Source organism: Tursiops truncatus, chromosome X, assembly GCF_011762595.2.
Source record: "Tursiops truncatus isolate mTurTru1 chromosome X, mTurTru1.mat.Y, whole genome shotgun sequence".
NCBI classification, from domain to species: Eukaryota; Metazoa; Chordata; class Mammalia; order Artiodactyla; family Delphinidae; genus Tursiops; species Tursiops truncatus.
Window position 1 is genome coordinate 41,357,468 of NC_047055.1, and position 60,948 is coordinate 41,418,415.

The 60,948-nt window shown below is 45.4% G+C and overlaps 1 protein-coding gene across 1 annotated transcript; it reads left to right on the forward strand.

The window, feature by feature from the left end:
- The first annotated feature begins 28,486 nt into the window (after nucleotides 1-28,486).
- Nucleotides 28,487-60,157, forward strand: GLRA4 (glycine receptor alpha 4). Its single transcript, XM_019949428.3, has 9 exons — nucleotides 28,487-28,871; nucleotides 32,474-32,604; nucleotides 32,890-32,957; nucleotides 33,589-33,812; nucleotides 33,940-34,022; nucleotides 35,748-35,888; nucleotides 38,792-39,006; nucleotides 51,648-51,797; nucleotides 57,211-60,157. Exons 1-9 carry the CDS (start codon nucleotides 28,801-28,803, stop codon nucleotides 57,499-57,501), a joined length of 1,374 nt encoding a protein of 457 aa, XP_019804987.1. The 5' UTR covers nucleotides 28,487-28,800; the 3' UTR covers nucleotides 57,502-60,157.
- The last annotated feature ends 791 nt before the right edge of the window (nucleotides 60,158-60,948 follow it).

The window sequence follows — 60,948 nt, forward strand, 5'->3', positions numbered from 1 at the left end:
CAATCTTCCAAGACTGAACAAGGAAGAAATAGAAAATATAAACAGACCAAACATAGGCACTGAAATTGAAATTATGAGTAAAAATCTTCCAACAAACAAAAGCCCAAGACCAGATGGCTTCACAGGCAAATTCTATCAAACATTTAGGGAAGAGCTAACACCTATGCTTCTCAAAGTCTTCCAAAATATAGCAGAGGGAGACACACCCAAACTCACTCTACGAGGCCACCATCACCCTGATACCAAAACCAGACAAAGATGTCACAACAAAAGAAAACTACAGGTCAATATCACTGATGAACATACATGCAAAAATCCTCAACAAAATACTAACAAACCAAATCTAACAGCACATTAAAAGGATCATACACCATAATCAATTGGGGTTTATGCCAGGAATGCAAGGATTCTTCAATATACGCAAATCAATCAATGTGATAAACCATATTAATGAATTGAAGGAGAAAAACCATATGATCATCTCAATAGATTCAGAAAAAACTTTAGACAAAATTCAACACCCATTTATGATAAAAAACCTCCAGAAAGTAGGCATAGAGGGAACTTACCTCAAAATAATAAAGGCCATATATGACAAACCCACAGCCAACATCGTTCTCAATGGTGAAAAAACTGAAACCATTTCCACCAAGATCAGGAATAAGACAAGGCTGTCCACTCTCACCACTATTATTCAACATAGATTTGGAAGTTATAGCCACAGCAATCAGAGAAGAAAAAGAAATAAATGGAATCCTAATCGGAAAAGAAGAAGTAAAGCTGTCACTGTTTGCAGATGACATGATACTATACATAGAGAAGCCTAAAGATGCTACCAGAAAACTACTAGAGCTAATCAATGAATTTGGTAAAGTAGCAGCATACAAAATTAATGCACAGAAATCTCTGGCATTCCTATACACTAATGATGAAAAATCTGAAAGAGAAATTAAGGAAACACTCCCATTTACCATTGCAACAAAAAGAATAAAATACCTAGGAACACTCCTACCAAAGGAGACAAAAGACCTGTATGCAGAAAACTATAAGAGACTGATGAAGGAAATTAAAGATGATACAAACAGGTGGAGAGATATACCATGTTCTTGGATTGGAAGAATCAAATTTGTGAAAATGACTATACTATCCAAAGCAATCTACAGATTCAATGCAATCCCTATCAAACTACCCATGGCATTTTTCACAGAACTAGAACAAATAATTTCACAATTTGTATGGAAACACAAAAAAACCCCAAGTAGCCAAAGCAATCTTGAGAACGAAAAACGGAGCTGGAGGAATCAGGCTCCCAGACTTCAGACTACACTACAAAGCTACAGTAATCAAGACAGTATGTCACTGGCACAAAAACAGGAATATAGATCAATGGAGCAGGATAGCAAGCCCAGAGGTAAACCCATGCACATATGGTCACCTTATGTTTGATGAAGGAGGCAAGAATATACATTGGAGAAAAGGCAGCCTCTTCAGTAAGTGGTGCTGGGAAAACTGGAGACCTACATGGAAAATTATGAAATTTGAACACTTCCTAACACCATACATAAAAATAAACTCAAAATGGATTAAAGACCTAAATGTAAGGCCAGACACTCTAAAACTCTTAGAGGAAAACATAGGCAGAATACTCTGTGACATAAATCACAGCAAGATCCTTTTTGACCTACCTCCTAGAGAAATGGGAATAAAAATAAACAAATGGGACCTAACGAAACTTAAAAGCTTTTGCACAGCAAATGAAAATATAAACAAGACGAAAAGACAACCCTCAGGATGGGAGAAAATATTTTCAAATGAAGCAACTGACAAAGGATTAATCTCCAAAATTTACAAGCAGCTCATGCAGCTCATTATCAAAAAAAAAACAACCCAATCCAAAAATGGGCAGAAGACCTAAATCGACATTTCTCCAAAGAAGATATAGATTGCCTACAAGCACAGGAAAGGATGCTCAACCTCACTAATCATTAGAGAAATGCAAATCAAAACTACAATGAGGTATCACCTCACACCGGTCAGCATGGCCATCATCAAAACATCTACAAACAGTAAACACTGGAGAGGGTGTGGAGAAAAGGGAACCCTCTTGCACTGTTGGTGGGAATGTAAATTGATACACCCACTATGGAGAACAGTATGGAGGTTCCTTAAGAAAGTAAAAATAGAAGTACCATATGACCCAGCAATCCCACTACTGGGCATATACCCTGAGAAAACCATAATTCAAAAAGAGTCATGTACGACAATGTTCATTGCAGCTCTATTTACAATAGCCAGGGCATGGAAGCAACCTAAGTGTCCATTGACAGATGAATGGATAAAGAAGATGTGGCATGTGTATACAGTGGGATATTACTCAGCCATGAAAAGAAACGAAATTGAGTTATTTGTAGTGAGGTGGATGGACCTAGAGGGTGTCATACAGAGTGAAGTAAGTCAAAAAGAGGAAGACAAATACCGTATGCTAGCACATATATATGGAATCTAAAAAAAAATAAATAATGGTCCTGAAGAACCTAGGGGCAGCACAGGAATAAAGACGCAGACGTAGAGAATGGACTTGAGGACACGGGGAGGGGGAAGGGTAAGCTGGGATGAAGAAAGAGAGTAGCATTGACATATATACACTACCAAATGTAAAATAGATAGCTAGTGGGAAGCAGCTGCATAGCACAGGGAGATCAGCTCGGTGCTTTGTGCCCACCTAGAGGGGTGGGATAGAGAGGGAGGGAGACGCAAGAAGGAGGCAATATGGGGATATATGTATATGTATAGCTGATTCACTTTGTTATAAAGCAGAAACTAACACACCATTGTAAAGCAATTATACTCCAATAAAGATGTTAAAGAAAAAAAGAAATACTCTATAATAAATATTCAGTTACTAAGAGAAAAAAATAATAATAAGGACCTAATAAAGAGTAGCTCCCTTCTCTTTAATTACTTCCCACATCCCCATAGCCTAAGGGCTGGCTTGACTTGGCAAACACCTTGTTGGGATTTCTACCCTCCCAGTTCCCTCCTAACCCTTGTCTTCTTGGCAGCTCCTCCCTTTACCACACCTTCCGGAGCTGGTCCATGCCCTATTCTCATCCTATCCCGGACAACCCACCAAACGCCAAGCGAAATGACTCTCTACTGAAGACCTGCGTCTTTAAAAGGTTTTGTGGAGTGAATAGTGTCCCTCTTCCCAAATCAAGCCCTCAGCTCCAAGCTCCTCTAGCATCCTCTGAGCTGACTCTGATGGCTGGGATGTGCCAGGGCTATGCTGCCACCCTCCACTTCCAATGTCCAATCTAATGCTACCTTCAGTGTACTGGGACCAAACGTGAATTCTTCAAGTGTCTTGCAAATGGGCAAGCCCAGGGAAGACCTGAATTTGCAACAGCTGCAGAGAGAAGGCTAGGGGCAGTGAGGAGGGAGTGCCCACTTCACAGAGAATTCTGGCAGTGAGGGGATCCTTGACTTGTGGTGATATGCGACCACTCCAGGCAGTGATCCAGAAAATTGAATTCACATCTGCTCACCTCTTTCTGGAGCAGACAGAACAAATGGTTCTTGCTTCCTGTCCATATCCAGCACCCTCCTAATTCCCCCCAAAAAAGAGGAAAAAAATCCAGCTATTTTTAATTCTCTGCTTCTTCAAAGTTGGCCCAGATCTCTCAACTGTTTTTCCTCTTCCCTCTGTGCTGGCCTTTTCTTTGATTTGAGACTCTCTTATTCCGTTAGACTGATCAACCTCCTGAGATAACGTCTTTGGAGGGTTGCGTTAGTGGGTGTCCGTGGGGACCGTGCTCTTGCTGGGGACATGGAGAGCCTTCCCTCAGCCCCTGCAAGCCATGACCTCCTCCTGGGCTCCCTCTAGTGTTTCTTGTTGTTCTTGACTACGAGCCTCACGGGCACCTATGCCTCCCCTCAATCTAGACCATCTGTCCCCTGTGTGAAGTAGACCAGTGGGCCTTAAGTCCGCAAAGAATGACAGTGTTGGAACTAACAAAGGCAGCACTTGCAGAAGTCTTCAAGGCTTCAAGCTGATTACACTGGGCTGAGGCTGAGCCAGGGATCCCTGGAGAGAAACCTTTAGAAGATTCCATGGCACCTCATCAGGGGAGGCATCTAATAGGAATCCCTGACAGCTCGGGAGTTGGGACCAAATCCTCCTGCTTATTGCCTAGACTAAAACAACAACAATAGCAATTGGATGGGGGTGGGGGGAACAACACATTCCCAAAGGGCAGACATGCTCCAGCCTTAGGAGGGCACGGCTGGCTGAGGGATGGTCCGTGATTCACCTCATCCTGCCTTGACTGCAGGTGGAGAATAGGAAAGGGAAAATAATAATTACAACTAATAGAGTGAGTGAAGCCAGTTCTAAAATACCCCATTTGTATGATTCCATTTATATGATATGTCTAGAATAAGCAAATCTACAGAGACAAAAGGTAGATTAGTGGATGCTGGGAGCTGGAGGGAAAGGAAATGGGGAGTTACTGCCAGTGGGTACAGGATTTCTTTTGGGGATGATGAAAATGTTCTGGAGTTAGTGGTGATGATTTCACAACTTGGTGAATATACTAAAAACCACTGAACTGTATATTTTAAAAGAGTAAATGTTATGATATGTGAATTATATCTCAATAAAACCGTTAAATTTTAAAAACTAATTACAGCTAATAGTTACTGAGTGCTTTAGTGTATATCCAGCCCTGTTCTAACTGCTTTATAGACAATAACGTGTTGAATCTGTAAAGAAAAAGACCCTATAAGGAAGATCTTATTATTGTCCTCATTTTAGGCGGAAGGCAACTGAGGCATAGAGAAGTTACACAGCGGGTAGGATAAGAACCGAGGTTTGAACCTAGACAATCTGCCTTCCAATCCCATGCTCCTAACCAGTATGCATACTGCCTGGCTAGTGTGCTGCTGTGTGGATTAGCCCTCTCCCCTGCCTTTAGCCTCCTAAGTTACTCCCTCTCCTCTCAGACCGATTGCCTATGCTTGGGGCTTCATCTACTCCAGAGAAAATCCTAATGATTTTCCCTAGTAAGGCCCTGGGCCAGTATGACCTTAGGGCACAGAGCAGGGAGCCCCTTGCAGTAATCTGAGAAGGGCCAGGAAAGGAAAGGAGGGAGAATAGCTAAATTCCATGTCTGGAGAAGGAGGCAGCTAGTGAAGTAACTGGAAAGCTGGAAAGCCAGAGAGCATCCCCTCCCCTCCTCCTGTCCCCAAGCAATACAACTGCTCCCCCAGCCTCTCTCTCACACACACACACACACACACACACACACACACACACACACACACTCACATGCACAGACATCTGTGCTCAATTATTCCAGCAGAAGGGCAGAGCAGGGCTGCCAGAGAAGAGATTGCTTGTTAGTGAGGGAGCTTGGCAAACGTGCCCTCCAGCTTTGTTTTTGAAAGCAGCCTGAGTGTTGGGGGCTGGGTGACCTGCAGAACTCCTGAGGCTCAGAGAGCACCCCTAGTGAGGGCAGATGCTGAGGAGACACTCAGCTGTTGTGCAGGATTGGTTTATTCAAGACTCTGTGGCTAGCCTCCTGGACTCCAAATCAAGTCCTAAGGCTCTATTCTGGAACCTTCCTAAGGCAGACTCAATAGGGTTATGCAGAGGAAGCCTCGTTCCCTGTTGACTCTGCTTATCCTGCAGGACCCCCTCCGTCTTCTCAACCAGTGGGCTATGAGGACACGCTCAGGCCCCGTCAGCTCCCGAGACTTCGAGTCCTCTGTGTAAAAGTACAGTCCTGGTGCCTGGTCCTTCAGTTCCCTGACAATAAGCCTGAAGACATATAGCAAAGCTTCCCACGATGCTTCTCTCCCAACAGCAAACCACCCTGTGTCGTTAGAAGCCGTCCACTTCACATCATCACACATCTCTGGAGTTGCCACCTACTCTTCTTACTTTACTACCTTCACAGGCACATGGTCTCACATGTACTTACACGACTCAGTTTACTCATCTGTCAAATGAAGGCGATACTGCCCAGCAATCTCCTAGAAGTTTTGAGAATCTGATGAGATACAGTTCCAAATGATCTCATAAAGTACAAAAAGGCTGCACGTGCTAGGAGACAACATTCGTCTCACCCACCAGCCTGTGAGCGTCTCATCTACCTGATTGTTCCTTTCCTAGTGCCCAGCAGAGTATTCTGCACATAGTAAATTACCCAATAAAATGGTGCTTCACGAATTCAAGCTATGCCTAGGAGTGTAGCATTTTAGGGCTGCAAATGACAAACCTCTGTTCCATGAGCTGTTTCCCAGACTAAGCCTGGGACCAAGACTTTCCCATATCCCCAACAGCAGCAATAGGTGACACCAGGTGAAGCCAATGTCACTCATTTTTCTTCAGAGGGGTCCAGTGGGAGTAGGGTTGTGCTGGGCTGTAAGGAGATTGGAGCAAGGCACAATCTTTCTGCCATTTCATGGCAAGGAGCAGGGGGAAGGCAATACCTGGGACCAGTGCTGTGGTGATAGACGGTGAAAAGGGGACAGCAGCAGACATGGAGACTGGACTCTGGCTCTGTGTTCGTTTCAAACCATTTCAGACCCAGTCAATGTGAACACAGTGAAGGAAGAAGACTGCATGGGACCATTTCACGCTAGCAGCAGGCAGATGGCCTAAGACTTGAGAGAGTAGAAATAATCACAGACCCACAGACCTGGAGGGGTGGGACCTTTGAAGCCACCTCCTTCATTTTACACTTGAAGCCCAGAAACCTGAAGTCATTCATCCAAGGTCACAGAACCAGAGAAGTTCACAGCCATGACTGCAAACAGGCAGCTCGACTCACAGACCAGTGTTTGTTCTAATCCCCATCTTCCTACAAAGGGGAATAGTTCTTTATCCTTTCATATCCCTCAACCCATTTGATCTTCATGGCAATCCAAGGAGTCAGGAAGGACAAGGGCTGTCATTCCCATTTGGTACCAGAGGAAACTGAGGCCCAGAGAGGTTTTTGCATTAATAGCCACAAATATTGGTGACACGGCCTAGTACTCCTGACAAAGGCAGCTGAGTGATTAAGGGCACTGCAGCTAGAGTCAGACAAACCTGGCTTTGAGTCTTAGCTCCACATATTACTGTCCCTGAAACTTTGGGGTAGTTATCTATCCTTTTGGGGCTTCAGTTTTCTCAACTATAAACTGGGGAATGTTAATAGTACTAACCTCAGAGGCACAGGTAATTAATGCTCTATAACTCTTAATAATTCTTCTTTTCTCTCTGTGCCATGCCCCCAGCCTCAGTGCCTCTCTCTTCAGGAGGAGTCCAGTGGGAAGAAGAGGAGGGGCAGTTTATAACAAAAGCCGAGAAAGTGAGCTTTGGAACACATGACGACAGTGCTTCCCTATCACCTGGCCCCAGCCCCTCCTTCCTCCCTCCTCCCACCAAGGACACTAGATAAAAGAATACTCTTTTATGAATGGATAAAGAAGATGTGGTACATATAAAAAATGGAATATTACTCAGCCATAAAAAGAAATGAAATTGAGTTATTTGTAGTGAGGTGGATGGGCCTAGAGTCTGTCATACAGAGTGAAGTAAGTCAGAAAGAGAAAGACAAATACCATATGCTAACACATATATATGGAATCTAAGAAAAAAAATGTCATGAAGAACCTAGGGGTAAGACGGGAATAAAGACACAGACTTACTAGAGAATGGACTTGAGGATATGGGGAGGGGGAAGGGTAAGCTGTGACAAAGTGAGAGAGTGGCATGGACATATATACACTACCAAACGTAAAATAGATAGCTAGTGGGAAGCAGCCGCATAACCCAGGGACATCAGCTCGGTGCTTTGTGACAGCCTGGAGGGGTGGGATAGGGAGGGTGGGAGGGAGGGAGACGCAAGAGGGAAGAGATATGGAAACATATGTATATGTATAACTGATTCACTTTGTTATAAAGCAGAAACTAACACACCATTGTAAAGCAATTATACTCCAATAAAGATGTTAAAAAAATACTCTGAGTGGACTGGCACTCCCCATGCCATTTGTGTTCCTGGGCAGGCAGCCTGCAAAATCTTTAAATGCAAATTAAAAAAAATAAATCAGCAAATCCCAATTGCCTGACCTTGGAAGTAAAGAGACAGACAGGTAAACAACAGATGTAGAGGAATGAGCCAGGAGGACTGTGGGTCCCACAGCTTGGGGGTGGGGGAGGAGGTGAAGGTGAAGATAAAATGAAGGCAAGGAGATAAGTGGGCATAAATACAGATGCTCACCACATGTCTGAGCCTCTTTTCTCCCAGACAGACAGCCAAGCAGCTTTGTGGCCTGGTAGGACCAGGCCTCCATCTCCCTTAGCACCACCAAAACCAAGGTCATTGCCAAGTCCTGACACTGGCCCAGTGAGAATCCCAGGAAGCAGGATCTTGGTTCAGAAGAGAAGAATGGTAAACAATTGCTCTTTCAAGAAGCCCTTCCCCTTTATGCCCTCATGTATACTTGTGTGTTCCTTTCCCATCTATACCATTCGCCAGGTTCTTAGAACACTGGCCTGGTTCTGTCCTGGGCCCTCTACCAAGGAAAGTCATCCCTCAGCTACAAAATAGGTCAGAGCCAGACTGGAGACTTCAGGCTTTCCTGTCTGGTTGCTTCCACTGTCACGACTCGAGTCTCACAGGTTGCTCTTCCTAAACCATACCCTTGGGAACGAGGGTTTTCCCATTCCTTCTCTTACTTCTCTTCTTTGGCAGCAGGTCCCTGAAGGTTACTATAGTCAGAACTGGCCCTGTTCAGGCTGAGCCAGGCTGGGCTAAACTGATAGGCCTCCAGCAGAAATTTAGCGTGAGGCAAGTGAAAAGCAGGTTTTCCAAGTACCTCTCTGCTAGGGACCCTTCAGCTCAGCATGTGGGCTAAGTCTCTTCAACAGTATCACTGCCTTTGGTTTTGTTTCCTGTGTCCCTATACAGGGAATGCAGTATCCTCAAACCACCTGTCAGGTTGTCTCAGCCCTCAGGTTCCTGAGCTATGGAGCCCATTTCTCAGAGCAGCCAGGGGGTCTCTGGACAGGTGTAGTGTTGGATCAGTCAGCAGAAGAGCTAAAGCTTCTCCCCACCCTTGAGCAAACAGGGAGGCTAGTCTCAGTGGATCCAAGACTGCCAAGCTGGCAATGCAGTTGATTGGGCTCCTTGGGTCAAGTTCTCAATACAAAGATGGTGAGATTGTGGACATGAAGAGAAAAGGGAGCTCACATCCCAATGAATAACATTCAGGATGTGGAGGCCTCTTGCTGGTTTCTAACCACGTGTCCTCATTTCACTTTTGCTGCCCTCCAGCAGGGGCACCTCCTCCAGGTGGACCAGCTGGCATCCATGGACAGATCCAAATGCCCGGGTGTTTGGCTTCTGGGTTCTTAGTACTCCCTACTCACAGCCACTTCTCTCTCAAAGAAGAAAAAAGAATCAGGAGAAATGAAACTCACATTTACTGAGCAAGTATTGGTTGCCAGACACTGTCTTGGGTACTTTCCTATACCTTATCCAATTTCTTTCTTTCTATTTTCTATTTTTTTTTTGGTGGGGAGGGGGAGTTGTACGTCAGATGCAAAGAATGGCATTGCTTGGAATTTTGTTAGAGTCACACTATCAGTTCATGCATGGCCCACTTTGTTTTATATTATTTCTACTTTTTATTAACCTTACTTTTTATTGAAGTATAGTTGACTTACAATGTTGTGTTAGTTTCAGATGTACAGCAAAGTGATTCAGTATATACATATATATATCAGTATATATGTATATATACGTATTCTTTTTCAGATTCTTTTCCATTATAGGTTATTACAAGATATTGAATATAGTTCCCTGTGCTACACCATATATTGGTCCTTGTTTATTTATTGATCTTACTTTATTTCTTTCCCTCTTTATCGTCTTTCCCAGTGCCATTTCTTTTCCTGATGGACACCCACTCTTTTTTTTCTTATGTGTTTGATTTACATAAGTAATATTATCTCTACATCTTTTTTCTGCTTCTTTATTTCACACAGTATCACAATTATAGAGAAATAATTATGTTGATATCTATGGATCTAGTGTGATCATTTTGATTACTGAATAATATTCCAAGATTTGCACATTTGTTCCCCTGTTGATGAACATTTAGGTTGTTTCTAATTCTGCAATATTGCAATGGACATTTTCATACAAGCCACTTTGTGTACCTGTGAGAGAAGTTCTTGTGGGATATACATCCAGAAGTAGAATTGCTCTGTCATAGGGTATGTACAAATTTTCTAAATATTTGCAAATTCCTCTACAAAATAGCTGTATCCATTTACATAATTCCCTGTTTCCCTACATTGTTATTAACACTTGTTATTAGCTTACTCTTTTTAAATGTTTTGCACTCTGATGGATATAAAAGAATATCTTGTTGCTGTTTTAATTTGCCTTTTCCTAATGATAATGAGGTTGAACATTTCTTCAAATGATTACGATCCACTTATTGGAGCTTCCCCTTCTGTAAATCGCCTATTTGTACATTTGCTGTTTTCTCTATCAAATTTCCTATCTCTTTCTTGCCCTACATATTCTGGATGTTAATCTGTTTTGCTCATATATATTACAAATATTTTCTCCAAATCTGTTACCTGTCTGTTCAATTTGCTCATTGTGTCCTCTGTAGAAAAGAAATCTTTATTCTTAATGGACTTTAATCAAATCCATCCACTTTTGCCTTTATGGTTTGTGCTCTCTACCCCTTAGGAAAACATTCCCACCCCCACGCTGCAAAGATATTCTCCTACATTTTCTACCAAGAGTTGTATAGTTGCTTTTTATGTTTAAATCTTCAATATCTTTAAGAGTTTATTTTGTATATGACATGAGAAAAGCATTTAATCTTATTTTTCTTTATAATAAGCCAATTTTCCCACTATTGCTACATTATGTCAGTTCTACATAGAATAGACTCTTCCTGTGGTCTTCAGTTTTGATCAGTAAGTCAAGATCCATTATCAAGCTCCTATTGTGTTCCAAAGCCCTGAAGAGGAAGTCTAGTGGAGCTTATGACACAGAACTTGCCTTTAGGAAACGTGCTATCTAGCTAGAAGAATAAAACATGGACACAGGGACCTGAGAATATGCACAAAGCAACACCTAGGTAAGGGTAAGTAAAGACCTTGGAAGCTGAGAATACAAGTTTAGAGGGTTAAAAAGGGAGCAGGTTCCCTATTCCCAGGCTAGGATGGATAAAAGTTTTGGACTAGTGGTACAGGGACAGCATTTGATGTCATCACTCTGAGATACTCATCCAATCAGGCTAGCTTTATGCAGTTGCCACAGGATGAAAGAGATAGGAACCACTAAGACTTCACCATTTGCCATGATCTGGACTTGCTGGTACACTCGGGGTTTCTTTCCCATGACCTTTTCCCTTTGTATAGCTCCCAAGCCCCAGGGTACCAATTAAGAAGGAAGCAAAGTCATTTTTGACTAGAGTCCAAGCGCCCAGTCCACAAAATCCCCCTGAATCAACTTTTCAGAGAAATGGACTGAATTGAAGGGAAACTATTTATAAAATAATAATAGTAATAATACCCTCACAACCCTTCTGGAGCCCACATATTTTCCACAAATATGTTCTACCTTGGTCACCACTGGGAAAGGAGGCAGCCGACAGAGGGAGATTTTTGTGGACTGAATGCCTGGACTCTTGTCAAAGGACTTTGGGGTCAGGGAGACACCAGACAGGAGTTCCCAGACTGACAGGACTGAGCTGCCTCCATTTTTCCAGAGGCCTCCCTCTTTCCAGAGGCCTCCCTCCACCCAAACTCCTGGCATCTAAATAGTCTGTCTATGCGTTTCTTATTCTGTGGCCAGAAAACTATGGAGGCTTCAGAGAGAGTCAGCGAACCCTCCTCCCCCAGCAGTCCCCCTCTGCCTCAGGATGCCACATCATGCCACAAAGGTGTAACCTCTTGCCTTCCAAACGTGGCCCTCCCAGGAGTCTGCACTGCAAAGCACACGCCAATTATGCTCAGCAGGGCAGCCTGTATTTAGTGTGGCCCGCATCAGGAGCTGATTTTGCTTCTAGTAATCTCCTTCTGCTTTAGTGCTTTGAGACTTTGGTGGGGTGGGTGGGAGGGGAATGGAGGGAAAGAGGGGTAGGGGAAGAAAAGCCAACAGAACTCATCAAAAGCAACAAACAATAAAGTGCAAGCTCCTAACTCCTTAATCCCCTCAGGGACCAGTCCTCACCATAGCAACCAGTAAGTCTCCAGGCCTCCTCAGTCTCCAGTCCAGTTGTTAGTGAAGAGTGGAGGCTGGCTGCTTCGGCTGGGATGATTGCAATACTAGGCAAATTAAACTGGTCCTGAGGAGATGTGGAAGTTGAAGGAGGGGGCGGCGGCAGAGAGAGGAGAAGGAACACTGAGGTGAGGAATGGCAGGTTTCCATCAGGCAGCATCTCTCAGGAACTCTCTCGGGAAGGTGGAGAGGACCTCCAGTGCCAACTTGGATTAACCCTCAGAGGTCCTGGGTGAAGGCTGGCTCACCCCACTCTCTTCCCCCTTCCTCTCAGGCAAGTCTCTGCAGTCTGAGGGATACTTCAGGGTGGGTGGATACCAGTCAGCTCTTTGTAGCCCAAAGTGATACACTCCTTCTTTGGCCAAAAGCAGAAAGAGGAGCTAGGAAGTAAAAGTCGGCAGGGTTCCCACTTTTACCTTGCCCAGGAGGTAGCTGGTCATTTGTGAGAGTCTCTCTCCCGAGAGGAACAGGAGGCATGCTCCTCAGGAAAGATTCCTGGCAATTCAGCTCCTCTGACCAATAACTCTGCCACCCCAGGCCTCCCAAAGGCACCATTGCTATAGCCTTCTTTTGGTTCACTCTGTCCACTAAAGGGCACTGACCCCCATGGATAGACAGCCATCTGCCAAGAAAGGAGTCTTCAAGTCTTATCAGAGTCTCTATGCCTCCCGCTGGCAACTGCCTTGGCAACTACTTTCCTAAGAAACTGAGGCTGGAGCTGGGTATGGGGCTGGAATAGAGTCACTGACACACATAATGAGCTGGGCCTGGACTAGGAAATCAGACCCAAGGCTAATCCCCAGGCAGCTCACACTGGCCCTACCCCACAGCAATATGGATGAATTCTTAGTTCTTTTCCTAAATGCATGCTTTGACAAGGAAAGGGGAGGCAGTAAGTTGGGGAGGAAAGACTCAGGGAAGGCCCTTAGGTGTTTTGCTCAAGTCCACCACTAGTGAAGGGTTGCTTCCTCAATTTGTTCCTAGTGGGTTTGATTTCCCCTATTGCAAATGGAACTGAATACTCTTTCCTCTTTAAAAACACTACCTTGGGGCTTCCCTGGTAGCACAGTGGTTAAGAATCCACCTGCCAATGCAGGGGACATGGGTTCGAGCCCTGGTCCGGGAAGATCCCACATGCCACGGAGCAACTAAGCCCGCGTGCCACAACTACTGAGCCTGCGTGCCACAACTACTGAAGTCCACGTGCCTAGAGCCTGTGCTCTGCAATGAGAAGCCATCGCAGTGAGAAGCCCGCGCACCACAACGAAGAGTAGCCCCCACTCGCTGCAACTAGAGGAAAAAAAAAAGCCCACGCACAGAAACGAAGACCCAACGCAGCCAAAAAATTAATTAATTTTTTTAAAAAAACCACTACCTTCCTTCCTCTCTATGTGCCCCTGTGCCTGATACCATCTGCACACTCTTTCCATTCCCTTAGTGAGGGGCAGAGTCCCAGAGTGTGAAAATATAATCATCTTCCCTTTAGCCTCAACCTCCAAGACCTTAACACCTTAGACTTACTAATTTCTGAGTCAGGATGGAGTCTTGATTCCACTCACACGCTCACTCAGCATTTATTGAAAGTCACTAGACTAATGTCCATAAGGGCAGAGGTCATGTCTGATTTTGCTCATCAGTGTGTCTCCAGTGGCTGCTTGGCATGCAGTAGGTATTCACTGAAGATTTTTTTGAATGAAACCTACTATGTGTATAATCTCAGAGTCTCTTGATCACTTAAGACAACAGCAGCATCTAAAGCTTCCCTTTATTGAACAACTACTATGAGCCAGATCCTGTGTTAAGTACTTCAGACGCACACTCTAATTTAAACCTTGTGACAACACTGAGGGGTAGAAACTATTATTTAATTCCATTCCATGTATGAGAATAATGAGGCTCAAGGACATTAATTAATTTTTTCCAACTCACATGGTTAGTAAGTGGCAGAGCCTGGTACCAAACACAGGCCCCTTGGACTCCAAAGCCTGCCTCCCTATGCTGGGGTTAGGGAAGTGCCGCTGAGATTAAAGTTACTATTTGGCTCCCCAAAATGCCAGTTAACTTTTCATAGAGACAGTTACTCGGCCACATACTTTATTCCCAACACTGGCAAATCAGTTTGTCTGAAGGGCCCCAGGTGAGACAGTGCGGGTTGCTAAGTGTGCCTTTCTACTTGTCAATACCCCTTACCCAAGTACAAAGTTTTATAGTTTACAAACTTATCCCTCTTATAGTCCTCACAGCAATCAGAAAAGTGAGTTCAGTTACTGTTCCTCACTTTACAAGTAAGGAACCTGAGGCTCAAAGGAGGTGATACAAATTGCCTAAGATCACAGAGCCAAGAAGTAGTCTAGCTGGGGCTAAAATCCACTGTTTTCTGACTCTAAAATCTCTGAGCATAAGCCACTGGGTCTCCTTGGCACGCAAAGCATTGGAAATCTTGCTTTCTGTCATGTGCCAATTCCCACTAAAAGACTGCTGCCTTCTCTTCAGACAAAGATGATCTAGGGCACCAGTGCTGCGTCCCAAATTGCCAGCTGGGAAGAAGCTTGGCATCTCTCACACACCTTCAGAAGTAGAAATGCATCACCTGGCAGGAAAACCTTTTGATGCCTTCTCCTCAAAGGTGCTGTCTAAGAATTAGCCTCCCCCCACCCCACTACCCAACAAACTAGGCAGGGATATGTGCTCAGATGCAGTGCAAGCTGTCAAGGGCTTCTGCAAGGTTTGTTTGTTTTCCCCTGACACCGAAATGAGGACCAGGAATGCATGTCACTTCTTCCCTCCATCAGTCCTCTTTCCCCTCTGAGAACTCTTAATGATTTCTAAAGTCCAATTTATAAAGAAAACAGGCCACCACCCCTATAGATTACAGCACTGCTCTCTGGAAGTAGGCATTGGTCATAAAGAGATCACTGCTGGATGGGACAAAAGCCAACAGATTAGTGGGGATTTGCACCAGCCTAAGTAGGCTTAACTCCTAAGTGGCAAAGTGGCTTGGACAAGGATCCCTCAGAATTCAGTTAGTGACTTCTGTACAGCCTTCGTTCTCCTCCCCCTCCTCTCCCATGCGGCTGTCACCCCTCCCCCATCCCTCCCAGAATAAGATGCAGTCCTTTTCTGTCTCTCCCACTGTCAGTGGACTGAAAGAATAACATTCCCTGAGCTCCCTTTGCTGAATTATTCATCTTTGCTGCCTGAGCATGACAAAACTTCTCATTAAAAGCCCTGGGTGGGGGTGACCCACCGGGCCCCAGGCCACACAGCTAGCCAGAGAGAAAGCCAAGGGGAGGAAGAGACGCAGTGGCCGGCGTGGAAGGTTCCCCCAAAGGGCCTGTGAGACGGAGTCCTTGAGACCCGGGGACTCGGGAGGGTGATGGGGCACAGGCAGGCTCTTCACCGTAGGGTGACCAGCGTGGTGGTCTGGGGTGTCAGCCTTCTCAAAAGCTTTGGACAAACACAGAAGGCCTGACCCACCATGCTTCTCAGCCCTAGAACGTCCGAGTGCTGAGCAGTCAAGGAAATACTGTCACGGAATTGAAGAGAACTCGGTCTCTGCCGTTAGCACTCTGCTTGGCTGGGTAAAGTAGGACAAGTTGTCCATCCCTATTGTACCTAGAGGGACAGAGCCATGTGGGGTAGAGAGCCGGAGTGGGGAGAGGAGACCTAATTTCTGGTTCCAGCTCTGCCATTAGCCAGCTGTGTGACCCTGGGCACACCGCTTGGCTTCTCTGTGCCTGAGTTTTCACTTGTACAAGGGAGGCAATACAGATGGTGTGGCGATTCAGGGCATGGGCTCTGGAGCCAGGCTGCCCGGGGTTCACATCTCAGCTCTGTCTCTTCCGAGGTACGTGACAGTAACAAACCTGCTTAGCCCGACAAAGCCTCAGTCTTCTCATCTGTAAAACAGGGACAACAATAGTGCCCACCTCAAAAGATTGCTGCAAACTGTACAGCAGTCAGCACACAGCCTTGAGAGACTCTCAGTAGGCGGTAGCTATGTGCATCTCATCAGATCCTCGTTCTCCAGAGTTTGATCTGTTCAAGTCACTGGGACCTGGCTTTTCATTCCAGAAGGAGCACGACATTCTGGTGATGAGAACATGTGGTTTGCAAGTTGCCTGGGCCAGCCCTTCAGAACATGCAGAATATGTCCCTATGGGTGCACACCCCATGTGATGTCCTGCAAACGCTCGTGTGGGCCTCCTCATTTTCGAGGCATCCTGGGAACACTGCCATGGAGACCAGTGCTCATGGGCTTACAGGACGTTTGCCCACAACTCTGAATAGGACAGAGCAAGGGCTGTGGGGGAGGAAACATAATTTCCCTCTAACCTTCTGGGTTCTTGGCTGAGACCACCCCCACCCTGTAATAAAAGACAGATTAACAGGAGAAAAAGGGGCTGCTTCCCTTGGCCTCTTACCCCAGACCTGGCTGCCTTGGCTTCTGTTTGCTTTCCATTTGGGGAGTGACGGAGGATTCTGCCAAGAGCCAGGAACCTTCAGAGAAGGGCCCTGGGCCCTGTCACCTTCAAGCCCATTGATGGTGTTGTAGGCAACCTCGCCAACAGAGCAGCCAGGACTGACTCCGCAGAAGATTGCCACTCAGCACTGTCGTCCCAGCTGGGGCTGCCAGCAGTGCCTCCCCAACCACCCACCCACCCACCCATCCATCCATCCACTGATGCATGCATTCATCCCCAAATATTTACCTGCCACGTATCCTGTGCCTGGCCCTGCACTAGGTGCTGTGGGAGCTCAGCAATGAGAACAACACAGGCCTGGACCTCAGGGAGCTTGCAGTCTAGTTGTGGGGGACTTATGAGGAGCCACACACATGGACATGAGATTACAAATCATGAGAAACACAAAGAAATAAATAGAGAGGTGTTGTGAACACGTGTAAGATGGAGTAGGAAGCCAGGAAAGAAGTCCAAGGAGGTGATGCTTAGGCCTGACCCCGAGGGAGAGAAGGAACCAGCCAGGCAATGAGTGAGGGGAGAGGGTGCAGGAGGGCCGGGTGTGTCCCTGCCCCGGGTCAGGGTGTTTCCTAGCATTCTGCCTTTGTGGGTCAGACTCTGGGGTCTGGATGCCTGCTGGCTTTCACTTGACAAACAAACTGTGACTGCTGCCGCCGAGGCTTTTCAACACCTAGCCCTCAGACCCTGGGCATGAGAGTCTGAGAGACAACTTGATAACAGGTAGATCTCTGGGCTGCACAGCCCCCCAGAGACTTGGATTTAGCAGGTCAGGGCGGGCTCAAGAATTTGTATTTTTAACAAGGTCTCCAGCTGCTTCTAACACTGGAACTTGGAGAATCTCTTTACATACAATAGCATGGGGAAAATGGTTTGGTGGCAAAAACCGAGCTATTAAGTTGTCTATGTTTATGAGCCTGGGTTAAATAGTGACTTTCTCTCAAGAGCCTTCTGTGGTCCCTGAATGTGATTGTTTAATGTCAGGCTCTGAAGAATGTGGGCTCCCTTCATCTTGGACTTCCTGAGTGGGCTTTTTCTTAGGGTTACCGCCTGTCCCGGTTTGTCTCTGACTCTCCTTGTTGTATAATTGAAAGTTCCATGTCCCAGGAAACCCCTCAGTGTTGTCAAACCAAGGCGATTGGTCACCTTATTTTCTTAGAGAAGAGCCCACCTAGATTTACCTTGGAAACGAAGGAGTCACTAGGATAAGAGTTCCCTCCATATCTCTCTGACAAAAGTGCTCCCTAACATGCTAAACTTGCCTTCTCATCTATCTGCAAAGAGCCACACAGAATGCTTCTCCCTCTCTCCTCCAGCATACACCCTCTCTTCTTTTTCTTTCTGGACAAATATCATTTCAAAAAGAAGCCATGACAACAAGCCAATAGGTCCCACAGCATATTCAGAGTGCTGGAGATGGAAACCAAAGATGCACTGAGGGCTAAGCCCTGTACTTAGAAACTAGAGCAGAAAGAAGCTATCAGCTGCCAGATTCACAGGGTAATAGAAAAAAAGACGTATAGCATCACCATGGCAGCCAGCCTCCAAAGGCCCCCAGCACCTGCTCCTTTCTATACAAGATTTCCCCAAACAGGAATATTTCTTACTTCCTTGTTTTTCTTTTCAATAAAGATGTTAATTTTATTTCCCCTCATTTGTGCTTAATGTTCTAGTAGAAAGTTAGCTTCTCCTCGGCTCTCCAGCCCCTCCCTGTCTCTCCCAAACTTTTTCTTCCCCCATCTCCCCAGCCTCCCTTTCCCTTCTGTCTATCTTCTCTGGTTTATTCTGTCTGTACTCACAGCTTCCTGTCCCACCCCTCAAGGAATATTTCTAACCATCTCTTCTCCCAGAGCTAAGCCCTCATCCAGGATATTTTCCAGCTGCAATTCTAACTGGCCTAGCAAGCACTGGTCTTTGCTCTGGGTGAGGGATATATGGTACTCCCTCCAAAGCCCACATCCTCTGTTCTGGCACCCCTGGCTGAGGGGGCACAATGCAGCAAGACCACTTCAGCCCACAGAGCAGATGAAGGGAAAGAACTACTCCAGGGCCGAGAAGAATAATAATAGCTTATCAAGTGCTGACTGTGTGCCTGGTCCTAGGCTAGAGTGTATTATCACATTTAATCTTCATGACAACCCTGAGGGCACAGGTCTAATTTATTATCTCATTTAGCAGATGCGGAAACAGAGGCTTAGACTGGTTAAGTCACTTGTAGAGGGTCACACAGCTAGCAAGTGACAGAGCAAGGATTTAAACCTAGGCAGTCTAACGCCAAAACCTGTCCCTTCCACGACGACCTTCGGAAGAGGTTTGGGGGAGGAAGATTCTGTCCTGACTCACTCAGTGGGAATGGTCCCAGGTATACTCTTTAATCAGCATTGTTTGGAGGGGTCTGGTCAATGGAAAAGTCCTGGATAACAAACATATGTCTTTCTGCTTAGATCCAAGGGACTAGTGTAGCAGAAAGGAAAGCAAGGGAGTTGAGGAGTCCTTTTTCCATTCATCCAACACACATTTAGCAAATATTTCCCGTGAGCCAGGCTCTATTCAGCCTATCCATATGCATCTGTGTTGTTGTGGAAAGACTGTTGGGTGCTAGGAGCTCTGTTTATGAGACCTGGCTCTCCACTTTTCATCTCTGAGCCTGTTTCTGGGAATAATGATACTTGTGAGTTAATGAAAATCATGGCTCTGGAGGTGCCTGACACGAGAGCAGTCAACTTTGTAGAGGCAGAATCACTTCCACATGGGAAAGTTCCACTGAAACAAAGGTGGGTGGTGCTGAATTCTCCCACAGACAGGATGGGTCTGGGGGCGCTGGGACCCTCACCAACTCTCTTAGGAATGAGCGCTCTCAAAGCAAGGGTACCCAAGGTTGCCCATGGCATCACCTGCTTGCCCCTTGGAGCACACAGCTTCCTCTTTCCAGATCACTTACTTCTTGTGGTCAAAGGAGAGACCCAGGCCTCTGTGGAACACAGCATTTGGATCTGACACCAAACTTCTATGCTGATGAGGACTCTGGATAAAGACGCTGCTGAGCAACATTATTTTTATCATTATCGTTATTAGAGTGGGACCTTGTGTGCCCAGGCTTGCAAGGGAATTTGGCCCTGCAGAACGAGGGTTAAAGAAATGCTTTAGGTAAGGGGGGGAGCGGGATGCCAAGAAATTCTAAGGAAATCCACTCATTTCATTTCTCTCTCTTGCACTCTTTCCTTCTCTCATTTCTCATCTCAGCTTTGTTTTTGTTTTGTTTTGTTTTCTTTTTTTGGAGGAGAATGAGTTACTGAGTAAACAGTGGAGGAAGCAGCTTATGTGTGCATAATTTAGCGGACTTGTGGCTTAATTAAAAGGACTCCCTTGGCTCTGCTGCTGACACTTTACAGCAAAGTAGCAACTCGGGAAGACATTTGCCTGGGCCTGTGCTTAGCCGGGAAGCGGTCACGGCTACCAGGTGCAGGGCAAAGTATAGGTGTGCACACGTGCACCTTGTGGAGAGGGCCAGGGGAAATGTCACAGAGCACAAAGCAGAGGACTGGTTTCAGCTTCCAGTGGAAGGCAGGAATGTGATGGGGAGCAGGTTGTTCGGGAGCCAAAGTTTCTGAGATCTACTCCAAGCTCCACACCAAATAGCTGAATCACCTCCAGCCCGTCATTTCACCCTTTCAGTACTTTCTTGAGCCTTCAAAAAAGGAGATTGGATTTGATCTATAATATCCTATCCATTTCTAACATTCTATGACTTGGTGGTTTTGCATGAGATTTTGAGGGGAATTCTAGCGCTTCTTCATTTGCCCCATGCAAGACTCTGCTGTTGAATTTTAGTCTTTCCCCTCATTCCTCACCAAATAATATGTTTCAGGGGCCAAATGGAAGCCACAAGGCACTTTGAAACCACCTCTGAGGGCAAGTCAAGGCTGCCACCATCTCTGCTCATGACAGACTGAGCCAAGCTTCCGCACAAAGACATCAGAGGGAACCTGAGAGTCAACTGCACTTTCCTTCTTCTCAGCTCAAGTACAGAGAAGGGTTGAAGAGGATTGATGACAGGGGGCAGGAAGCGGCGGAGCAGAGCAGAGAAGAATCAAGCCCTTTAGGAAAAAATATATCTGCTGCGTTAATTTCAGCCATGATTCATCTGGTAGCTGAAAAGATCCCCTTACCAGGGTGGAGACAACTTCACCACTAACTACAGCAAAGTTTGATTTGGAAGGAAGTATTGATTATGGACTATCTACTGTCCCTTAATGTTCTAAGGATCTAGTTTGTTCTGACTTGACTAGAGCAGCCAGTTGGGGAATAAGCCTGCCTCGCTTTGACTCCTGGCTTCATGGCCAACTTTTTTGACCTCTGGGGGGAGAAAAAGCCTATTCCATGGCCAGGTTCTGTGGAACGTAGGCTGGAGAAAATGCAGTTTCTTCCTACAAAAACCTCTAGAGTGGCCTTTGATTCGTAGGAAAGCAGGATGCTGTCCTTTCTCCAATCTGCACTCACCTCCTGAGACCAGGGAGATCTGCATGGCAGAACCAAGACCCATGATGAATCAATCATTCTTTACTTCTTATTCTCCTTTTCTTCAAATGAAGAGGCCTACCCTGATCCTCACTGGGCATCGGTAGACTTCAGTTCATCTCTGAAAAATGACACTCTTAACTCACAGGTAAGTAGAGGTCTGAGTAGATGCAGAGCAGTGGAGAGGCCAGAGTCTGAATATAGAATTGGACATGAGACAGACATCTAAACATTTCCTGGACACTAACTGCAAAAAGAAGCCTAGTTTCATCTCTGCTTTAGTCTATCTTATTGGTTGGCTTGAGTTTCACCAACTTGTAAACATACTATCTTTATGCTTGGGAAATTGGAGGTTGAATGAGAGTAGAGGTACAGAGAGGACAGAGATGTGAAGCAGAGAAGACAGAAGTAAACTGTGTTGTGGGTTCCATTTTCCCATCTGTAACGTGGATCTAGGAAGAACCAATCATAGCAGATCAGATTGAAACAAGGAGTTAAAATACAGTGAAATGTATCTAATAATAATTATAAATCCCACCAACTTGGAACAAAGAATCTTCTCTGCCTCTGACAAGTTGGAAGCGCTTGAATGCCAGAAATTTCTCTACCACAGTAACTAGAACTCCTTTCTAGTCTCCATGGAGATCAGAGAATCCTCTCAGAGTAAGGGGATGAGGCTGGCCCTTTGGTATCATTAGAGTCTATGGTGGACTCAGTTCTACCCCAGGATTCAATCAATGCAATTAACATGAGCTAAGACTCCCCAGGCACTGGCCTTCTTAGCACTGATTAACAGCTTCTCCAGGACTTGGTCTGTGGTATGAGGAGTATCTCTTTCGTTTCACTTTATGTGTTAATCTTCTGACTTTTGCTGGTGGCTGCTTGATCTGGAATGGAATCTGAGTCATCGAAAAAGAGCCACTTCAAATTCTCTCCCTCCAGTAGCTCAGGATGAGCTGAGCTCCCCTGCCCATGCTTCCAGTTTTCTCCTGGATGCTTCTCTGAAGAGTGAAAATATTCATCCTTACTCAGTGAACCTTCTAAATGGTCCTCTTCTACTCCATTCTACCATTTCATAGACCCGGTTCTGTACATGGAAAATAAGTTAGTCTCCTAAGTGTTTTTGCTTAAGGTGATGCAACTGAGTAGACTTCCCTGGCTCCACGCCACTGCTTGCCTGAAAATGTCAAGACCTCAGCATCCTATTTGTCTATGCTGAAACTGCACCGTAATTGAGGCTGGTTGTACTGGGCTTGCAGTTGTGAAACAGCACCTGCCTTTGACTCAGCAGTGGGCACACTGCTGTGGAAAGTGAGGGGATTATAGAACACGTGGGATGTAATACACGGTAGAAAGGCAATGTGAAGGTTACAGAAAGAAACTGACAATGGGCAGGAAAGAGAAGTCAGAGTTCTCAAAGCAGCACTCTCTCGGTGTTGGACGATGATGTTGCTGACCGTGCAGGAGCGGGTGGCAGCAAAAGCTACTGTGTGTGACCTGCAGCTCAGGAGTGCCTGTTATTGATTAGAATATGTCGCTTTGGGCCATATGCCCCATAACTTTCACAAAATGTGTTAACCCACCCTATACACAGAGAAGTGGTTCAACTTGGCACCTTACCAAGGGATTCCAATTTTTCCCGTGTAAGTGACTGTGTCGAAAAGGGCTTCATTAGTGCAGTATATGTAGAAACACAGCCACAAATCAAAGAACAAGATCCACCTGCACTCAGGAAGAAAAGGACTACTCATCACACCCCAACTTCATCACACCCCACAGTCACACTCTGAGATGATAATTGCTAGTGGCAGCGGCATCATCTTCACACTATCAAGAGGTGCTCTGTGTGTGTGTCTGCATGCACACACATGTATATATTCAGATGATGAACACTACAGGAGTGCAAGATTAAACTATCACATCTTTTCTAATGTTAAAGTCTAGTTCCTGCCATATAAAAATTGCTGATCTAACTATAACTATATAATTGGTATCATTAATGCAAATTCAGCTTTCTGCATATTTCTATGTTTAGTCACCAACTAAATTCTTCCTTACTTCGGTGTCCAATATCCTATTGCAACAGACATTGAATTTATTCATGGGGAAAAAAAAAGGCTTGAGGACAGACAGAAAGACAGACTGAAAGAAAGACAGAAAGGAAAAACAAAGACAAAAGAGAGAGAGGCAGAGAGGCAGAGAGAGAGAATGAATCCTAAATAATTGGAGACCACTTAGAGAAGCACCACAGCAAGAGTGCTAAGAGTGCTGTTAATCCCCCTAACTATCCTTCAGAGGAAGGTGCTTATTATCAGTCACAGACAAATCTGTATGCACCACCAGAGATACTCAAGGGACTCGGACATGTATATTCTGTTTAGGGTTGGATTATTGGAGGATAAGCTTCTTTGGGTGGTGTCTAGCAGGTGATGACCTCTTGTGATGTGACTAGCAGACAGATTCTGGGATACATGGAAATGAAGTTCATTCCTGTCTGCTGAAAAGTCATCTCTCTTTTTTTTTTAATTGAAGTATAGCTGATTTACAATATCGTGCTAGTTTCAGGTATACAGCACAGTGATTCAGATATATGTATAGATATATATAGATAGATAGATATTATTTTTCAGATTCTTTTCCCTTATAGGTTATTACAAAATATTGAGTATAGTTCCCTGTGCTATACAGTAGGTCCTTGTTGATTATCTATTTTATATATTGTAGTGTGTATATGTTAATTCCAACCTTCTAATTTATCTGTCCCCCAACCCCATTTCCCCTGCGGTAACCATAAATTTGTTTTCTATGTCTGTTTCTATTTTGTAAATAAGTTCATTTGTGTCTTTTTCATCTCTATTTTTTCTAGGCCATGTAATAAATGTCCAGATCAAATGCTTCAAGAGGTACTCAGGCCCTGGCGCACTGCTGATGACCCATGCAGAACCTTCTTTGGGAGGCAATTACATCATTACCCCACTAGAATGTAAGCTACATAAGGGCGTGGACTTCGTCTGCTTTGTTCACTGTTGTATCTACAGCACCTAAAACATCTGGCCTATGATGTGCACTCAATAAATATTTGTTAAGTGCATGCATGAGTCAGTGGGAACACAGTCCGTTCCACACGGTAAATATTTATTCATCTTTCCAAGTCCTATTACTTTTATGTTATGTAAGGGCTTCACAGCTTACACATCATGGATGATCACAGTCCCCAAGTGAGCGAAATAAGATATTCATGAACATGATCACCAGCAAAAACCAATTTACTTTTGAGGAGAAGCGTGACATGGTCCTATCATCCCTGAAAAAGAATGTTTCAGAGTTATGAGAGCCAAGAGACAAGGAGAGTCAATGCAAACTCTGTGGAAACCTTAATGAAACTCTCCTGCATGCCTAGTGAATCACTCTCAAGTGGCTGGTGGGATGAGTAATGATGCTGAGGGTCCAGCAGGAGAGAAATGGTGCCTATCTGGGTGCTAGTCAATACACCATCCCTGCCTGGAGCCCCACTTCTCTGTTGACTCCTAGACACTGAACAGAGAGCCAGCAACAGAGGCAGGACCATTGTTCACTGTGCTATCCTGGTGCTGATAACTGGTTCATATTTGAGGTCTGAGAGAAGCTCAGTCAACCTCTCCACAGGCTCCCCCAAATTCAGATACCCAAGGCTTGGTCTGCAAAACCCATGCCGGAAATATTCCATGAAAGAAGGAAAGGTAATCTTGGAAACATGGGACTTAAATCAATTACTCTCCAAAAGTCTTAGGAGAGCACTGAACATATCTAACACATCTGCCATTTTGTTCTTTCTTCTTCCTTCCTCCAGCTGAATAGAGGACTGTGAAACTCCCACCACCACTATTACCTCACACACACTGTGCATATCTCCTTGAGTCTGAAGGGCATGAGGGCTTCCCGCCTCTGCCGGCAGCGCTCCGTCAGCACCAGAAGTTGAGCCCCCACTTTCAAGTAAACTGTCACCTCCTTGGAGGTTGAAAATGTCCCTGAAAAGAAAAACTCACACACAGCAACAAGATGCAGCCTTGCTCCTTGGAGATCCAACCGAAACGCCCCTGTCCTTGTCAGCAGACATTTTAAAAGACGTCTTTTTTTTTTTTTTTTTTGCGGTACGTGGGCCTCACACTGTTGTGGCCTCTCCCGTTGCGGAGCACAGGCTCCGGACGCGCAGGCTCAGCGGCCATGGCTCACGGGCCTAGCCGCTCCGCGGCATGTGGGATCTTCCCAGACCGGGGCACGAACCCGTGTCCCCTGCATCGGCAGGCGGACTCTCAACCACTGCGCCACGAGGGAAGCCCCAGAAGACGTCTGTCTTTTATTTCACACATGCCCCCAACTTCTTACCCCAATGCTTCTGAAAAGTAGCTAATGCTTTGAGAGTTTCCTCAGCTTGGGAACACAGTCGACTTTTGAGGTACCCCCACAGACCACTTTATACTTAAATAAGTGGGATAAATAGTATGGGGGAGTTGGATCCAGGACGGGATGCCAAATGACTCTCCAACTCTGCCCCCAAAATTAAGCCCTAAAAGTCACTGAATTCACCAGATAATACCCGATCCCGCACAGACATGCTTCTCCTCAGACTGAGGTTGCAGAAGCCTGCTTGTCAGGAAGGCACAATTGTAATTTTCCTTGTATTGGGCTGAAATGTGACAGACTCTTTCCTGTAATGAAACATTTATGAAAATGATGTGCTTAATCCATTTTTAGCAGCTCAGTAGTTTTTTCATGATGAAATCATCTTTCATCCAGTAAAACATTTTACTTATTGTAGCTTCTACGCAACCTCCTGCTGCAATCCAGCCACTTCTCGTGGCGAATGGGAAAACCAATTTCAAAAGAGGAAAAGGGTGCAATACATTTTGGAGCATGGCGATTCCCATATACCATAGTTTGATAATAAGAAGAGAAAAAATTTGTGGGACGAGGCTGGACACAAATTTGTGCCCCTCCCACACCAGAAAATGCTGAAGTCACCTTCAGAAAGTGTGGCTTCCTATTAGTAGAGGGAACTCTTGAATGGTCATCTCCCCTGCTTCTTGTCATCTCCTAGGAGCAGCTTATCCAGTTCTTTGCCTCCCTGGCCTCCCTCCTTCTCCCAAAGCCTTTCAGCACCCTTGGGAAGCCGTATCCCTTCAACATATCGGCCAGACCCTTGGTCATGGCGGCAGCCTTTCATAAGAAGGGATCTTTCCTCCCAGGAAACTGATCCCGCTGTGTTCTCAGCACTCAGGGACCCCACGGGACACATCAGCGGAGGAGCAGAGTGACCAGGTCATGCAGCGCCTTGAACTTCAGCTTGAAAGCAATAGGGAGGAGTTGAGGAAGGGGAAGAGACAAAATCAAGCTTGTCAGAGGGAATGAGTTAAATAGGATCAAGTGCTTCTGCTGCCCGCCCCCCTTAGTGCCCTAGCCTGCAGCTCTGCCCTGAGAGGTGGTGTAAGACTTGGTTCCTGCCCACGGAGTGGGGATTGTGATGCTTACAGAAAACACGGAGGGAGGGTAAGCAGGTGAAAGAGCTGCTAAAGATATTTTCAGGAAAATTAGTACTTCGTATTTTGTACTTACTGGCCATATAAGCATGATATCAGGCTTGTAATGTTTCCAGTCCCAATTCCAAAAGCCCAGCTCCGCCATGAACATTTTAGTGTGTAATCTTTAAAATTATCTTGTTTCCCCTTCATTGGTGGTTTAAAAATTCCTCTTCTTTAATAATAACACAACCACAAGGGAGATGCAGCACAAGTTCTACCCTTCATTGCCTCTAAGTGGGTCCCTTTGAAGAGCTTGCAATCCCCGCACACCCTTCTCTGGTGGGGCTGAGGGGCCGCAGTCAGCGCTGGAATTGACCCCTATAAAGTGACACCGACCCCTCCCCTGAGTACACACTCAAGAACTCAGATGAGCTGTTGTGAGAGTTTCCACTGCAGAATAAATGAAAACATTTTGCTTCTCACAGTCGTAATTTAAAAAGAGAGCATGAGAAAATGGAGATAATGGGAAGTTGAGAGAGCAAACAGGAATGGAGAGAAAGTGAGGGTAAAAGAAGAGGGGGAGACAGACCCCCACAAAAGGTGAGACCCAGAAAAGAAACAGGAAGGGAGATTAGAGATGGAGAGAGTAAAGATGAAGGAAAGCTTCAGGGAGAGAGGGAGGAAGAAAGTAAGGAAAAAGAGGGAGGGAGGGAGGGTGGATGAGGCACTCGCGGAAGTCCCAGAGCGGTTCAGGTGGTGCTTGAGCAAGTTTGGGGAAGGGTCGTCAAGAAAAGAACTGCTCAAGCACCTGGATGCTGTAAGCAAATGGGCAGAAGCAAGGGGACGGGGAGCGGCCCACACTCCCTGCCTCTCTACTCCATCCTGGGCTTCGGGGCTGCCGGGTCATTGCTCTTGGCCCCCTTGACTTCTCTGAAGCTTGCAAAGCCTGCTGTGCGCCAGGCCTGCCCTGCCCCTGTCAGGGACACCTATTCCTCCTTACAGCCTCGCCAGGCTGGGGAAAGGGGGTTTCAGAGAGCTAAAGAGAGCCCCCCAAGCTCAGCAGAGATGAGCTAAGGGAGGTAAGCAGGCAGGAAAGAGGATGCACAACTACAAGGATGAAGATGGGTCATGCAGACAGACAGATGGACAGACTGATAGGCAGGCAGACATAGGAGAACTCCGAAGTTCCTCTGCCTTATACATCCCTTGTGTCTCCACCCAGAGGGTTGAGGAAAAGCCACCCCTGCCCTCGGCCTCCTCCTCACCTCCTCTCATCCCTGAAGCTGTCAGCTGGAGGAAACCCACTGGCTCCCCTAAACCCTCTCAGGTCTTTGTCCCCCTTACAAAAATCATTAAGCCTTTAGAGTTCGGCCACAGCTTGGCTCCAGGCTAAAAGGGGAACTGCTGGGGAGGTTGGGGAATCAGGGCAGCCTGCATGCACTCCTCCAGCTGGACAGTTAGAAGCTAGACAGAACACCTCCGGCCCTCTCCAGGCTGCAGCGGCAGCCCAAGCTCCTCCCCAGCACACAGCACACAGGCTCGCTCGGAGCCCCACTCCAGCTGCTGGCGACTGTGCCTTTAAATTGCCGCTTTCAGAGGGTGCATCTCAGGGGGAGGCGGGAGGGAGGGAAACATCTTCCTACAGTCTCCCTCTTCCCTCCCCTCCAAGACTCTCCAGGGTTTAGAGAGTGATTGCTGCCCAAAAAGAATCTCCCTCAGCACCCCAGCAGGCAGGCTGAGGCCCTCCGGAGCCCCAGGCGAGCCAGAGCAGGAACAGGTTATCTGTGTCAGAATCACTTCCAGGGGAATAGTTCTGGCCCCTGACTGGTAAGGACAGGGCAGAGAAGAGAGAAGAGGAGAGAGAGTGCAACTCCTAGCCCGGCCCTCCTTGGGTTCCATGCAAGTGGCCCAAGTAGGAAGAAGGCTCTCTACTTTCGGCGTTCCCGCCCGGATACTCCCTCTCACCTTGGCAGCCAGGCTGAGAAAGGACTCCAGGGTCCCCGCAGAATGACAACTCTTGTTCCAGCAACCCTCTCCTTCCTTCTCCTCTGGACCCTGCCGGGGCAGGTCCTCCTCAGGTGAGCTGAGTGGGGGTAAGAAGGAGATGCATGCAAATACTGGCCGGGGGTAGCAGGGGCTCTGGCACAGTTTCCTTGAAGTTTACAAAAAGCCCACAGTCTGGAAGGCTCCAGGGGAGGACACACCCTCCCCCAGTCAGATCCCAGGAGACTTTCATAAAGGATGTCAAAGCTCCAGAGCAGGTGGGAAGGCTTCTGCATGGGTGAGACTTTCCTGGGCCAGGGTAGGGGCTAGGGAGTGAGCCCCAGAACAGAAGCCATCTGTCCTGTCATGCAACCCTATCTCCCTACCAGCTTGGCCACACGTTCCTCAGATCCTTAAAAATGACACCAACATCTGCCAGCTGTTCACCCAAGAGATTTCAAGGAGTAAGGATTTTCCCAAAAACACATCACAGTGATGTTGGCTGAACAAACCTTGGCCCTCTGCAGTCACCTTACCCTGCCCAGGGGGGAGCCTGTCTGCTCGCTGTCCCTGGAGGGGCACTAAGTGGCCATCATTTCCTGGGCTTGGGGGCAAGACATGCTTTGGGCTCCTTGTAAATGGCCTCCTACCCATTCTCACTTTCTCATTAGACCAGGAGCCATTCTAGGTGGATAGGGTGAGCTGAGGAGGAAAGATGGCTGTGCCTTAGGCTGAACTGGTCAAAAGAATGCCTCTCAAGGTGGAGGCAGGTGAGTGCCACCGCAATATCGTCCTCCTCCTCTTCGTTCAAAGAGCACGCCAAGATCTGCTTGCCTCTGAGGAGCCTCCTGCCTCACTGCTGGCAGACACATTAGGGGGCAATCAGGCAGGGATGCAGTGGGGGGGGGGCTGCTTTTCACTCTTCAGAGTTAAAAGCAGCCCGAAGTGCAATGGCAGCTCAGCTGGAGTTGATAGGAGGATGCAGGCAGAAGGGGGGGCACCCAGCTGACGCTTGCTGGCCCTGCTGGAGGGGAAGTTGCCTCAAGGCCCAAGCTTTGGTGGTAGCATTCCCACTTGAGTGATTGGAGCAAGGCAGGCCCTTAGGAAATCTTGAGACCAAATCCTTCATTGTATTTATGGAAACTGAGGCCTAGAGAGGGCAAGTGACCTGGCCAAGGTCACTTAAGTACCCAGCAGCAGAATCAGCGTTCTCCCCTTACCCCACCCCAAGGCCTTCCATGAGAAAAATTTCCAGCTCTGGAACCTCCCTAGTCCTGCCAGTGTTTGGAACTTTCCAGGAATGAAAGGGAGCAAGGAGAGGTCGCACACGGTGACTCTGCTTTCAGGTCTGCAGACAAGGTAACCCTGGAAAAGCGGGGCTGCCACGGCGGTTGGGGCCCAAGACAGCTGAGCCCACAGCCAGTCCCAGAGTCCTGAGGCTGGAGCTAGTGGGAGAGGTGACATGAGAGTGAGGTTGAGGACAGTGGCAAGGGTCTGGCTGCTCCACCTGCAGTGCCACGTGGCCTCCCGGCAGGCAGGTGACAAGCAGCCAGCAGCAGCACCTGGCCAGTGTGGACGTCCCATGGTGAAGCCACGCACTTCTGCTTGCACCAGCACCACCACCCGCCTCCTTGGGTTTTCAGAGCCTGCTTAGGCCACCTGCTCTGGCCGCCCCCACTCAGGGCCAAGGTGGCCTCTGTTCCCAGGGTAAGAGCTCCCTCCTGCTCATGGGATTCAAGGAAGTAAGACTCTAAGGGTCAGGGTGCGGCGGCTGTCACTGACCTTCTCCCACTCTGGTTGCTTGGCAGCCCGCCCTGGGCTGCTTGCATCATGGTATTATGGTAGATGGACTTAGTTTTGAAGTCAATAGCTCTGGGTTGGAATCTCGGCTTTACCATTTAGGAACTGTATGATCATGAACAAGTCACTCCATCTTGCACTCCTCAACTATAGCTGGAGGATAATAAGAGTGATTATTGAGAAGATTGATGTGAAAACTATACTAGATAGTGTTTAGCATGGTGCCTCAGCTATTTGTATTATTCTATCAGTCACTGGCAGGTACATAGATTTACTGGGAAAGAGGAGCTCGCTGGTTCAAAGGAGACTCAGACCCAGAAGGACAGCAGTCACCCCACCTCCCAGCCCCAGCAGTGCAGCAGCAGTAGTGGCAGCAGGGGAGCTGGCTCTGGTGATGATGGCAGGATGGAGCAGAGGGCACAGGACCCAGCCAGGAGTCCAGCCTGAGCTCAGTGTGAGCCCCACCCCTGCCCTCAAGCCCCTGCTGAGCTCCTGGTCCCTGGTCTAGCTATTGGCTGCTAAGCAGACAAGCAGGCATACGGAAGGAACTTTGCTGCTCTTAGAGGGAAACTTGTCAGGGGAGAAGGGGGCTGGCCTCTAGGCTAGGCCAAAGCACACTGGCCCCCTCCTCAAAATGAAGCTCTTAGGAAGAAAAGATGGGAGTTGACCTTCACAGCATGGCCACTTTACTGGGAGGCTTTCCCATGCTTCTAGAGCCCTGCTTTCCTGCCTCTTTTATTGCCAAGGTGAGATGACCTGCCTGTAGCTGCCACAACCCTGAACTGAGGTTCAGCTCAGAATATAGCTTCTTGCTGGAGCAGACACCAGAAGCCAAGCTGCCCTCTCCAGAAGCTGGGTCCTAGCCCCTGAGGGATCAGCATGAAGGCCAAGCAACTAAAACTATCTCTCAGGGGTGTAAATTGCCCTTGAGCCCTTCCCATCCTTGGCTAGGCCAGATGTACAAAGCGTTGCCACAGCCACATTATTTCTGTCACTCTTGTTTGAGCATGTTCAAGGCACCCTCAGAAAGAGAATACTGGATGAGACCTCAGCCTTGGGTTCAAGTCCTGATCCTGGGCCCTGTGTCACTCACCAGCTGTGAGACTTTGGGCAAGTCACTTTTCTTTTGGACGGTCGATCTATCTATCTATCTATCTATCTATCTATCTATCCATTTGTTAGATTCCACATATGAGATCATATGGTATTTGTCTTTCTCTGTCTGACTTATTTCATTTAGCATAATACCCTCCAAGTCCATCCATGTTGCTGCAAATGGCATTATTTCATTCTTTTCTATAGCTGAGTAGTATTCCATTGTATATATACACCACATCTTCTTTATCTATTCATCCGTTGATGGACACTTGGGTAATTTCCATGTCTTGGCCATTGCAAATAATGTTGCTATGAACATGGGGGGGTGCAGATATTTTTTCAACATAGTGATCTCGTTTCCTTTGGATAAATACCCAGAAGTAGAATTGCTGGATCATAAGATAGTTCAACTTTTAATATTTTGAGGGAACTCCATATTGTTTTCCACAGTGGCTGCACCAGTTTACAGTCTCACAGATTACTCCTTTGGAAGCCTCAGTTTTCTCACCTATAAGATGGAAATAACAGTTTTCACTCCTATCACGCTGAGAATTTTGAGGACAAAAAGATCTAATATATGTGAAAGCAATCTTCTAGGACTAACTATTGAGCTGCTGTGTTGGCTTATGGGTTTCTGTACTTCTCATTTTGCAAGTGGGCACCTAGAAACCCATCTCCTAATCCTCCTGCCTGATGGAGAGATCAGCCAAAGTGGGGAGGGAACAAGGAAGGAGAGGGTCTGTGATAAAGACAGAATACAACAGATCTCAGTGATTAATTCTTTATCTCTCCTGTGCAGGGTGGCCTTGGCAAAAGAAGAAGTCAAATCTGGGACCAAGGTGTCCCAGCCCATGTCCCCCTCTGATTTCCTGGACAAGCTTATGGGGCGAACATCTGGATATGATGCCAGGATTAGGCCCAATTTTAAAGGTAAGAATCATTCATCCTACAAAATACCCTTCCCTCCCCACTTCTTTTGGGGACATACTGCCGAGCTAGCCTCCATTGCCTACCTCAGGGCCAGGAGGCTGGAGGTACAGGGCTGGCTCTCACAGCTCAGAAGGAGTGTCCCCTCCCCATCACCCATGGGCCTGTGTGCCAGGCACTGCCTTCTCCCAGCAGTACCCTAACCTCAAGCTCAGGGAGGGAGTCTTGGAAATTTCTCCCAAATTCCTGGAATGCCCTGCCAATATGGCTGTGCTTTGCTACTCTTAGGCCCACCTGTGAACGTGACCTGCAACATCTTCATCAACAGTTTCAGCTCCATCACCGAGACTACCATGGTAAAGCATTGCCCTGCTCCCGCTTCCACTCTGGTGTGAATGGGTGAAGCCCAGCAGATAGCAAGACTTTCCTCCCTCTGCCATCCTCTTCCTGTTTCAGGGTCATGGCTAAAGCCATGGGATGTCCAAAGTCGGTCACTGGGAGTTTATCTTTCCCCAGCCCAGGGTTTTAGTGGCTAAAGGCAGACTAGCCTAAGCAGCAGATGGTCCAGTTTGGCAGGTAGCTTGATGCATAGCATCAAGGCTTGGAAATCAGATAAACCTGCGTTCAAACCCTGACTCTACCATCTCTTAGGCAGGTTACTCAAATCTCTCTTTGTCTCAGTTTCCTCATCTGTAAAATGGGGATCTTAACAGCACCCTCATCTCAGGATTGACATGAGATTTAAATGAGATGATGCATATGAAGAAAGCACTTAGCAGAGAGCCTGGCACATAGTAAGTGTTTAATAAATGTCTTTTCCCTTCCCTTCTTTGCCATATCAGCCCAAAGCAGGCTCCTTCTACAGTGGAAAATGCCCACTGCCCCTGAGACGTGCTCCCAGCATTTCCTCCTCATGGCCCTCCTGCCCAGGTAGGCTTGCTAGGCCCCTGCAATAGCACTGCCCCTGATGGGCCCATCTCTGTTCAGGACTACCGGGTGAACGTCTTCTTGCGGCAGCAGTGGAACGACCCACGCCTGGCCTACCGAGAATATCCTGATGACTCGCTGGACCTCGATCCCTCCATGCTGGACTCTATTTGGAAGCCAGATCTGTTCTTTGCCAATGAGAAAGGGGCCAATTTTCATGCGGTGACCACAGACAACAAGTTGCTGCGCATCTTCAAGAATGGAAATGTGCTCTACAGCATCAGGTGCAGCTGGCGTACAGCCAGGAGAACTCGGGGCAAGGGGTAGAGGCTGAGGGGTGGGCGGAGGGTTCCCTGTGCTGTGCTGAGGCCCAGTAAGCCAGCCTAACTTCTTTCTTACTGTCCCTGCCAGGCTGACTCTCATTTTATCCTGCCCAATGGACCTGAAGAACTTCCCCATGGATATCCAGACTTGCACGATGCAGCTGGAGAGCTGTAAGTGTCCCTAGAAAGTCATAGAGTGAGGCCTGAGATACCAGCTAGTTAACCCCATGCTATGATATTCCAGACAGGATAAGGGCAGCCCAGAGTGGGGATGAACTTCCCCAAGCACACACAGTGAGCTCTTGGCACAGGTGAGACTAAAAGCCAGGGCTTGCTAACACTCAGCCCAGTGTGCTTTTCCATCCCTTCGCTATTGGCAGGTCTGGCTGCCCCACAGGGCCGGGGAGTGGGAAGGCTCCAGCCTTACATACAAATGTGCTTATGCTGGATATGGAGGGTCATTTGAGGGGTACCTCCTCTGTCCAGATATAATTTCCGTCTCACAGTGCCTGAAGTAATTCTACCTTTACTTCCCCTGAGTTAAGACATTCAAGATGCCTATAAAAATCCAGAGTTGGCAGGGAAGGGGGGAGTCTTTGAACCCTGATTCCTTGTGAACACATAATTTTTTTAACTGAAGTATAGTTACAATGTTGTGTTAATTTCAAGTGTACAGCAAAATAATTCGGATATATATATATATATATATATATATTCTTTTTCGGATCCTTTTCCATTATAGTTTATTACAAGACATTGAATATAGTTCCCTGTGCTACACAGTAGGTCCTTGTTGTTTATCTATTTTACATATAGTAGTATGTACAGATAGCTTTTGTAGAGAGGTGGGAGAGGACAGTTCTAGGCATAAGACAGTGCCCAGGATAGCAAGGTCAGCCAAGGGTTACCAAGGGCAGGGGGTGCCAACCTGCAGAGGCTGCCCTAAGTGCAGAGAAGCTAAAGGATAGCAAGGCTGGACCATCACCCATGTCCATTCCTTTGCCATCTCCTGGACAAGTGAGACTGTGAGATCAGGAGATATCCATTTGATCCTCAAAGAAGAAGTCTTGTCAGGCTGTTTCCAACATATAATAACAGTAATGGATAGAATATGTCCTATGTGGTCAGCTTTTTAGAGTTCATAAACCACCTTCACATCCAGGTCCTCATTACCCCCTCTGAAAAGTAGGTGGAGCATTTTACAGAAGGGGAAGTGACTTGCCCAAAGTCACAAAGCTACTCTGGGCCAAGGCCCTACACTGGACATCCGTGAGGCTTGGTGTTTCTGCTCCCATTTCTACCCAACTTGTGAGTATAGTCACCTACGTGGCAAGAGCCTTCACGAACTACTAGCTATCTGTGAGCAACTTGGCATTTTCAATGTTAGCTCCCAATTTGCCCCAGGTCAGGACTCTGGCTGGAAGTCTGTGGTATGCACATTGTCCCGTGCATGACTGGCAAGGTATAAATAGCTCTTTCCTCCCTGGAGTGAGGTGGCAGAAGCCCCAGCTCTGAGGCTGGCTCAGCTCAAGATGTGGTCAGTACACATGCTTACTCCCCTGGGTTTGAGATGGGGCAGGAGGGTCCCAGCTGGTTTCCTTGACATCTTTCCAAGCCTTTTGATGTGCTTTCTAGGTCTGCCAGAATAATTTCTCTTTGGGCCTTTCTAAAGCTTGAGAACTAGGTAGGAGAGGAATCTTTCTGATTTACCCACTTAGGCTGGGCCCATGAGGCAATTGACCCTCTTCCGAATGCTTTTCCTTTCCAAGATGAGCATGAAACTCCTAAAACCCAGGCCTTATTCCTCATTTGTTCTTTCCTGCCAGTTCTAACTCTCTCCCTGCCCCCGTCCAGCCACCACACTCTGCAGTCCTCTGCCATCTCTGTCACTTTCAGTTGGCTACACCATGAATGACCTCGTGTTTGAGTGGCTGGAAGATTCTCCTGCTGTCCAAGTGGCTGAGGGGTTGACTCTGCCCCAGTTTACCTTGCAGGATGAGAAGGATCTAGGCTATTGTACCAAGCGCTACAACACAGGTAAAAATCCAAGATATTTACTGGCTGTGGGCCACAAGAGGGCCTCCAGATGGGAGGGAAAGGGGCAAGGCAGCTAGCCTCTACTGAAGGTCCAGTCTGTACCAGATGTAGCGCTAAGTGCTTCATATGACTTATCTCATTATGGTAGGGGTGATCAGCCCCATTTCTCAGAAAGAGAAAACTGAGGTTCTAAGAAGTTGAATCAGTTGGCCAAGTCACACAGCTAGTAAATGGCTGATTTAGAATTCAAATCCAGATCTGTCTAATGCCAAAGCCCTTGTTCTTGTCCCTATCACACGCTGCAGAACAAATGGTCCTGTGCCAGTGAGTGGCAGGAGTGTTCCACCTGTCCTGGGGCCAACTTCACGTGGAAAGTGGGGAATCTACATCTGGGAGTAGTCAATGAGTTCACTGAACCAGGAGAGAAGAGAATTCAGGTCACCAGCTGGCTTACCGTCCACACCTCCTACCACTGTCCCCACTGCTCAACTCTCATGAATTGGCTTGGTTTCCCAGGTGTGAAAAGCATGCCAGGAAATGGAGAGGAGCTGGTTTTCCAGCCTGAGCGTCTGCCCCCTGCAGCTTCCCTAATCGCTGCTAGCTCCTCATTTCCCCTGGCAATTTGGCTGTGAAGAGCTATGACCCTGAGATAGAGGCCACAAGCTGAAGAGGGGAGATCACACTCCAATGGTGTGCTGATATGCTTTGGGTGCAGCCCTATGAATTTGTGTGTGAATGTGGAGGTGCAGGTAGCTGGGGAGATGAATGAGCCACTGAATTTAGAAAATGCTGGCGTGAGTGGAAATTGGTATAACCTTTTTTAGGGGAAAAACTGGCATTTTGTATATAGACTGGTGGGTTTTAAATTTTGGTGTGCATCATATTTCCCTGGGGAGCCTGTTAAAATATTGATTCCTGGGTTCTGCCTCTCAGAGATTCTGATTACATGTGCTTGGAGTGATGCCCAGAAATCTGTGTTTGAACAAGCATCCTGAGGATTCTGATGCAGATGGTCCAGGGGGCACGCTAAGAAACTTTAGTCTGGAAGCTAAATTTGTTTCCCTACCTGTTGATCCAGGAATTCCACTGCCTGGAATTTATTATGAGGAAATATTCCAAAATATCATATTGACTTTAGACCCCAAGAGGGTTCCTGGATCACTGTTTATACTAGCAAAAGCTTGGAACTGCTCTAAATATCCACCAATAGGGTGGAAGTTAAGTAAATTACATAGCGCATCTGCTTGGTGGGATATTATCCAGACATTTAAAAAGAATGCTTGCAAGGTGCTTATATCAACATGGGAAACTTCAAGTGGAAAAGGGTAAGATTCAAAGTTGTATACACAGAATGATTCTACTGTGATGAAAGAAACAAACCAAAAGCATGTGTTTAAAAACCCTGGAAGGAAATAGCACTAGGCATTTCTAAAGCAGTATGATACAACAGGTAAGAGCAAGAACTCTGGAGTCAGATAGAGCTGAGTTTGAATTCTGGCTGCACCATTTACTAGTTGGGTGCCCTTGAGCAACATAACTTAATCTCTTTGAGCCTCAGTATCCCTGTCTATAAAATGGGAAATAATAATTTGACCTGCCCCAAAGAGTTGCTATGGGATTTAAATGAGATAAACTATATAAAGTCAGGGCACTTAGTAGGGGCTTGACAAATGTAAGCTTATGAATATTATTATTCTTTCTCTACTTCTCACTTTCATTCTGTGCTAAACAAGTGTTAATTTTGTCATTGAAAACAAAACTGCTATCACCAAACAAAAAAAAAAAAAAAGGAAGGAAGGAAGGAAAGAAAGAAAAGAAAATATGGATACCCAGCCAAAACATGTCACGGCAAGAAGCCCAGGGTGGGTGGACTCAGGGAAGAGTAAGAGATCACAGCATCACACAGCATGTCAAAGCCATAATCAGTCATTGATGAAATCACTAACCTTGAGGAATCAGACAGTCCTGTTAAGAGTAAGCCTAGGCCAGAATAAAATGATAATATACACATCCTCTGTTTTTTGCTTTGGTTAGCCTAAGCGTCTGCTGCCAGAAGCTCTGAGCTAGTGTTTTCTTAGCCTTGGGGATGGAAAGCAGGGTAAAATGAAGATGGCTGGCAGAGGAGGCGAGCATTGGCACATGTGCCTGGGGCCAATGCACTTTTTGTGGGTGGAATAGAATGCTGCTGCCAGATGCTTTCTGGGAACCCGCTGCCTGCTGTCCAGAGCTGGTCTCTGTTAGACATTGTTTCCAGATGTTTGCTATCCTGCTCTTACGTGCTTAAGACACAGGCGGTGTTTATCTCAGTGAATCATTGCCAGAGAGCTTCAAGGGTCCCAGCACGCACAAGCTAGGCTGCTGAGATTTGAGTGGAGTCTAAGCTCATTTTGTTAATCATGATAATAGTACCAGCTACCTACTGTGCTCAACACCTCAAATACATTATCTCATTTAATTCCTACAACTGCCCAGTGATGGAGTTGATATTGTTGTTACTCTATTTTACAGGCAAGGAAACTGAAGCTTTAAAAGCTTAGGTGTTTTGCCTGAGGTCACACAGCTAGTGAGTGGAAGGTTCAGGATTCAAACCCATACAGTCTGGCTCTGGAGCCCTCCCACCCTTAATCCTCTTGCAGTGATGTCACGGGGAAGGCCTTCTGCTGGCAACTAAAGTGCTGGGAGCAAGAGGTCAAGTCCCCAGTGGCTTCTCTGCATGTTTCTCTGCATGTTTCCTCAAAACATGCATCTGGTGCTCCCTGGGGCCATTTCGAAAGGCTCATTTATTGGCCAAGGTTAGGTGCCCAGAGGCTGGCCCACAGAAATAGAGCTGCCCTTGTCCTGCCTCTCAGGCTCAGCTGCAGGCTGGGGACCTGGGGCCTGATACCTCACCTCTTTCCTTGCAGGGAAATTCACCTGCATCGAGGTAAAGTTTCACCTGGAACGACAGATGGGCTACTACCTGATTCAGATGTATATCCCCAGCCTACTCATCGTCATCCTGTCCTGGGTCTCCTTCTGGATCAACATGGATGCTGCCCCTGCCCGGGTGGGCCTAGGCATCACCACTGTGCTCACAATGACAACTCAGAGCTCTGGCTCCCGGGCCTCTTTGCCTAAGGTGAAGAGACATGCAAGGGAACTTGCTTGCCATAGAGCTCCCCATTTCCCATTCATCCCCTGTTCCCTCCTGCTGACTATTTTCCTTGGATTTAAGGTAGAGAAGAGCCATCGAGCAAGAGCAGGTGGCCTGCATTCTCTTCCCCCAGAACATACTGCTAATAACATTGCCAACAGTGTGGAGGCTGGGGTTGCAGACCCTGTCTGGCTGGGGAACGAGTAGAGACAGTGCTGACTTACTTTGACTTTCATCAGGAAATACTAGCATGTCCAAGATTAAAAGACCCTTAGCAAGTAGAAAGTCCCACTCCCTCATGGTACAGATGAGGGCATTGCAGCCCAGAGAGATAGAATGACTTTCTCAAGGTCATGCTCCACAAGAAACAATCAAACAATCCGACATCTGTTTCTTGCTATGTCGGAAATCGGATACTATTACAAAAAACTCTAGAGACAATGTCCCTTCTTTTGGGGTCAGAAAACTTTGAGGTAGCAAATAGCAATGAAAGTCAGTAGACTCTGATCACCTAGGGCCTGGTGATATTTTGATTATGCAGAGAGATTTGTGCTGATGGAACTTGGCCTAGGTTCTCCCTGCCTCATGTCTTCATGTGCGGAATTTAGAGGTCGTCGCCTCAATGTCCTTACAGTCAGCAAGGCTCTGAGAAAATCAGGAAGCAAACTCATTCATTCATTCAATAAATATTTACTGAGCATGTACTATGTACCAGGCACTGTATTAGGCCATGGAGAAATAATGGGAAACCAAAACAACACAGCTTTTGCAGATCTTCCAGTGAATATATTCCCTCTTGCTCTGTATTGATGGAAACCAGGCCCTGTGATCGCCCATCCCCCAGTGTTTATTTTTAAGAAGATTTTTACTGGGGACTTAAACAGGGGGTAATCCAGACACCCAGAGTTAATTTACAAATTTGCTATATAGTGGGGAGGTGGGGGTGGGGTAATAGTGGTTAAGAGTAACAGAATAGAGTCAGGTAGATTTTGATTTAAGTCCCCGCCTTGTCATTTACTAATGGTGATCTTAGGTAAAGACCTTAATGTCTCAGTCTCCTCACCTGTAACATGGAAATATTACCTCTTCCATAGGGTTATTGCAAGTAATAAATAAGATAATGTATTAACACAGAGAACAGTGTTTGCCACATAATAACCACTCAATAAATGTTAACTATTGTTATAATTATTAGGAGTCTAGGTGGAAAGAACTGGGTGGTAGACCTAGGCCTAAAGCAGCTGGTGGTGTTTCCAATCATTTTTGAGTCACCAGGAAACCTTTGAGGTGGTCCTAAGCCCTCTGGGGATAAACAGTGACAAAACTCAGATTAAGATCTAAAGTCCTGGGCTTCCCTGGTGGGGCAGTGGTTGGGGGTCCGCCTGCCGGTGCGGGGGGTGCGGGTTCGTGCCCCGGTCCGGGAGGATCCCGCATGCCGTGGAGCGGCTGGACCCGTGGGCCATGGCCGCTGGGCCTGCGCGTCCGGAGCCTGTGCTCCGCGGCAGGAGAGGCCGCAGCAGAGAGAGGCCCGCGTACCGCAAAAAAAAAAAAAAAAAAAAAAAAAGATCTAATGTCCTAGGGGAAGTTGTCAGAGATCACTTCCTATACAAGCATACTACTTTTTATTGCACTTCGCTTTATTGCACATAGCAGATACTGCGTTTTTTAACGACTTGAAGGTTTGTGGCAACTCTGCATTGTCAGATGATGCTTAGCATTTTTTTAGCAAAAAGTATTTTTTAATTAAGGTATACACAACGTTTTTTTAGACATAATGCTATTACACACTTACTAGAGACTACAGTGTAGTGTAAACATAACTTTTATATGCGCTGGGAAACCAAAAGATTTGTGTGATTCGCTTTATTGCAATATCTGCTTTATTGCAGTGATCTGGAACCGAACCCACAATATCTCTGAGGTAGGCCTGTAAATGTATTTCCTAAATGGACAAGGGTATTGAAGAGGCTCTGAGAGGCATACTGGGATTAGGCGAGGGCTACAGGACCAGGTGGAGCTGCAGTAGTGGCCTTGTATGAAGGCCAGAGGCAGAAAAGTAGTTTAGACCTAAGAACCCTGCCCTTGTTTATTGCCACTGCCACACGAGAAGGAGATTCTCCTCTAACTCAGGGAAATGCTGCAATTTATGCCTTATTCTTGCTGAGAGAACTTCTTCCTCCAGTCCCCTCCTGTGAGCAAGCACAATCCATCTGCTCCCAGGAATCACTTCGTTTTCTCTTATGGAAAAAATGGACTTTGTTGGAGGATTGTTTGATTTGGTTTGATTTGGGGTGCGGGTTGCAGTATTTGATGCCTTATCAGATTTTGATGACCTTTTCTTTTTACGTATATATATTTTTATTGAAGTATAGTTGATTTACAATGTTGTGTCAGTCTCTGCTGTACAGCAAAGTGATTCAGTTACACATATATATTCCTTTTGACATTCTTTTCCATTATGGTTTATTACAGGATATTGAATATAGTTTCCTGTGCTATAGAGTAGGACCTTGTTTTTTATCCATTCTATATATACCAGTTTACATCTGCTAATCCCAAACTCCCAGTCCTTCCCTTCCCCACCCCACCTCCCCTTTGGCAACCACAAGTCTGTTCTCTATGTTGGGGACCGTTTCTTGGCCTCGTTGGCCAAGAAGCAAAATATGTAGGCATGCACCCCGAACTAAATAGCTTCATTGGCCAGCCCCACAGAGCAAGGGACTAAGTCAGGGCACTTCCGCTCACTCTTGAGTTTCTGCAACATTAGATTTTATGGGAACCCGAAGGAAAAAGGTAGTGCCAGGTCAGGGGCTTCTGAAAGCCACAGCAATTCCACCCCCAGTACAACTCTAGTGTCCAGAATGAGAGCAGCAGAGGCTCGCTTTGTAAGGGAACTCAGCTGGGATGGCCATTCCCCATGCTCCCGGAAGCCACTCCTTCTTTGCCTTTATGAGGACTGGGGCTCTCAAAGGCACCCATGGCTGTCCCTTTGCCAGGTTCTTGATCTACACAACTGCAGGTGGCTCAGTGCATAATGGAAGGGTTAAATGGAAGTTTCTACCAGACACTGACAGATTAGACCTAAAGTTTCAGTGAGCAGGAGGGACCCAATTCTTTCAAAATCTTGTAATCTAAATGGCTCACAGCGCTTGGGGCAAGTAGTAACAAGGAGGGCCAAGAGAGCAAACAGAAGCCAGCAGAGACAAATACGAACTATCCATCCATTCATTAATTCAAAAGATACTTACTATGTGCCAGGCACTCAGCTAGGCACAGTGAACACGATGGAAACAGTCCCTGCCACTGAAGAGCTCACAGGCTAGTGAAGGAAATAGCCAGATATATTTGATGGATGCTAAGAAGGTGTAGGTAACCTGAGCACATACAGTAGGGGCAACCAACCCAAACTAGGATGATTAGGGAAGACTTCTCAGAGGATACGGTATCTGAAGTGAACGTTTAAGTAAAAGTTATCGAGGTAAAGGAGAGATACAGAGAGAGGTTATCTCCTTGGGAGACAACTGAAATTGATCATCATGGCAGGGTCATAGATTGCAAGGGGCGAGACAAGGCTGAAGTAGTAGGCAGGGGCTAGATGTCATGCTAAGGGGAGCATTGACTGTATCAGAAGGATAATGGAGAACGACTGAAGGGTTGTAAGCAGAGGAGTGATATGATCAGACTTACATTTTCAAAACAAAATTCTGGCTGCTGTTTGGAGAACAGATTGCAGGTGGCAAGCGTAGATGCAGGGAGACCATTTAGGAAACTGTTGCACTCCTTCAGATGAGCCAGGGTAGCAAGTGGATGGATTCCACAGATATTTAAGGTGTATTGTTGACACATGTATTGTTAACAAGACTTTCTTCCTGCTGCTTGAGGTGTCCTTTTCTTTTGATGGTCCAAAGTCCTTAGTGGACCTCCCTTGTCATTACCTCATTAAGGATTTTTGTAGCACTTAACATCCCTGTGGGCACAGTGGGACTGGGAGATGGTGAATGAAATAGGATGACCTCTTAGTAGGTGGCAAAGTGGAAACACCAAGGGATGCTTAATCAGGGTTGCCTAGCAACCCATCACTACCATCTCAGTGGAACTGCCTTAAAAGAAAAAGAGCAGGGTTTCTCAATCTTTTATTTTTTACACACACTCACTGTACTTTATTTTTACAAGAGATAAATAAAGTGACACCAAGCATTGTAAATGGATGACCACAACAAAAGCAACAATGATTGCAATTACCAAACACGAAACACACTCATACTAGGTCATAATATTGACATTCAGTCCAGTAATCCTCCACTGTTAACAGCTCCTTTACTTTGCAGTGAAACTTGATTTGTATATTTTTGCCTCTGAGTCCTTGTGGGATTTTTTTTTATTCAAAAAGAAAGTCACAAAAATTATAATCATCCTCATCAGTTCACTCAGTCCCATGCAATTAATTTTTTTTTCATCTTCATATTTTGTTAGCACTTTTATGAATCCATCAGTTTTCCATTAGAGTTCTGAAAATGCTTATTCATTCAGTTCGGCAGTATAGTCAGTTACCAGAAACCTGTACTTGTCAGAGTCTTTTCCATGAATTCCTTGAAGATGAAACCCTTTTATAGGAACATTTTTGCAAAAGCATCAGAGTACACCCAGAACTGTCTGTAAATGACAAAAGACTTTAAAATGACCACGGTTAGAGATTTGATGAAAGTTCATAATAAGAAAATTGACAAGGAAATTTAGTTATTTCTGAGATATACATTTTAAAGTAATAACTAGAATTATGACTTATAACATTATACCAGAACATATAAAATTTTTAGAAATTTCATATAATGTCTGAAACATTTATATTAACATATTTCCATACAAATAACCCAAAGAAAGTTTAGTATTAGTTGTTTTTTGTTTGTTTGTTTATACGGCAGGTTCTTATTAGTCATCAATTTTATACACATCAGTGTATACATGTCAATCCAATCGCCCAATTCAGCACACCACCATCCCCACCCCACCGCAGTTTTCCCCCCTTGGTGTCTTTACGTTTGTTCCCTACATCTGTGTCTCAACTTCTGCCCTGCAAACCAGTTCATCTGTACCATTTTTCTAGGTTCCACATACATGCATTAATATACGATATTTGTTTTTCTCTTTCTGACTTACTTCACTCTGTATGACAGTCTCTAGGTCCATCCAAGTCTCAACAAATGACTCAATTTCGTTCCTTTTTATGGCTGAGTAATATTCCATTGTATATATGTACCACAACTTCTTTATCCATTCATCTGTTGATGGGCATATAGGTTGCTTCCATGACCTGGCTATTGTAAATAGTGCTGCAATGAACATTGGGGTGCATGTGTCTTTTTGAATTATGGTGCTCTCTGGGTATATGCCCAATAGTGGGATTGCTGGATCATATGGAAATTCTATTTTTAGTTTTTTAAGGAACCTCCATACTGTTCTCCATAGTGGCTGTATCAATTTACCTTCCCACCAACAGGGCAAGAGGGTTCCCTTTTCTCCAGCATTTGTTGTTTGTAGATTTTCTGATGATGCCCATTCTGACTGGTGTGAGGTGATACCTCATTGTAGTTTTGATTTGCATTTCTCTAATAATTAGTGATGTTGAACAGCTTTTCATGTGCTTCTTGGCCATCTGTATGTCTTCTTTGGAGAAATGTCTATTTAGGTCTTCTGCCCATTTTTGGATTGGGTTGTTTATTTTCTTAATATTGAGCTGCATGAGCTGTTTATATATTTGGGAGATTAATCCTTTGTCCGTTGATTCCTTTGCAAATATGTTCTCCCATTCTGAGGGTTGTCTTTTCGTCTTGTTTATGGTTTCCTTTGCTGTGCAAAGGCTTTTAAGTCTCATTATGTCCCATTTGTTTATTTTTGTTTTTATTTCCATTACTCTAGGAGGTGGATCAAAAATGATCTTGCAGTGATTTATGTCAAAGAGTGTTCTTCCTATGTTTTCCTCTAAGACTTTTATAGTGTCTGGCCTTACATTTAGGTCTTTAATCCATTTTGAGTTTATTTTTGTGTATGGTGTTAGGAAGTGTTCTAATTTCATTCTTTTACATGTAGCTGTCCAATTTTCCCAGCACCACTTATTGAAGAGACTGTCTTTTCTCCATTGTATATCTTTGCCTCCTTTGTCATAGATTAGTTGACCATAGGTGCGTGGGTTTATCTCTGGGCTTTCTATCTTGTTCCATTGATCTATGTTTTTGTGCCAGTACCATATTTTCTTGATTACTGTAGCTTTGTAGTATAGTCTGAAGTCAGGGAGTCTGATTCCTCCAGCTCCGTTTTTTTCCCTCAAGACTGCTTTGGCTATTCAGGGTCTTTTGTGTCTCCATACAAATTTTAAGATGATTTGTTCTAGTTCCGTAAAAAATGCCATTGGTAATTTGAAAAGGATTGCATTGAATCTGTAGATTGCGTTGGATAGTATAATCATTTTCACAATATTGATTCTTCCAATCCAAGAACATGGTATATCTCTCCATCTGTTGGTATCATTTTTAATTTCTTTCATCAGTGTCTTATAGTTTTCTGCATACAGGTCTTTTGTCTCCCTAGGTACGTTTATTCCTAGGTATTTTGTTCTTTTTGTTTCAATGGTAAATGGGAGTGTTTCCATAATTTCTCTTTCAGATTTTTCATCATTAGTGTATAGGAATGCAAGATTTCTGGGCATTAATTTTGTATCCTGCAACTTTACCAAATTCATTGATTAGCCCTAGTAGTTTTCTGGTGGCATTTTTAGGATTCTCTATGTATAGTATCATGTCATCTGCAAACAGTGACAGTTTTACTTCTTCTTTTCCAATTTGTATTCCTTTTATTTCATTTTCTTCTCTGATTGCTGTGGCTAGGACTTCCAAAACTATGTTGAATAATAGTGGAGAGAGTGGACATCCTTGTCTTGTTCCTAATCTTAGAGGAAATGCTTTCAGGTTTTCACCATTGAGAATGATGTTTGCTGTGGATTTGTCGTGTACGGCCTTTATTATGTTGAGGTAGGTTCCCTCTGTGCCCACTTTCTGGAGAGTTTTTATCATAAATAGGTGTTGAATTTTGTCAAATCTTTTTCTGCATCTATTGAGATGATCATATGGTTTTTCTCCTTCCATTTGTTAATATGGTGTATTGTATTGATTGATTTGTGTATATTGAAGAATTCTTGCATCCCTGGGATAAATCCCACTTGATCATGGTGTATGATCCTTTTAATGTGTTGTTGGATTCTGTTTGCTAGTATTTTGTTGAGGATTTTTGCATCTATATTCATCAGTGATATTGGTCAGTAATTTTCTTTTTTTGTAGTATCTTTGTGCGGTTTTGGTATCAGGGTGATGGTGGCCTCATAGAATGAGTTTGGGAGTGTTCCTTCCTCTGCAATTTTTTGGAAGAGTTTGAGAAGGATGGGTGTTAGCTCTTCTCTAAATGTTTCATAGAATTCACCTGTGAGAAGCCATCTGGTCCTGGACTTTTGTTTGTTGGAAGATTTTTAATCACAGTTTCAATTTCGTTACTTGTGATTGGTCTGTTCATATTTTCTGTTTCTTCCTGGTTCAGTCTTGGAAGGTTATACCTTTCTAAGAATTTGTCCATTTCTTCCAGGTTGTCCATTTTATTGGCATAGAGTTGCTTGTAGTAGTCTCTTAGGATACTTTGTATTTCTGCGGTGTCTGTTGTAACTTCTCCTTTTTCATTTCTAATTTTATTGATTTGAGTCCTCTCCCTCTTTTTCTGGATAAGTCTGGCTAATGGTTTATCAATTTTGTTTATCTTCTCAAAGAACCAGCTTTTAGTTGTATTGATCTTTGCTATTGTTTTCTTTGTTTCTATTTCATTTATTTCTGCTCTGATCTTGATGATTTCTTTCCTTCTGCTAAGTTTGGGTTTTGTTTGTTCTTCTTTCTCTAGTTACTTTAGGTGTAAGTTTAGATTGTTTACTTGAGATTTTTCTTGTTTCTTGAAGTAGGCTTGTATAGCTATAAACTTCCCTCTTAGAACTGCTTTTGCTGCATCCCCATAGGTTTTGGATCGTTGTGTTTTCATTGTCATTTGTCTCTAGGTATTTTTTGATCTCTTTGATTTCTTCAGTGATCTCTTGGTTGTTTAGTAACGTATTGTTTAGCGTCCATGTGTTTGTGTTTTTTACGTTTTTTTCCCTGTAATTCATTTCTAATCTCATAGCGTTGTGGTCAGAAAAGATGCTTGATATGATTTCAATTTTCTTAAATTTACTGAGGCTTGATTTGTGACCCAAGATGTGATCTATCCTGGAGAATGTTCTGTGTGCACTTGAGAAGAAAGTGTAATCTGCTGTTTTTGGATGGAATGTCCTATAAATATCAAGTAAATCTATCTGGTCTATTGTGTCACTTAAAGCTTCTGTTTCCTTATTTATTTTCATTTTGGATGATCTGTCCATTGGTGTAAGTGAGGTGTTAAAGTCCCCAACTATTATTGTGTTACTGTCGATTTCCTCTTTTATAGCTGTTAGCAGTTGCCTTATGTATTGAGGTGCTCCTATGTTGTGTGCATATATATTTATAATTGTTGTATCTTCTTGGATTGATTCCTTGATCATTATGTAGTGTCCTTGTCTCTTGTAACATTCTTTATTTTAAAGTCTATTTTATCTGAGCATAGCTACTCCAGCTTTCTTTTGATTTCCATTTGCATGGAATATCTTTTTCCATCCCCTGACTTTCAGTCTGTATGTGTCCCTAGGTCTAAAGTGGGTCTCTTGTAGACAGCATATATATGGGTCTTGTTTTTGTATCCATTCAGCAAACCTGTGTCTTTTGGTTGGAGCATTTAATCCATTCATTTTTAAGGTAATTATCGATATGTATTTTCCTATGACCATTTTCTTAGTTGCTTTGGGTTTGTTTTTGTAGATCCTTTTCTTCTCTTGTGTTTCCCACTTAGAGAAGTTCCTTTAGTATTTGTTGTAGAGCTGGTTTGGTGGTGCTGAATTCTCTTAGCTTTTGCTTGTCTGTAAAGCTTTTGATTTCTCCATTGAATCTGAATGAGATCCTTGCTGGGTAGAATAATCTTGGTTGTAAGTTCTTCCCTTTCATCACTTTAAGTATATCATGCCACTCCCTTCTGGCTTGTAGAGTTTCTGCTGAGAAGTCAGCTGTTAACCTTATGGGAGTTCCCTTGTATATTGTTTTTCATTTTTCCCTTGCTGCTTTCAATAATTTTTCTTTGTCTTTAATTTTTGCCAATTTGATTACTATGTGTCTCGGCATGTTTTTCCTTGGGTTTATCCTGTATGGGACTCGCTGCACTTCCTGGCTCTTTCCTTTCCCATGTTAGGGAAGTTTTCAACTATAATCTCTTCAAATATTTTCTCTGGCCCTTTCTCTCTCTCTTCTCCTCTGGGACCCCTATAACGCGAATGTTGTTGTGTTTAATGTTGTCCCAGAAGTCACTTATGCTGTTTTCATTTCTTTTCATTCTTTTTTCTTTATTCTGTTCTGCAGCAGTGAGCTCCACCATTCTGTCTTCCAGGTCACTTATCCGTTCTTTTGCCTCAGTTATTCTGCTGTTGATTCCTTCCAGTGTAGTTTTCATTTCACTTATTGTATTGTTCATCTCTGTTTGTTTGTTCTTTAATTCTTCTAAGTCTTTGTTAAACATTTCTTGCATCTTCTCGATCTTTGCCTCCATTCTTTTTTTTTTTTTTTTTTGCATTATGCAGGCCTCTCACTGTTGTGGCCTCTCCCGTTGCGGAGCACAGGCTCCGGACGTGCAGGCTCAGCAGCCATGGCTCACGGGCCTAGCTGCTCCGCGGCATGTGGGATCTTCCCAGACGGGGGCACAAACCCGTGTCCCCTGCATCGGCAAGTGGACTCTCAACCACTGTGCCACCAGGGAAGCCCCTTTGCCTCCATTGTTTTTCCGAGGTCCTAGATCATCTTCACTATCATTATTCTGAATTCTTTTTCTGGAAGGTTGCCTATCTCCACTTCATTCAGTTGTTTTTCTGGGGTTTTATCTTGTTCCTTCATCTGGTACATAGCCCTCTGCCTTTTCATCTTGTCTATCTTTCTGTGAATGTGGTTTTTATTCCACAGGCTGCAGGACTGTAGTTCTTGCTTCTGCTGTCTGCCCTCTGGTGGATGAGGCTACCTAAGAGGCTTGTGTAAGTTTCCTGATGGGAGGGACGGGTGGTGGGTAGAGCTGACTGTTGCTCTGGTGGGCAGAGCTCAATAAAACTGTAATTCACGGGGCTTCCCTGGTGGTGCAGTGGTTGAGAGTCCGCCTGCCATTGCAGAGGACATGGCTTCATGCCCCGGTCTGGGAAGATCCCACATGCTGTGGAGCGGCTAGGCCCGTGACCCATGGCTGCTGAGCCTGCGCATCTGGAGCCTGTGCTCTGCAACGGGAGAGGCCATAAGAGGCCCGCGTACCACAAAAAAAATAAAACAAAACTTTAATACGCTTGACTGTTGATGCGTGGAGCTGGGTTCCCTCCCTGTTGGTTGTTTTGCCTGAGGCAACCCAACACTGGAGCCTACCTGGGCTCTTTGGTGGGGCTAATGACAGATTCTGGGAGGGCTCACACCAAGCAGTACTTCCCAGAACCTCTGCTGCCAGTGTCCTGTCCCCACGGTGAGCCACAGCCACCCCCCGCCTCTGCAGGAGACCCTCCAACACTAGCAGGTAGGTTTGGTTCAGTCTCCTCTGGGGTCACTGCTCCTTCCCCTGGGTCCCAATGCGCACACTACTTTGTGTGTGCCCTCCAAGAGTGGAGTCTCTGTTTCCCCCAGTCCTGTCAAAGTGCTCCAATCAATTCCCACTAGGCTTCAAAGTCTGATTCTCTAGGATTTCCTCCTCCCGTTGCCGGACCCCCAGGTTGGGAAGCCGGACGTGGGGCTCAGAACCTTCACTCCAGTGGGTGGCCTTCTATGGTATAAGTGTTCTCCAGTCTGTGAGTCACCCACCCACCAGTTATGGGATTTGATTTTACTGTGATTGCGCCCCTCCTACCATCTCATTATGGCTTCTCCTTTGTCTTCGGATGTGGGGTATCTTTTTTGGTGAGTTCCAGTGTCTTCCTAGGGTTTCTCAATCTTAGCACTATCATCATTTTGGGTGAGATAATTTTTCTTTAATGTGTGGGTTGGGAGGGGCTGTCCTATGCACTGTAGGATATTTAGCAACTTCCCTGGCCTCTACCCACTAGATGCCAGTTGCCAGCACCACCCCAAAATTGTGCACCCAAAAATGTCTCCTAACATTTTGAAAGGCCCCTGGTGGGGTGGGGTTGGGGGGAGTCAGCCCTGGTTAAGAACCACTGAGGTGGAAGATTTCTCTAGTGAGACCTGCTCCTTACCTGGAATCTGCAGCAACCTCACTGTCCAACATAGCAGAGGCTGATGAAAAAAGTTGCCTGTCATTAGTCCTACTCCTGCTGGGGAGCCCCATAAGGTGAGCTCAGCTGCTCAAAACAATGTACGGAGGTGATCTGATTGAGGAAGTGAAAGGACTTCATAAACCTGAGCTCTGGCCTCCCTTCTGGTCCCACCCAGCCACAACCCTGCTTCAGGAGAAGTGAGCATTCACTCTTCACAAGGGAAATGGGAGAGAAAAGTACAGTCATCCCTCAGTACCAGTGGGGGATTGCTTCCAGGACCCCCTGCAGATAGAAAAATCAGCAGATGCTCAAGTCCCTTACATTAGGCCCTTCGTATCCTCAAACGCAGAACCCATGAATACAGAGGGCTGACTGTACTTAAAGGCTACCAAGGCAGGTAGTAGAGGAGAGCACTAAGGAATGGATAAGCAGAAGCCAGCAGTGCCTTGAAATGAGAGACGCATCCATAGCCGGCGGTGATTTGTACACTCCATTGGGATCCCTGCCCTGTTCTGCTCTTCATTGTAAGACATGAGGCACTCACTCACCACTCAGTTCAAATCCCCACCAGGGTCTCTCACAAAGAACAGCAGGAAAAAAATCACAAGGTCAAGGAAGAATAGGGTTGGAGGAAGGAAAGGAAGGACCTCCTAGTCTGATATTGATACTACAGCCTAGGTAAAGGGCAGCACCACTGAATTGAAAGCCCAGGATCCCCAAGCCCTACTGCTATCTTCTCACTGGGTAATCTTGGCTAAGATTTTTCCCCTCAAGGCCTCCAATGTCCTCATGTGTCTCACATGGGAATAACGCACCCCACCCAATTACCACCACAGCTGTGTTGACCCTAGGAGAGAACAGAAGGCAAACAAATACAGCATTCATGTTCATTGCTTTTTATTGAAGGAAAAGAATCAGAAGACAAGAGTGAAAAGAATAATAAGAAGCAGAAGCAGAAGTAAGGAAAGAAGAAAGAAAGAAAGGAAAAGAAGTGTAGGGAGGAAAGGCAGATGGAAGAGGAGGGTGGAGAGGGCAGAGAGGTGAAGGATGATGGGTAGCCCGATCTCTTTGACATGGGCCTTCAGACAATGGGATATATCATGGGAAGCTTCTTTAAAAACCAGAATAAATTCAGGATAAAACTGAAGAACAGCAGGCAGTTGATATGGGTTGGCAACTCACTGGACAGGCCATGGAAGGACTCCTGGAAAGTTGACTGCTCCATTGGTGGATGTTGCAGGTGTCCTACGTGAAGGCAATTGATATCTGGATGGCTGTGTGCCTCCTCTTCGTGTTCGCTGCCCTGCTGGAGTACGCTGCTGTCAATTTTGTCTCCCGTCAGCATAAGGAATTCATGCGACTTCGAAGAAGGCAGAGGTGCCAACGCATGGTGAGTATAACTAGGGAGGGGCCCACTTCCTTTCTCCTTTGGACTCCTTCCTCCCTACTACTCCTCCCACAAACCAAGACTTGACCTAGGCTGCAAGGACTAGACAGGCAATCAGGACCCTGGATTCTAGTCCCAAGCTGGTCACAAATAAGCTAAGTACTTTAACCTCTTTGATTCTATTTCTTTTTCTGTCCAATGGGACCTTAATTCCTGTAGGGCAGTCTAGCAGACTGATTAAGAGCATGGGCATAGTAAGCACTGAAAAAATGTTAGCCAATATTAGAACCTTGTCAAGTTAGTTAACATGAGATTGCTTTGAGAATAATTAGTGGTTGCTCCTGACTCTCCTCCCACCCAGGAGGAAGGTACCCCAAGTTGTCATATACTGTTTGGTGGTTAAGAATTCAGATCAGGCATTGTTGCCTTTCTAGGGGAGCATTATAAAAGGGTCCCCATAACTAAACTGGAATTGAAAAACCACCACTTGCCTCTTCTGGCTGTTGGATTTCTTCACCTTGATCTTCATTGGGCGCATCAGAGTTGTTGGGCATGAGCTGTTGTTCTCCCTCGCTCTTGTTTGTTAACCCCATTTCTTCTACAGTAGAGTGATCACCTGGGGAAATAGAGCAGGGATTTTGTCATCATGACAACAGAGGCAGTTCTTCCTCCCCACCGTTACCCAGACCATAGGTGCTAGGTATGTTGCCGTGACAACAGAGGTGCCTGGGCCACTCTCACAGAAGCCAGTGCCCAATTATGAGCAAAGCTAAAAGCCTTTGCTGAGCTACATACTGGTCACTTAATCATCAGACACACAGAGCTCTGGCCTGTCATGAGCTCTGACTCCTTGTTTTCTGCCTTATCTGGAGTCTCCAAAGCCAAGCGGCAGGCACATATGACCTCTTGGGGGAGAGGAAACAATGTTCTATCTAAGCCCACTGGCTCTAGCCTGTCGGGGCCACTGTAGCACTAAGGTTCTTCTCTCTTCTTAACATCCCACCTCCCACTTCAGCTGCTCCTGGAGTACCCTTACCATATGTCTGCACTAAAATTATCCTCCGGGATTTCATGTTCCTTGCTAAGGTCCCTTTCTGCTGAGGGCAGGGCTCCTGCCTCATCTAGTGGTTTGTCAGAATTTATCAGTTCTTGCCTGGCTTCAGTCCTTGAGTTGTGTCCTGGGAAACCCGCCCTCTAGTGGATTGATCCATAACTACATCTCCTTGAGTAGGACCGATTCTTCAAGAGACCTAAAAGCCTTCCTATCCAATGCTGAGACTTAGAAAAAATATATGGACTTGGCAGAAGGGCAAGAAAAGTAGATGCACCCTTTTCTAAGCTAACTGTCCCCACCTCCTTTTTAGCTGTGTCAAGCCTGCCCGCAGGTACCAAAATCTTATCTTTATAGGGGTTTTTATCTTGATGCCTTCTCAATGCCTACCTTGGGAAAGAAGAGCAGGCTGCCAACCAGTTCCAGAGTCCTTTTGCCAGTTAGATTGCCTGTGTGGGTGTCCCGGCAACAGAAGACTGCTGCAGTTACTGTAGAGCTACTCCAGGTTGACACTAGTCCCGCCCCCTTCCCTGCACCTCTCCAACCTCCAACTGCCCACAGCCTATCCCCTCCTGGTCATGTATAGGGTGATCCTGATTTCATAATGAAGTCTGTCATAACCCGTGCTCAATATTTGCGAAGTTATAACATCAGCCTGGGCCCTGCTTAGGCACCTGGATCCTGCCTCAAAGTGGACTGGGCTTATGATTAATATAAATAAAACCTGAAAACCAAAACCTGTGCCATTAGTCCTATCCCTTTTTGAGTTTCCTAAAGCCACTGCCATCCCAGAAGAAATGTAGCAGAATCCTAGAGGTCACTGAGCAGGTTGAAAAAGTTGATGCAGGGTTAATCCATTTCTAGAACCTCTCTCTGGGCCCTGCTGTTCCAGCTAGAGCAGCAGTTTTTAGTCTTGAGTGGAGCCCTCTTAAGGGAGAGAGAGAATCCATATGATTTTCAGGGATCCCTTAGTCAAGAACAAGTTAGGAGTATTCTAGAAGCCAGCCAGCTGTTCACCCAGCTCCAGACTTCATTCTGTTCTTCTCAAATCTCTCCTCAACCACCCATCTCCACAGCATGGTGATCTCCTTCCATGTCACGGTCTAAAAATATTGGCTTGGCCAAAAAGTTCGTTCGGGTTTTTGGGCAATCCAATAGCTCAATTTTTTCCCCCAGACATTTCCACTTTGTCTTCCCAGCTAGTCTAGAAACCCCACAGGGAAGAGTCTGTCTCTCCTTTTTTATAATCTCAACAGGCCCTGGCACCAGGTTCTGGACACAGCAGCCACAGAATCTACTCCACCAACCTTTGCAGGCTGATTGGCAAGGGCTCTCTTTCAAGATGGAAAGAGAAAGAGCCTTACCATTATCACTAGAATAACTTGAGAAATGGAAGAAATCTCAAAATATTGCCAAATCCTCTCAGGCGCTTGATCCCAGAACCCTGCTTGCCTCTTTCCATCCCCCAAGACCCTCCCCCATTCTCCAATTTCCTCTCTCACTTCAATATATATCACTCAATATCTATCCCCCCTTCCCATCTCCACACCGTGCATTCCCGCCTCAGCTTGGTTTTGGAATATCTTTCCTCTCTAGCTCCCCAGCCCTCCTCCCCTATAGATATCTGCCACAGAAATGTTCTATTTCAACAGCCATGGAAGCCACAAAGTGGAGTTTAAGCCTCCACTGTCCCTCACACACACACACACACACACACACACACACACACACACACCCCTCAGAATTTCGCCTAAATAGGTAATACCCAAATCCAGGATCCCCACCCTTGAATTTTAGGCCACTCATGTTTGCTCCCCCAACTACAAGTGGTGCAACATGTTAAAATTAAAAAGAGCCAAGGATGACATTCTATTGGCCATATTTTCTCTCCTGTGTGAAATAGCTTTTTCCAGCCTTGGAATATTTCCCAATAATTCCCTTTAGATTTACTGTGATTGGAGAAAAGGGGAAATAATTAGATCTATAGAAACAGAAAGAGCAGTTGGATTCAACTTTCTCTTTCAGAGATTTTTGCAAACAAATATATTCCATGCTTGTATCCTCTGGCTGGAGAGCTGAGAGGATCAGGATGAGCAGCAGGGAACAGGGAGTCTGAGGGACTCTGAACTGGAAAGCAAAACGAAAAATCATTTTATTTACCCCCTCATTGTTCACTTATGTAGGAGATATTTTGTTTGCCTCTAGTTCTTCATCTATAAAATGGGTCCAGCACAACCTCTCTGGTAGAAACAGTGTGAAAATGAATTACAGAATACAGATGAGGTGAGCCAAGGCCTGTGGTGACAGGTTATGTAAAGAACTTTCAGGAGAGAACTGAGGCTGCCTCACCACAACAACTCAGGGTCAAAGCACCACCACAGGAGTGAATTGCCTCTGGCCTACACGTGTACAACTCTCTTCACAAAGACTGGAAAAATCGAGGATTGAATAGCAAGGCTCTCTGGTGGGCAAACTTAGAGAGACCCTTCTCTATGCCAAAGGTGCCACTCTTTCTAAAGGCCGAAGGGCATCACGCCCTTGTGCAGCGGTGGGGCAAGGAGTAATTGCTTTTCCTGCCAAGTACTCTGTAGCTAAGATTCTCTTCTGAGTAGACTCTTCAGTCTGAGATCCTGAGAGGAGGCTGGCTTCATGAGAACAAAGCCGTTCCCTGTCCTTTACTCTGAGGCATGTGGTTCATCAGTCCATTCATTCATTCAACTAATGTCTACTGGGTGCCTATTGGATGCCAGCTCTGTGCTAGGCACTGGGGACACAGCAGTGAGCAAGACCGATGCCCTTTCCCAGGTCTGTACTATGAGCCCACAGGAAGCAGAGAAAGAGGTGGAATCTGTTGATAAATCTCTGACCTAAGCTTGTCTGCCTCTGATGCCCAGTGACAGGCTAGGCCTTCTAGTGCTGTCATAATCAAGGCTCACTGGGGCCCACCACACCAACATCTCATCGATTAAACCACTTTTCCGTGGGTTACTATAGCTACAGAGATCTCATTATAAACACCCTATGATGTCCTTCTAACTGCATAGCATGTGTAAAATCTACTTTTATCTACATTTTATGTATATCTGTCACATCCATTCAACATACATGTGTCTTATTCTGTTTTAGTACTGAAAGCCCTAGTCTCAGGAAGCCCTCAGCCCTGGACAAACTGAGAAGATAGTTGGCACCATCCCACAAGGGGGCATTTCGCTTCAGGTTATTTCTTACATAGCTGAAGCTTTTACTCCTGTAAACATCAATACTTTACAAAATTATAACCATCTTTGAATGAAGTATTTCTAGGTTTTGGTATATACTTACCTGTCCTCTGTCTAATTTCCAGGCTGTGAACCACTACTTTTGATGGCAGTATGTCCTTTAGAAGTAGCCAAAATTGGGCAGGTTTGGGTTATATAGAAACCAAGAGTAAATAGGCTCTGAGTGGGGCCCTGAAAGGCTCTTATATGAGTAAAGTTCTCTCTGTTAATCACTCAGGGGCTTTGGTTCTCTCTCTCTCTCTCTCTCTCTCTCTCTCTCCTTTTCCCTCTCCTTCTCCCTCTCCATCTCTCTCTAGATCTCTATCTATCTTTGTGGCCTTACCTTCTGGCTCTCAGCTGTGTTATAGCTACTTAAGATTTTCAGCTGTCATTTATTAGACAAACTTTGTGTAGTCTGCTACATTGCTTAATGCTTATATAAAAATTTACCTCTTCAGTGTTAATGTGTTCATCAGAATGCATATATTGTACATGAATGGAATGTGTATTGGGTAATAAATGTTACCCTAGAAGCACACGTATCTGCAAGAGCATGATCACCTTTACGATAATTCAGATAGCCCACTAGGTTATTTGAAACTTTTGGAATTTTCAGCTTTAAGTCGAGATAAACATTTTTGTTAAGATACTATGTACAAGCAGAATTAATTTTGCAGCTTTTGGAAGTCATTAAAGTCAAGTTCCCAAGTCTAAATATCTCAGCTGTGCTTTCTAAAGGTTTCATTGTTCTGTTTATTCTATTTATTACCCGTCAGAGATAACTTGACATTGAGATGTCCCTCTTGCGGTGAGGTGGCACTTCACTGAGTTTTAGATGGCTCTAAATGATGTTATGCATTTTAAAAAGGCCGCTCGGGGTTTATCTGCAAATGGAATCATAACATATACCATCCATACCACATATAGCTGCTTAACATACATCTAGCTCATGAGTAGTTTTGTGGTCATAAAAAAACATGCAGTGGGCCTGTGTACCCAGCCACCCTGTCTGCATAGCACCACCTGAGATATTTGTGTGGCCTGGTCTCTATTCCTCTGCCTTAGAGCTGTGACCTCAAATTCTGCCTTTTCTTCCATGTAATTCCAGGAGGAAGATATCACCCGAGAAAGTCGCCTTTATTTCCGTGGCTATGGCCTGGGCCACTGCCTGCAGGCAAGGGATGGAGGTCCAGTGGAAGGTTCTGGCATTTATAGCCCCCAACCTCCAGCCCCTCTTCTAAGGGAAGGAGAAAACATGCGGAAACTCTACGTGGACCAGGCCAAGAGGATTGACACCATCTCCCGGGCTGTCTTCCCTTTCACTTTCCTCATCTTCAACATCTTCTACTGGGTTGTCTATAAAGTGCTACGGTCAGAAGATATCCACCAGGCACTGTGAATAGGAGCTAAAGAGTCCAGCTCTTGGCTTCCTGCTTCCTCCTGGGTGGGCTTTCCCCCTGCATTAGATTCCATCAAAGGCTTGAACAGTTCCTCCCTGATCTCCCACTCAGAACTTCAACAGCCAATCCAAAAGCCATGTGGGTCTACAATGCAGGGTGCCAATGGTGGCTTTACTTAGAAAGATGGCTTACCTACCTAATTCAGATTTTCTCCATACTATCCCATTTCTCATGAGAGTAAGGTTTGGACATGTTCTTGGGGCCAGGATGACCTTCTTCCCTGACAGGAGCTTCTCTGTTTTTCAGTTCTCTGGTGGAGACTATTCAGACCACTGCTACCAGATTCTGGCATTTGTCATCTTAATCTGTACCAATCTTTGCCCTGCCACGTCCCACCCAGAGCCTGACCTTTACTGTGCCCTCTGTACCTTCTACCACAGGCTCAAATAGGGAGTCTTTCCCATCCACAAGTGCTGTCCTGTGTGACCCAGTCAGGTTTCCTTGACTGTGGAAGGAAGGCAAGGGGATAGATTCCCCACCTCTCAGCAAGGTTGGAACAGTCATCGGCTGCACTGGGGTAGGGCATTGCTATATGACCCAACAGAGAGGTCTTCAAGCTTCCTTGGAAGCTCAATACTGTCAGAATGAGGTCAGAAATCTTGGACTCTCAGAGAGACCACCCTTCCAGATCTACCTGAATTTCCTGGTCTCAGAAATATTTGTTTTATTCCCTAACTAATTAACATGGCAGCAGGGTGTGTTTGACTGGTATGGAGTATAAAAAGAGAAAAATGCTTGGTCTTCAAGAAAGTTACTCAGCGATGCTAGAAACCTTTTAAGAAAAGTGAAATCCAAAGCAGTAGGACCTAGGAGGAGTACAATACAGAAACTGTCCTCAGGGAGTCTTCTGTTAGCTGTGCTTTTATTTGTTTCTTCTTTTTCTCCAAAGTCTCTTTATTTCCCAGGACCCCTCATTTCCAACTTGCTCCTTTTAGTGAGCATATAATAGTGCCATGTAACCTCGTCTGGGATAAAGTGGGCTTCAAGGTTCCTAAAGGAGGGAGGAACTAGGTATATAGAGGACCCCTATCCTGGACAAATATTGACTTGGCCAATCTCAGGATGGAGTTGTGGAAGTTAGAAGGTTGGAGTTATTTCTTAATCCTTCTCTTGCTTCCTTTCTCCTTCCACAGTGAGGAGGGGAAGCAGTCAGTTGAAGCTATCAGAAATGTCAGAATAGAGGGGGTGTGAAGGGCTCATCTCAGGCCTGACATACCACTGGGACATGGGGAAGCATGGGCTTGGTACTCTGAGTCCCTTGAAATGACCCACTGTGAAGAACTGAAAAAGGGAAGATTAAAGTGCTGAGCTAAACAACTGGAAGACAGACGTGATCAAATGATCTCTAACATCTTGACTTTTTCTCTGGACCTACAATAATTAACTATGTGAGTCTAATCTCTCTCTCTCTCTCTCTCTCTCTCTCTCTCTCTCTCTCTCTCTCTTTTTCTCTCTCTCATCTTCCTCGTTTCCCCTCCCTCCTCTACTCCCTTTCTCAAAACGGTGTTCAAAATGGAAAGTCAATAAATCCAAAGACCAAAGCAAATCCTATAGTCAAACCAAGAGCTCAGCTTCTTTCCCCCTTTTTTTCCTATTGAGCTTGGCTGCTTTTTCCTGTTCACTGAGATACTCTTCTTGTCTCTTGGCTTTGAGGAGAGCATTCTGGGCTGATCAGGGTAGCTGGACCAGAAATTAACCTTATTGAAAATATTAATTATGACTCTGGTGGCCAAGGAGATTTAAAACTAAAGGACTGGCTAAAGAAAGGAGATTAAATTGAGAGGGCAGAGAATCCCTGTTTTCCCATTTCTGCCCAGGTAGTGCCAATCAATGAGAGGCCACAAGCAATACCCCTTTGAAAGGAGCAGAGAGTATCTCTTTGATACTCTCTATGGTGGGGCTGGGGTGTCAGGCTGCTGCAGCCCGAAGGCGGGGGTAGCGGGGGGGGTGGACTATGGAGATGAGCTTATTGCACAGAGCTCTACTTGTTATAGACCTTGTCCAGATGGGTCAACTGCACAAATCTGCCCTGTTGGAAGTCTCACGAACAATGCTCTGGAGACAGCTATAGCACTGAGCAATAGAGCCTGCCCAACTGGGACTCAGCTCAGGGCATCAGCTGGTGCTGGGAGCCAAAGAAGCCAAAGTACCAGCCAACATAATAGCCCAAAGGAGTTCACAAAGCTACTCAGAAGCAATGCCAGGTGGAAGGTACTCTCCCTCCCCATTGGAGCTAGCAAGTGGAGAAGGGAGACACAGGGTGTCAGAATTCGGTGCAAACAGCTTTCATTTTCCTCACCCTTCCCACACAAGTTTGGTGGGGGGTGCGGGTCTCACTAGAAGTGTCTGACACCTAGCAATCCATTCCAATCATGGAATTCTTGAACTTTGACCCTTCTTACAGTGAGTTGGCAGGAGGCAATATAAGAGACTCATTTGGAGGTCATTTCCATCTACCTCATTCTGATAGTACTCACCGCTAGAGATCCACACTGCTTTCTCCCTGGATCACGTATGAAATGATTTTAAGTTTTAAAACAGTATATTTTCTAAAGGGGAAAAACTTCCTACATAAATAAAGTGTTTTGGTGTTTTCATTAATTCTTAATATTTAATGTCAGTTAAATATTTTATACATATGTTTTTCCAGAGAAAGGGCTTTATTTCTTCAGTTGTTGTTGAGGCTATCAGCGCCTTCATCTTCTCTTCAGTTTGCTCTGCTCTTTGGAGAGCCAGTGGTCTGTCTTCCTCTTTCCTCTCAATCCACTAGCAGGGCCACTTGCTCTCCCAAATTTCACAGTCATACTTTTTTTTTAATTTTCTATGTTGAAGAAAGGTAGTGAATAAAATTTATTCCTTTTACTTTCTCCCATAAGCCTCTTTCCCCACCTGTCACCAAAGAATTGACACTCTTCTAGCTGAAATGTTGACTGTTAACATTATTTTTCCTTTTCACTGAGCCATGCAAATATCCCAACTTAGTCCAGAACATATCACCTCCTAGGAACCTTTACATGTGTCCCCACTTGCCTCTCACCATTCTCAGTTTACTATTATCAATGTTGTAATTATTATTAATATCTTGTCATTTTGGGCTGTCAAAATCTTAAATTCAAATTCACTATGTTGGGATTAAAGATCTTCCTAGGCTGCTTTGCTGGTGAAAAACAAATCAGCCAAACATGGGAACCACCAAGGGGTTAGGAACCCAGCTAGTATTATCCCTTGCTCAATGGAAGAAATGTAGAACAAGCTCTTTGAGGGCAGGGACTGCATCTTACACAACTTTCTAACCCACACAGATCCTGGTACATAGCAATGCTCAGTATGTATATGTAGAATGAAAGCATGACTTTTCATATGACCTATTATATACCACATTTCTA

Coding starts and splice junctions, on each gene's coding strand:
- GLRA4 (XM_019949428.3), top strand. CDS start 28,801: ATGACAACTCTTGTTCCAGCAACCCTCTCCTTCCTTCTCCTCTGGACC. Junction 32,605..32,889: donor GATTAGGCCCAATTTTAAAG/GTAAGAATCATT, acceptor TGCTACTCTTAG/GCCCACCTGTGAACGTGACC. Junction 33,813..33,939: donor AATGTGCTCTACAGCATCAG/GTGCAGCTGGCG, acceptor TGTCCCTGCCAG/GCTGACTCTCATTTTATCCT.